Source organism: Mustela lutreola, chromosome 4 (assembly GCF_030435805.1).
Source record: "Mustela lutreola isolate mMusLut2 chromosome 4, mMusLut2.pri, whole genome shotgun sequence".
Classification (NCBI taxonomy): Eukaryota; Metazoa; Chordata; class Mammalia; order Carnivora; family Mustelidae; genus Mustela; species Mustela lutreola.
The window spans coordinates 160573511-160645599 of record NC_081293.1 but is presented as its reverse complement, the minus strand read 5'-3'; the positions used below and the strand labels follow the sequence as shown (position 1 = coordinate 160645599).

At 38.4% G+C, this 72089-nt stretch overlaps 1 protein-coding gene across 1 annotated transcript; it reads left to right on the top strand.

The window, feature by feature from the left end:
- Nucleotides 1-19980: 19980 nt before the first annotated feature.
- On the top strand, nucleotides 19981-51014 carry HERPUD2 (HERPUD family member 2). Its single transcript, XM_059171550.1, has 9 exons — nucleotides 19981-20246; nucleotides 20424-20821; nucleotides 31311-31388; nucleotides 34360-34473; nucleotides 36524-36678; nucleotides 45603-45725; nucleotides 48328-48651; nucleotides 49350-49467; nucleotides 50151-51014. Exons 2-9 carry the CDS (start codon nucleotides 20675-20677, stop codon nucleotides 50310-50312), a joined length of 1221 nt encoding a protein of 406 aa, XP_059027533.1. The 5' UTR covers nucleotides 19981-20246; nucleotides 20424-20674; the 3' UTR covers nucleotides 50313-51014.
- The last annotated feature ends 21075 nt before the right edge of the window (nucleotides 51015-72089 follow it).

Below are 72089 nucleotides of genomic sequence, written 5' to 3'. Positions count from 1 at the left end.
ACTTTAGTAGACCAATCCTCTTTAATCGATCAATGTCCTAGAAGATTTAGTGAGAATAAAATGAAGAAAGGAAGTTCCCTTATTCCTTAAATATAATTTGTGAATTCTCTGGGAGTAAGGCTGTTATGTAGAGCAGTAAAGGAAATCTGCAGCTTTAACATGGGTTTTTAAATGTAATTTTATCATACCCCAAGAGACAATATAATTGGTGTTTGAGTGCAAAAATCTTGGGGAAAAAATGGATTAAAACATTATGTGATGAGAATGGTTTCCCACAAAAGTAGATGGTTTCTTTCTGAAACAAGGCAAAATAGGGCAAGTCCCCATAGCAATAAGTGAGGGATGCTCCTACGCTAAAAAGGAGTGGGAAGGAAACCGGCTGTTGGAAGGCAAATCATCATTATAATTTGTTATTCCTGAAAATTGATACTTCTTAAATAGAGTATTGGTGGACAAGTTATTAGATGCTTAGGCAATCATCAAGATTTATTTTCATACTTTTAGTACCTATGTTGTTTCTATCCCTGATCACACTTTTTTTTTTTTTTGAAGAAAAAATATATGAAAAAATCTGAAAACAGACCGTTTTTCTTAATCTGTTTCTCCATGGTAAACAGATAAGATTAAAATCATGGCTGTTCAAAAACAGCAATTCCTCATTCTCTCCACTAAATGGTAAACTTCTGTAAGGCCGAACTGCCTAATGAATATGCAAAATCAGATAGAACTGAGCAGCAGGTCCAAATTAAAACAAATGAAGACTGATGGTAAATGTAGCAAAATGGATAAATCATTTCTCTATTTCTGTTTTTTTTTTATTTTTAAGATTTTTACAATTTATTTATTTGAGAGAGAGAGAGAGAAAATGGGAGAGAACATGAGTAGTGGGGGGAGAGAAGCAGGCTCCCCGCTAAGCTGGGATCCTGATGTGGGGCTTGATCCAGGACCCCAAGATCATAACCTGAGCCGAAGGCAGACTCTTACGCCAACTGAGCCCCCCGAGCACCCCATTTCTCTATTTTTAATTCCAGCATAACTAACAGTGTTATATTAGTCTTAGGTATACAATATAGTGACTTGACAATTCTCTACATTACTCAGCGCTCGTCACGATTAAGTATCCTCTTAATGCCTTTCACCTGTTTCACTCATCTTCCCACTTATCTCTCCTTTAGTAATAAGCAGTTTATTCTCTGTAGTGAAGAGTTTGTTTTTTGGTTTCTCTCTTTTTTTGGTTCTTTGTTTGCTTGTTTGGTTTTTAAATCCCACATGTGAATGAAATCATATGGCATCTGTCTTTCTCCAGCTGACTTATTTCACTTAGTATAATACCCTCTCAGTCTATCCATGTTGTTGCAAATGGCAAGGTTTCATTTTTTTTTTAATGGCTGAGTAATATTCTCAAAATGGGAAAATCTTAAAAATACAATGTTAAGTTAAAAAAGCAAATTGCAGAAGGCTATATAAAACATGGTGCTATTTTTAAGAAAAGGTTAAAATGTTCATTTATATATATTTTATTTATGAATACATACACCTATGTTGTCAAACTATAAAAACATGCATCGGATGATAAACACCAAATTCATGGCAGTGGTTACTTGAAGGGAAGGATGATAGGCAGTGGAGTTAGGAGAGATAGTACCAGGGATTTCTTCTGTTATCTAAAATATTTCAGTTGTATTAAAAAATTCTTAGGAAAATGCTCAGGCAAATAAGGAAAATGTAAAAAATTGTCTTGGCTGTATAATGGGCACCTGCAATGAATGTACCTGCATTCATTCTATGATTTTTTTTTTTAATTTTTTATTTTTTATAAACATATATTTTTATCCCCAGGGGTACAGGTCTGTGAATCACCAGGTTTACACACTTCACAGCACTCACCAAAGCACATACCCTCCCCAATGTCCATAATCCCTTCCCCCTCTCCCAAACCCCCTCCCCCCTCATTCTATGATTCTTTATAATTTTCTATATCCTGAAAATATTTCATTATTAAAAAGAAGTAACAATGGACTCAAGTTGCAGCAAGAGGGAACTGAATATTTGCACAAATGAGACATTTAGGAATATTAAATACATTTTTGATTTAAAACTTTATTTACACAAGTCTATTTATGGATGAAGAATGTTATAGATTTAGCCCCATTTAAGAGTTGTTATTCAAATGTAAGCTCGTATCCCATGAGATTCAGCCACTGTAGAGTTTCATTCAAAAAAATATAAATCTAATCCCAGAAGACTTGGGATGGGTATGGTTGCTCCCATTTGGCTCCCACACTATGCAAATATGCCTGTTTCTGACTGCATAGGGATTTGGCCCACCCTTGGGATGGATATATGGCATGACTGGGCTTCTAGGGTTTTGTGTGCATTAATCTTCTCAGGGCAGAATAATAGCTGTGATTTATTCTCTCCCTGATTATCAATCAGATTCCTTATTCTTCTCCCCTTCTGCAGAAAACTCTATGAGATTAAATTATTCCCAAACCTGGTATCCAAGATCCTACATTACTTCTTCCTTATCTATTTGAATATGTTTAAAATTATGTATTTTCTAAGTCATGACTGTATTTTTTTTCCTGATAAGGTGAACTTGCTTAATTTCTACTTTCTCCCCTGGAGTTCTGTAGTCTACACCAATTTCTGTTCTTAGTTACTCTATTTATAGTGTGTAGCATCAAAAATATGTTCTCTTTCTACTTTCACTGTTGTTTGAATTCAATTTTTTAAAAATCTGATCCCATCATTCATTAGTTTTCCCAAGCACATTAGTAAGTCAGTTATACAGCTAATTTATTAAATAGCAGTGATTACAACTCAAGTATTCATGTAACTGTGTTCACAGGGGCATCTGAAGCTCTGAACCATTTATGTTAGATTTCTAGAATTCCTTTCCTCTGAAGGAATGATTCAGGGCTAAAGTAGACTTTTTAAAACAATGACTCTCATTCATAAATTATATGTTCAACCTGGCAAATGAAAAGGGACATAAAAAAAGGAGAAAGATGGGGACAGATTTAGGGTTGAAAAGTTAGACTAAAAAACTAAAAAAGTTAGACTAAAAAGAAAGCAGGATGGAGAAAAAAATTTTATCATAAATGCATGAAATGCAAATGTAATGGCATCAAATAATAAAAACTGAGGGTAGGTTCCTAAATTATGATTAAACCCAAGGTGTAGATTTGGAATTCCAGAGAGATTGAGCCTTAAGGATCCCTTATTCAGAGGCTAATGATGCATTTCTGGGGTTTATTTCTGTCTTCTACTCATGAGTCCTCACCAGAACACAATGACATTTTTTTAAGAGGCAAAAGCTATCTCTACAAAAGAGGTACCTTTCTACCTTTCCAAAGGAAGATACTAAGTTTCCTGTCTAGTAACTTTTCTTGTTTCTACTGGAATTATTTTATTATAGGACTCTGAAAATGATAGCTATCAAAGTAGCTGAGATGACACAAATGAAGAATTTTTTGTTCTGATTAAAAAATTGGAATAGGAATTGATGAGATGTTAAGAAGAAAAAAAACCAGCTTTCCCCTTCCTTTCCTTGGCAAATCAAATGCTCAGTTATCAAAGAACACAAGAAAATAGTGCATACACGAGCAGAACTGTTTCTAAATAAAATGTTGGGAATGTAAATGCTGCATCAGTTCCTAATTAAGCACTCTGTAAATAAAGCCTGACTTTTCATCTTGGGTTTTATTGGAAACTTCCACCAGCAGAGAGAGCAAACAGAGTGAAACAGCAGAGCCACCCAGTGGCTGATGTGGTTAACCGCAGCAATGGTGCATTTCATTGTTCATTCTGTTTCCTGTTCTACAAATGAGTATATTTCCTCGTGAAAATACGACACTAAGTACCTCTAAGAAGAAATTTAATAATGTGATAGTAAATATGAAATCTGTAATGTGAATATCACTCTCAAATTAGGTTTTTATCTAAAAGACTGAAGAATTGGTAAGCAAGCAAATTTTTAAAATAAAAATATCATTCAATCCTGCCTACTTTCTTAAAAAAGTGTTATATATTTTTTAAGATTTTATTTACTTATTTGAGAGAGAGAGAATGAGAGAGAGTGGGGAGAGTCAGAGAGAGTGAAACGGGGGAGGGTCAGAGAGAGAAGCAGACTCCCTGCCTGGCAGGGAGCCCGATGTGGGACTGGATACTGGAACACCAAGATCATGACCTAAGCCGAAGGCAGTTGTTTAACCAACTAAGCCACCCAGGTGCCCCTAAAATTAAAAGGTGGGTTTTTGAAACCACCAAAGTAGGTTCCTTTTTTAGTAACAGTTTTGATTTTAGAAAGTATTTCTTACAGAGATTAAAACTTAAAAAATGAAATTAACTTAAAGCCTCACAATGTCTGACTCCATCCAGATCGTCAATAAACAAAATATTTTAATATTTTAAAATATAAGTTTAGTTTTTTTAAGATTTTACTTATTTATTTGACAGAGAGAGAGAGAGCGAGCATGCACAAGCAGAGGGAACCACAGGCAGAGGGAGAGCAAGAAGCAGACTCCCTGCTGAGCAGAGAGCCCAACATGGGGCTCAATCCCAGGACCCTGGATCAGGACCCCAGAAGGCAGACACTTAGCAAACTGGGCCATCCAGGTGCCCCAAATATAAGGATTTATGAGAAGAACTGGTTGTCCTCGTAAGATGTATATTTTATTTAAAAATCAGAAAGGCCAAAAATGAGAATGCCAATAAGGCTTGCTGCTGAATCAAAGGATAAGTGAGTTTTTAAAAGTTAAAAATTACATTTTTTTATCAAAATAGTAAAACAAATTTATTAAAAAAATTAAAAAACATGGATAGGAGGAAAGAGGTAAAATATTCACAATTCCACTATTGATATTGGTTAAGATATTTCCAGAAATTGTTCTTCATATATGGATTATATGATTTTTAAGTGAAAAGGGATTTTACCAAACCTAATTTCTACAGTTTGTTTCTCACCTTATGCCATGAACCCTTTCTATCTCAGTATATTTTTATCTGTATGTAATTTTTAAAAAGCTGTATAGTGGGGCACCTGGGTGGCTCAGTTGTTAAGTGTCTGCCTCCGGCTCAGGTCCTGATCCTGGCATCCTGGGATGGAGCCCTGCATCAGACTCCCTACTCAGCAGGAAGCCTGCTTCTCCCTCTCCCACTTCCCCTGCTTGTGACTCCTCTCTTGCTGTGTGTCTCTGTCACATAAAAAAATAAAAATCTTAAAAAAAAAAAAGCTGTATAGTATTCCAGTGTATTTTACACTATTCTTTATTGAACCAACCCCTTAGTATTGGATTTTTAGTTTTCATTTTTTGCTATTATAAATAATCATCTAGAATCATTCCTACATCCTTTTTAAACTATGGAAAAGTTATTTAAAGTGAATAGCCAACTAGGTATATTTTACAACAATATTTTAATTGTGAACTATAACATAGAGAAAAAGTATATCCGACTTACCTACTTTAACTAATGGTTATAAAGTAAACAAGTGTACCTACCACCCAAGTCAAGAAATAGAACATTGCTGGCCCTCAGAATACATCCCACCCCTTCCTGATTACACTCCTCTTTTAAAATTTTGATATGCATTATCAAATTGCATTCCCAGAAATGTGGAATTCATCTAGACTGCAAGCAGTACATTAGGTGACCTGCTGCAAGCAGTACATTAGGGGTCCACAGCAACTGCAATCTTTCTGTCTATGAACCCAACAGTAAAAACTCAGATGGAACTACATCACATGTCGTATTGGCAATGCTTACATTGTATGATTACTATACAGTAATTTTTTAAAAAGATTTTATTTATTTATTTGAGAGAGAGAGAAAAAGAGAGTGCAAGTTGGGAGCGGAGCAGAGAGAGAGGGACAAGCAGATTCTGAGCTGAGTGAGGAGCCTGACATGGGGCTCGATCTCAAGACCCTGAGATCATAACCTGAGTTGACATCAAGAGTCAGATGCTTAACCCACTGAGCCACTCAGGCACCCGGATTCCCATACAATATTTGGACATACAGCTCAGGTTTGAATTTCAGCTCACTTCTACTATCATATTTCATATGCGCATCTTGGGCCTTTACTGACCTCCCGCCCAAGCTGAGTCAGACACAAGTGCAACACAGCTTGGGTACAGGAATGGGCTGTAGCTCAAAACATTTTCTCAGTTTCGTGTCCTTTCCCTTGGGTTGATCACTTCTCAGTGTCAGACTGATGTAGCACTGGACTTTCAAGTGGCTTTAAGATGAAAAGGGCCCATGACAGGGAGACAGCCTACTTTTATTGGTATGAGGGTATGAGGCCTGGATCTCCAAACCATATGTGTGAATTATGTAGATGTGTGTGTGTGTTTGTGTGTGTGTGTGTGCACATACATACCTCATACACTTAGAATTCACTTTCCTGGGATGCCTTGGTGGCTCAGCTGGTTAAGTGGCTGCCTTCGGCTCAGGTCATGATCTCAAGATCCTGGGATCAAGCTCTGCATTGGGCTCCCTGCTCAGGAGAGAGCCTGCTTCTCCCTCTTCCTCTGCTTGCTGCTCTCCCCACTTATGCCCTCTCTCTGTAAAATAAATAAATAAAATCTTCAACAACAACAAAAAGAATTTACTTCCCTTTGTCAACCTGTATATATCCATTGAATAGGGAGCTAATCTTTTCCTAAAGAAAAAACAGTCTGATACCTGTTTAGGTCAGCTTTGGTAATTAAAGTATAATAACAAATAGAGTCATGAAATAAATGAGTGAAATCTGTAGCTCCAAGATTTTTATGAACATATACTTTAAGCATATGGTAATGACAAAAGTGTATTGAAATTAACTCATTTCCAATTTCCCTTTCTGAATCTGGTGGATTAACAAGTTGTTTCCAAGAGAAAGAAAAATGGGTATTAATTATTTGATGTCTTGGTATAGGCTTCTTTTGTGATTACCCTGTGGTAATGATAAGTGAAGGACTCTAACAACTGAGCAGCTAAAAATGATATAATAGTTTTATTTAAAAATAAAAATGCCAGGAATAATATCTCTTTATAACTATTTAAACTCATGTTGAAAAAGTTTAGATAGCAACTTAAAAACGCATTTGGGGTTTTACAGTTAAAAAAAATTATTTTGGAGCTGTAAGAACAAAAATTTTTGAAGATTACTATTTTAGGCCCTAAGACCCACCTGTAGCTAAAAGAAAAGGATTATGATTTGTCCCTTCAAGTCAGAAGATGATGCCCTCTTCCTTCTCCTTCTTTCTCTTTCCTTCCCTTTCCTTCCCCTCTTTCTTCTTCCTTTCTCCTCTTCCCCCCTTCTTCTTCCTCCTCCTCATTCTTCTTTATCATTATCATCAAGCAATTCTCATTTACTGAGGCCTTACTATGTGCCAGGCACTGAACTAAGCAGTCTGAATGCATTATCTCTTTTAGTCCTCACAGCATCATAAAGTAGAAATTACTATCCCTATTTTATATTCAAAGGTACTAACATTCCCAGAGGTTAACTCACTTGCCCAAAATCATATAGGTAATAAGTGATAGAGCCACATTTGCACACAGGCTGGTCTGACTCCAGAGGCTAAGCTCTTGACTACTACTTCGTTACGCAATAGTGTCATGGGAATAGAGAGCATGTATTGGCTCACCTTGCTTTCTACATGTGTATTTTCTCTGGGGACTAGCTGAATGGACAGTATTCACGGGTTCAAGATCCTAGGTCCCAGGCAGCTCTTACATCCTTTCACAGGTGCTATTTCACAGGGTAGCTCAGTTGGTTATGCATCTACCTTCAGTTCAGGTCATGATCCCTGAGATCAAGCCCTGAATTAGGCTCCCTGTTCAGTGGGGAGTTTTTTTCTCCCTCTACAAACCACCCTGCCAACTTGTGTTCTCTCTCTCTCTTTCAAATAAATAAGTATTTTTATAAATAAAGGGGGGAAATGAATTCTTAGTATAAGGGCAATATCTGAAGGTGCTCAGATGTCCCTACTCTCCTGAAAGTTCTTTCTTACTCCTTTCTGATTGTCCTCAATTAAAAACAAACCAACTTTAAAGAAGATAGGGATTTGAATCTTGGGTCTTAATTTGATTTTTCAGTTTGTTTTCAACTCTACTAACTGAGAGTAGGTTTTGATAGGAAACAGGTTAGAAAGATTATTAGGTCGCTGGACAGTGGAGGGTAGGTCTGAAAGAAAAGAGAAAGAAAGATGCAGTAAAGGGGAAATAAGAGAGAAAGTAAAACTTCCTTAATTCACAATCTTAAATAGGGTCAAGTTTACATTTACATTTATAAATGTAAAGAAGTTTAAAAACAACACAGGTCATGCATATAACAGATATGTTGTTTCTGGCTACCAATAGCCCCTCCAAGTAAATCACCTCTCCAAATTCATAGCTCCTTGGGAGGGCTGTCAGTCACAGTGCCTTGTGCCCCATCCCATCAACATGTGACCAAGATGGACCAATAAGAGTACTACATCATCATGGACATAAAGATTGGTCCAGGGTAGGCATTATAGCCAAGCAAGGATAATCAGAATCTTTCAATGAGATCTCATATATGGAAGTCATGAGTCTTAAAGATCTTTTCTACTGGGAGAATGCCCAATAATGAATGATAGCAATATATCATTGGGTAATCAAAGAATGGGAAAGAGAACTGAATCCAGCCATGCCGTTTTGATATTAAGCTAGTATCACTTGCAACAAAATAGACAAAATGGCATATTTTTGGAAAATTTCAAAATGTTGGGGTGTCTGGGTGGCTCAGTCATTAAGTGTCTGCCTTTGATTCAGATCATGATCCCAGGGTCCTGGCTCTGGGCCCTGCATCGGATTCCCTGCTCAGTGGGAAGCCTGCTCCTCCCTCTCCCACTTCCCTTGTTCCCTTTCTCGCGGTGTCTCTGTCAAATAAATAAAATCTTTAAAAAAAAAAAAAAAGAAAATTTCAAAATGTTGATGACTACACATTTTATATCTACAGCTGAACTAAAGCAAGTTAAAAATAAAATAATGCCAAATTCTTACTTTCATTTCAAACTTCACTTCAATTGATTTAAAAATATAATGGCCAATGAATATCAAGAGTGACAAAATGTTCAGTTCCTTTGATGTAGTAATCATTCTCCTAGCAATATGTTTCAAGATTAAGAGCTAAGCATACCAAGGTATTTACAGAAGTATTATTTTTATTTTATTTTATTTTTTTGGTTTTTTTTAGAAGTATTATTTTTAATAATAAAAAATTGTGAACTCACCTATAACTTGAGAAACAACTGAATAAAATTATGGCATGTTAATACAGCATTATATTTTGAAACTCGAGCACTGATAATATGATTTTGTAAAATAAAAAAGTAATCAAATAGAAATAAGAACTTACAAAAACACTTTTAAGTGAAAAAAGGTATTTCTAAAATGGTGTTACTGTTTTTTTACATATTATATATATTAGTATATAGTAGTTAATAGTATAGTAATAATAGTATAATAAATACATTATGTTATATTATATATAATAAATAGTATAATAATAGTATTATATAATACTATTACGTGTAATATCTTTATATAATACTATTACACATAATACTATTATTATAACCTTATACAACTATACATATGCATGAATTCATTATAAATATGCATACATACATAATGAAAACTGGAAGACATAAAAAATAAAGATAGTTGCTAATAGATAGGGAGATTATAAAAACCAAAAGTTTCTTATAAAGTTAAAAAATACGTTTTTAATAAAAAATCACAACTGATTTTTTTCTATGATATTTCTATAAAATATCAATCTAAAAATGATTTCTGTTAATAATAGGTCAAAATGAAACCATGTATCCAAACAGAGGCTTCTAAGGGAATTTTCTTGCAAAAACTGGAGAACCAATAAGTAATTGGTAGAAGCAAAGTTCATGTCTCACGTGAATCCAAGAAAAAAATACCGGATTATGCAGAACACTCTCTTCCTATTTTAAATTTGTTTATTTTTATTAATTCCTAGACATCTTCACAAATATGAGTAGTTCATTGGAAGTGCCTCACACTTTTCCCTTCCTGAAGCGTTACTCTATAAGCTGTACTTTCAGGTAAGAATGAATAGAAGAATGCCTTTCTCAGACTCAAAGTAAAAATGCTACAAGCATATAATAATTATAGGAGATTCCAGTTACATGTAAAAGAACAAATAACAGATTAAAATACAGAGTTTGGCAAGGGAGTTATCAGAAAAATGCCTGTGGTCTGGCCCATCATTAAATGACAGAAGGGTGTAAAAGATAAGGATTAGGTATAATGCTAAAATACCTCTGGGTAGATAACAAACAAGTTTATAGTTATGAGGGATGCTGCTTTTAGCCACCTCAAATTCTCAGCAAGTATATGAAGAATCACATCCCCCCATCACTTTTGAACTTTGTCTCGGTGACAATTCAGTAGTCTTTTTGCTAATCTCATGGTATATCTCCTTACTGACCCAGACACCTATCCTGTAGTTCTACCAGACACTCTACTGTCTATTATTACACACGTAAAAGAGCACATGGATAGTTACACAAAAATCCTACAGAATCAGAAGCCAGAAGTGGTATTAAATAGGAACAAATAGGAAATGCCATAAAATTAATGGACTTTTATATCAAATGGCTCTAACAATTATTAACTGAGTGACTTTGGGCAAGTTACTTAGCTTCTCCACAGCTCTTCTCCCTTCTCTGTAAAATGAGTTTTATCATTTTGTCGATAATATTTATTGTCATTATGCAATAGGAAAGGCGCTGGGTACTAGTGATAAAAAAGTGACAGCATTCTAGGTAGCTTCAGGGAGCTCACAGTTTGGGGAAAGAGACACACTTATCAAGAGATAACGGTCACATGGTAAATGCGATAGGAGATGTCACGTGCATGGAAGCACAAAGAAAGCATCTAAGAATGGGGAAGTTTGGAAATAGGGGCTCAGCATTTGTCTTGAGGGGATTCAAAAAGATCACTGTACAAAAACACCTAGCACACTCCACATGTGTAATGGGCATTCTGCTTGTGGCTAAGCTGCTTTAGTTTCCTTCTTGAGTGACTTTAGTTACAAACTCTTGCAACAGAACTGAGCAATGTACACTGGGCAACATCAAAGTTGTGAAACATAAATCCCTTTGGGGAGATAAAAATCCTACATTCTTTAAGAATGAGTGATGCATAGACTGTACTCAAGAAACTGTCCTAGTACTTTCTCAAGCCTGGAACTTAACAAATTTTCTGAACTAAAGCTAGCTTGCTGTTTCAAAGACTCCACCTAGTTGACAAACCATAGGGAGTTATGAAGAAAAATACACAAAGGAACTAAGAAGAGTAGAAAATATGGACTCAGCCAAGATTTTTCTCAAGAACTGTGGCCTTTCCCCTGACCATGCCCACACTTTTTTTTTTTTTTTTTTAAGATTTATTATTTTAGAGACAGAGAGAAAGAGAAAACACGTGCCCCTGTGCGTGAGCAGGGGAAGGGGCAGAAGAAGAGGGAGACAAGCAGACTCCCTGCTGAGCCACAGATCAGGACCGGAGCTGAGATCAAAAGTCAGATGCTTAACTGACTGAGCCACCCAAGCACCCCTCCCCTGACCACTTTTATAATTATTTAAAAACTGTTATACATGTTTTTGGAACTGCTCTTCAAGATAAGAAGTATAAAATCTTTGGAGTGTGAAAACACATAGAATGAATGAATGAATGAGTGAATGAAATGGGTTTCTACAGTGTTTGAAATACTTAGTTGCCATTCCCTCTTTCCCTTACTCTTGTCAGCCAAACCAATCAGTTATTCTGCTGATCCTAGATCTGGCCTCAGAATCTTAACACAATTAACCAGGAAGCCACTAGCAACAGAACGAAATTATTGTACCTACTGGAAGCGAAATGGGAGGGATCGCAGTGAGTATGAAAAGGGGTTGAGGTTGTCCTTAAGCATGGCACAGTGAAAAACAGGCATTAATAAAGGGGAGGTATGCATGCATGCCTGGTGGTGTGGAGGCCATCTTCTTACCTTCCTAGTGGTTGAACTGAAAGAGGCTCAGTTGGCCCTGGAGAAAGGCAGTGGATGGGTTTTTAATGAACATATAATCTGGGGGAAATGTTAGGAAAAGCTGGAAAAGGCCGAGGAAAGGAAAAGTCATGTCAAATTACTGTTTGCCTTTTGCAAATTGCTTCAGACCACTTTCATATAACAGATCACAAATGTAACTTCCCTTTCCTCTTCCACTTTTGGGTGAGGCATGAACTGGCTGGGGTGTAGAAGGGCCTGGGGCATCTCTTTACCTATTGTGTCATTTGTGTGCTTCTTATTTTTTCCTACTAAACAGCAAACTCCCTGAAGGTGAGTATGTCTTACTGCTCTTCACATCCTCTGTAACACTGACTAGCCCAATTATTATTATGTAAATGGTGGACATTAAGTATCTTTGCAATTGAGCTAAGAATTCACATGCCTCTCTGCATATAATGCCCGCTGATTCAAACATACCATGTCCTAGAAAACATCCCCATCATTTCAGGGTGCTGTCTCCTATCCGAAACTATACTAGGGAGTTCATCTCAGTGGCAGCATCCCTTTCAGCCATACTTCGTCAACAGATAAGAGCAACCACAGAGCTTTACAAGCATGTGAGTGCTCCCCTCGCTAATGGGTTTCTCAATATCTTGGTGAAGTGAGTGCTTTTGGGTGTTCTCATGGAACACTGCGGGGTGGGGGTGTGTGTGTAGGTAACACATGATAGAGTTTAACATCCTGTCTCCCTAGGCCCTTGGATTCCTTTAACTACATCATGCCAGGAAAGCTCTGGTAACTTTGCTGTATTAAATGTAGGTCATGATTGAGTCCAAGTTTCAGTAAATCAATCAAATTGTGAGAGCCACCATTAGTTTTATGAACTAGCACATAAACTCTAGTAAGTACACTCATATTGAAGAATTTGTCCCAATCTAGTGTTGTATTTCATCCTTCTCAGTCTAACACTCTTAGAATATATAGCTATTCATGTTCCCAGTTTCTGCTGACAGAGGTTAACCAAAGGCTTGCCAGTATTTTGGTGTGTAAGCTATTTCTTCCTGCTTCATGTACCTGTCATCATGAAACATGCTGAGATTTAACCCTAGTAGTAGGACTACGAGATATAATGTGCAATAGGAGATGGTTATGGTGGGTCTTGAGAAGAAACATCCTCCCTTAAGGACTCTGCCCCAGCTGAGATTATCACAGAATTTTTAAGCACTAAGGCTAGTCTCCTGAGGGCAGGCTACTTTAATTAACTGAAGAACCTTAGAGTGACTTGTAGTTTAAGACTGTCAGTTTCATCTGGGTCTAAGCGGATGTCCCCATTCCAACTTCAGGATCTCATTCTTTCCCGTGGAATACCCTAATTTTTAAGTTGAAAAATGTGATGGGACTGTGAATTCAATTCTTGCCATAATTTAGCAACTCTTCAAATTTTGTGCATGATTCTCATCAACATCATCCCTCAGTCTGCAAGAACTAAAAGATTCTTCTGTAGCTATCATGGAAGCATTCTGGCCTTATGGTGTGACTGGAACTGAGAGTTCAAAGATGAACTTGTCATTTTTTTTTTTCATCACTTTCTCTGGATAAGAAGTAAAGTGCATTCAGAAGAATCTGTCCCATGCCACTGTCTTGATGGGCATCTTAAGTGCCATAATGGTCAAGTACAACAACACTTAAACAATCCCTTGCTACAGTTGGTATGTCATCACAATCAACCACAAGTGGTAGTTTAATTATAATGCCCTTATCTCATTTCCCACTGACAGGAGTTCAGCCAAAAGGCATGACCAAAACAATTCCTAAATTCTTTATACGTTTATCTCCTGGGACCACTACTGATGCCAATTCTATATATCAGGGTCCAATCAAGAGAGAAATCAAATAATATTTTGAACATGAAAGGTTAAACATAAAGAATTATTCCTTCTAACAGGGAATTGGAATGATAAAAAGATGGTTAGTAGGAGCAAAGAGAATTCTAAAGAATATAGGAAAATCAGATATGGGGATCATCCAATTGCTCTTAGGCCTGAGATGGGCCCTTTTTAAAGAAGTCCAGTGATTATGGCTCATTTGAGTTCAGAGGGGTTTGCTCAAGGCTGCCTAAGGGGTGTGAGGGGCGGCTGCTTCTGGAGGGTATTGTATTGGTGGTCTCCACTGTGAAGCCACTTGTGAAGCTGTTCATGAGGGCTGCCTGCATAGTTGCCTGAGAGGGCTTGTGGAGAAGTTGCTCATGGGGGTTGTTACCCAGCATGGGCTGCAGAAGCCTTGTGTGTTGGAAGAGCCCACCTAAAGAATATGACACTACACAGGTGGAGAGATCTCTTCTTCCAGTGCCTCCAGTGCCCTCTACTGACAAAGCTTAGTTTCATGACAGCTAGAGAAGGAGAAATATTTACAGGGTTTATCTCTATTATCACAAACCAGTCAGTGAAGAGTATTTTTGGATTTTTGAGGCAACTTGATAAATGGCTCAATAACCCATTTCCTTTAACCGGATTTTACTAGGGTCTCTGGAAGGCATTAGAAATGGCCCTTTTGAGAAACCGATAAAAACCATGGCCTCTGTCTCTGGATAAATGCACAGATGAACTTAAGTGCACAGTTCTGTAGATGATTCAAGGTACATCTCTGAACTCCGATTAAGAGATAAGGCCATGGGTAAGGCCTAAGGACTATTCTCCAGGTTCAATTTCGTGATTATTCTTGACCTCTGTGGATTAGCAAATGTAATATTCCCAAATTCAACTATATTTGCTTTTAGTAACAAATGTAAACATTTATAAACATTTGAGAAATAGAGCCAATAGTGTTGAGGATGGTTCTAATTTGGGGGAAAGGAAATTGGTGAAAGATCTCTGGGGGGAGAGAGGAAAGGCAAGCAGTTGTGAAACAATCACAAGACTATGACTGGGATTTGGACTTGGATGGTTGTATATTGAGAGAACGGGGTGTCTATTATGACCTGCTATGCTTTGGTAAGGGTCATTATGGTGGTAGCTGGCTTCCACTCTGAGAATGATGGTACTTACCTCCTGGTATTCAAGCTTGTACGTACTCTCCTCCCACGTTGACTTGGCTGGTTTCTGTGACCAACAGAGCACTATGGAGGTGATAAGGTGTGACTTCTGAGATGAAAGGCATTCCTGCTTCTGCCTTTGTCTCTTGGACCTCTCATTCTGGGGGAATCCCGCTGTTGTGGGGACACTGGAGCAGTGCGGTGAAGAAACCTATATGGGGAGGAAGTGAGATTTCACACTAATAACCAGTCCAGCTTGTCAGCCTTACAAGTGAGCCACTTTGGAAGAAGTATCTCCAGTCATCCCAACAGGGCCTTCAGAAAATTGAATATGAATTCCTGCAGCTGAAATCCTGCTTACAATTTCATGAGAGACTCAAACCAATACCACTAGCTAACCAGTTCCCCAAATTCTGACCCGTGGTTTTGGGTGTATATTGTTTTGCAGCAAAAGACAATCCATAAACCTAAGTCAAAATTCTCTAAAGGGTGAAAAGTATAAGGGATTTGCCCTTCCCTGCTTCTCTCGTCACCTAAAGAAGTCAGTGAGGTATTATTTAGCTACGATTTCTTCCAAGGACTGTCATAAGTAAGTCACTAGATTGAATCATCAGGGAGAGACTTCAGTCTTAGCCAAATGGTCACTCTAAGTATCGACTAGAAACAGAGTTTCTGAAAAGCAGAAATCCAACGGTTAAACCAGCTTATGAAGATTTCTAATACACAAATTAATAGAAATACAGATGTGTCCTTATGAAGACTATTCTAAAAAAATTATGTGTCTAAATGCTTATTGCAGTCACCATAATTGATGAGGGATACACAAACTACTGTGTCCAAAGGTGAGTCAGTATTCTGGGTGATCTGGAAACCATTCTTTTTTTTTTTTTTTTTAAAGATTTTATTTATTTATTTGACAGACGGAGATCACAAGCAGGCAGAGAGGCAGGCAGAGAAAGAGAGGGAGGAAGCAGGCTCCTCGCTGAGCAGAGAGCCCAATGTGGGGCTTGATCCCAGGACTCTGGGATCATGACCTGAGCCGAAGGCAGAGGCCTTCCCCACTGAGCCATCCAGGTGCCCCTGGAAACTATTCTTAAGGATGACTGAAGGATCTGGGCCTTTTTAGTTTGGAGAAATCAGAGTATTTATTCATTTGAAGGGCTGGCATGTGGTATAAGAGTAAACATATTTTAGATTCGTCAAGAGGAGCAAAGTTGTCTAATGGCAAATAATAGGAAGGCAGGTATTAATTTGCTTATAATAACCATGGCTGTTGAACATCAGGTCATGCTGTAGTGAAAACAACAGTGTTCCTTCTACTTGGAAGAGTTCAAGCCAAAGTTGGCTGACTGCCCTTCAGAGATATGGTGATTCTGGCACTAGCTGGAATACTGATCTAGATAACTTCTAAGATGTTGTTCCTGAAAGCCTTCTCCTCCTGAATGTGTCTTGGTATGTATGAATATCTTTAAATAAGAAAGTTCAGTGTAGTGGGAAGAGTCTGTATTATACAGGAGTCAGAACTAGCTGTATGATTTTTGGCAAGACATTTCGCATTTCTGCGCTTCACTGTCCTCACTACCTCTCAGGGCTGTTCTGAGAACTCATTAGATGACACATCCCTCAAATCACCCATTTGGTGTTTAATGCATGTGTGGTTTTCTTCCTTCCATTTCCACAATATGGTTTATAATCAAACATCTGGGACCCATTAAGATTTTGAAAGTGTAGTGTTGAAATGAGCTAATTTGCCTAGGCTTTAAGTGTAGGATTTCATTGTTTTTAAACAATGAACTTGATTAACATTTGATTAGATACTTTGTGGCACAGCATCCTAAAAAAAAAAAAAAAAAAAAAGACAAGTTTGGTTGTAAGTAGAAATAGAAGGAATCAGAAACCAGATGGCCAACATCATCTTTGAAATTTGCAACTGCAAGATCATCACTTGACTTAAGTCTTTCCTCTCAAGATTATTTAAAAAAAAAATAAAAATCAAAACACCACAAACTATATTATTCAACATCAAAAAGTATTTTACCTTCCTGGAAGATAGTCCAAATTTCAGTTAAGAAAAGTTCAGTAACAAGCACTTTATTTTCTTAAATTTTTAGGAGAAACTGGAATCTCACAGTATGAGTCAATATATGCTTATTTAGCTATCTTCTTTCCCACCCCAAAGATGAAAAGAATTGGAAAATGTCCCACAAATACTGTAAATCAACTCATGATTTACAAATAATTTTCTTTTAGACGAGTTTTACTTTCTTAACCCCATGGGCAGAAGTCACCTTGAACTACTGAATTATCTAATAGGATTATGTGTGCTGAATAGTTAATATTGTTCAAGTAGATTTAGTCTTTTTTTTTTTAAGATTTTATTTATTTGACAGAGAGAGAGAGAGAGACTTCACAAGTATACAAGAGAGGCAGGCAGAGGGAGAGGCGGAAGCAGGCTCCTTGCTGAGCAGAGAGCCTGATATGGGGCTCCATCCCAGGACCCTGAGACCATGACCTGAGCCGAAGGCAGAGGCTTAACCCCCAGAGCCACCCAGGTGCCCCTTAAGTATATTAAGTCTTAACCACCATAAATCCTTTACTATCTATTAGCATCACACCCTTAAGTATTTTCATTGGAGGCTCTTTTTTAGCAATAAATGGTAACTGAGATGTACAATTGTTCTTTCCCATTTCCATGTATCTGTAACTCATACAGTGATCTAAATAGGCAGTTCAATGCTCATAGCAGTCTTTAAGTAACTGCAATCTTGCATCTCCTCAATGCTAACAATTTTTTCTACCCCAAATTCCAAGGTAAATACTATTCACATTTTGGGGACCATCCTTTCATACACTGTTCTATACACATGTATACTTAACAAAAATGGGATCACATTCCAGGATCATGTGTTATGACCAAATTCAACAGTATCAAAAGCATTTCTAAAGCACTTAGGTGACTGTGAAATTAAAAAAAAATCATTTGTCTATATCATTTTTATACCCATATATTTCAATCTCTTGAATGTTCCTTACATTTTTAAATGTTTTTTGTCCATACTAGTGAACCACTGCTTTAAATAGTGAAGAGCACAGTGAAATGCACATTCTGCCTTAATATTAATAATTACTAACATATATATCATCAAAAATGTACATTTCACAGTGCCAACTGAGATGACCATATTACTCAGTCTAAGTCACAAGCATAAGTGACAAGAGTTGCAGAGTTAGGTGGTGGTGGTTGCGGAAACTTTCTGGCTCAAACAGGAAATGGACACAAAAGTCGTCTTAGGGCAGACAGCTTAGGACTTACATGGTCGCACAATGATGCCATAAAGGATCTAGTCTCTGAATTGTTCTGCTCTGTCATCCTTGGAATGCAGGCCTCTGTTCCATTTGTTGCTTCATGACCGAACTATGGATGCTGCACCTCTGGCATCATATTCCTCAAGCAAAAAAAAAACAAAACAAAACAAAAAAAACAACAACAAAAAAAACAGGTTTAGGGCATGTTCTGGCCCACAGAACATGTCCATCTAAAAGCTTTCTTGAAAGGGCCAGCGGCAACTTTAACTTTTGTCTAATTGGCTGGAGCTGCATCAAATGGACTACTCCTAGATGTACAGGAGTCTAGAAAAGGTATTTTTAGCTAGAATTAAGTTAAAGTTCCATTAGGTAGAAAGAGACCAGGGTCTGCTACAGAAAACCTGAGTCATAGTAAGCTCTCCTCAGTACATGATAAAAAAATAAAGGGGGCCTCACTCTTATTTCTGAAGAGCATTTAGAGGGTATGGCTCAAATATGGTAGATGTCCTACCACCAGGAAGGTAGTGAAGGAAGTGAGGGTGTAAGGGATCCTGCTGCATTAGCTACAGAGAGGAAGAGTTTCCTCCGTGGTCACTAAATGGTAGCTAGCCTTCATTAACCCTTCTGAAGGCGAGAGGGAAAAAGACTAGCTCTCTTTATTATCTGCTTGCCTTGTCCTGTACGTGGAAGTGGAAAATGCACGTCCAACTTTAACTTGCTGTACTGATCTCCAAACCCGTGCAGAAAATGGAGAATAAGTCAGTTCTGGGCAGTGGACAAAACCTTTGCGTTCTATGTCCAAGCTGTGAAAACAGCAAAATAACACTGCCATCTTTCTTCATCTCCCACTGAACGAAACACTCAGTAGGGGCTCAGTAAACACTTAACCAACTTCTGTGAAGACTAAGAAGAAAGAGATGGAAATTAACATCTGAGATACTGTCATATGCCTGAACTGTACCAGATGGCTTACATACGTGGCTCATGTGCTCATCAACACGCAGTTAGATAGCTACTACCTTTTGGAGAACTAAACCAAGGCTCAGAGAGGATAGCCAGGGTCACACGGAAAGTAAAGGCAGGCTTCAGGCTTCACTGAAAGCCTTTGCTCCCTACGCAGTGTACCCCAGGGTCTCTCCTCCACCAAAGGTCCTGGTACCGTGCTTTGCAGACAGTCGACACAAGACATTTGGAGCGAAAGTTTGATTCGGCATCTTGAAGGACACTAACTTCTGCAGAGAAACTCCTAGGGTGGAGAACATTTCTCCAGGCTCCAGGGTGTGGTCAAAACAGGACGTGCTAGCGCCAGCTCAGCTCGTGGTGAGGCCTGAGCACGGCTGGGGGACGGGACCCAGCGAGCGGTCAGGCCAGGTGGGCTCCAACACAGCCCAGCGGCTTCGGGGCGACCCGGAGCTCAGCCCGCTGTCCCCGGGGCAGTCCGGGGGCGGCGGGGGGCTGCGACTACAGAGGCAAAGCCGGGCGCCGGGGCGGGCCACGCGTGACGCACTTCCGTCCTGCGCCTTCCGGCTTAAAGGGGCCCCGGGACCGTCCTCGTAACAACAAAACCAGCGCGCTCGCGCCGGGCCCCTGGGCTTCTCGTCCCCGCCCTCCTGCCACCTGCCGCCGCCTCGGCCGCGCCCGGCCCTGCGCCGCGCTGCAGCGTCCTGCCCGAGGGGTCAGGCGGAGAGCGGACCGCGCCCTTTGGCCAACTTCTCCCGCGGCCACCGCGCCGCCTCGCGAGACCCGGGGCCGGGCTGTGGCCGCCGCGGAGCAGCAGGAAGGGAGCGGCCCCGCGGAGGACGCCCGGTGGGACTGTGCGGACGGCGGCCCTGTCCGGGCGCGGAGGGCGGCGGTGGCGGGCCCCGCGGCCTTCTTTCAGGTACCCCCTGCCCCGGCGGGTCTCCCTGAGCGGCTCGGCCCCTTCTCTGGTCCGCTTGGCAGGGCCGTCGCGTAGGGGCCTTATTGCGTTTCAGCTTGGGGGTCGCGGCGGGGGCGGGGCAGTGACTCCCTCCCTTATCATTGCTTTCTCTCTCTTCCTCCCGGCCTCTCTCCGCAGTCCGGAGCCCGGCGGAGCCCGGACCTGGCGGGGAAAGCTGCACCCACGGCCGGGTCCCCGGACCCCGCCGCCGCCACTGTCCATCATCCTTGGTACCGGCAATGGCCTTTGTATCGCCCGATGCACTTGTGACTGACTTGGACACGGAATATTAAGAACCTACTTGCTGCCGTCCCTGTGCTGGTCGCGCCGGCAGTTACCACCTGGGCTCATCTGGGCTGCTCCTCTTGACTGTTCAACTCGGGGGCACCATGGACCAAAATGGGATGGAGATTCCTGTGACCCTCATCATTAAAGCACCAAATCAGAAATACAGTGACCAGACTATTAGCTGCTTCTTGAACTGGACCGTGGGGAAACTAAAAACGCATCTATCTAACGTGTACCCTAGCAAACCAGTAAGTGTCTTAAAAGCTGGGCACAGCTGCTCTGGCCAGCAACTTTTCGTGCCATGCACTCCCGTCTCTCTGTTCATCCCCTCCCTTCTTGAATCAAATAGGTCTCTTGCTAGACTGCGAAGTATTTTGAGTTCCGAGATGTGTGTGTGTGTGTCTCTCGAGTGCCTCAACCATCATTAGTATCTTCCTCATGAGGTTCAGTTAATTAGTAAGAGTACTGTGTACAAAAATATCAAGGGACATAATAACTGACAGGCATAAAAAAGGACCATTTTCATTGGACTTAAGTCATTGGCCTAGTATGGGAGAGACAGATGGATCCTTAAAAAAGGTAAACACTGCAACCTATATTAAAGCTTTTATTGCTTTAGTTAGGCGTTGAGACTTTTAGAAGAACTACAGAAATAAGGCAGTTACTGCAAAAGCAGGAGGTTTAGAAAATCAACTCTTAGTTGGTCTTGTCTGTCAGTATTTTTGATACAAATATTTTTAATAGAGGAAATAAAAACCCCCGAGTTATTTAAGTGCTTGAGACAAACTAGCTGGAACTGCCATTTTTTTCAGATCCTTTGTTTTAAAGTTAAGATTTTCACAGGGGGTAACAGACTTGTTTTAAAATTTTCTGGTTTACAGAAGATTTCCTGTTGCATATGATTCATTCTACACATTTTCAAAGTAGAAAAATAGTTTTTCAGAATAGTCAGAATTGAAAGTCATACTTCCATAGTGCTGTTTATAACATAGCTGGAATACCATTCCTAAATATATAAGTATATACTTGAGCACATATCTATGTGTGTGTTTGTGTGTCTCTGTCTCTATATATGTATCTATATATAAAAGTGTGTATATACATATACATTTAGATATATGCTCAAGTATGTGCTTATATGAGATCTTTATATTGTATGATTGAACCAAAAGGGACTTAGTTTGCACTATGGTAGACCAAGAGTTACCACTTTTCTAAAACTTTTTCTTTTTCAAAAAGTATCTAAGAGAAGAGTGGTGTGAAACCCAATTACTTTACCTGCACCCACTAGAAGTCAGTTTTTGGCAGGAGTTCTGCCCTTCTAGTGCTAATCTCTAGTACCCATATGGATCATTTGGCTGCTGGGAGGACACATCAGTTGCAAACTTTTCTACACCGTCTCCTTAACCCACTTACAACTCGTACACACACTTCCAGGTTTAACTGTGGCAAACCTGACTTTTCTCTTCTCTTCCAGCAAGTCATCTCCAAGTGAATTGTATTTTTTAAAAAAGATTTTATTTATTTATTTGACAGAGTGCGTGCATGCACAAATAGGGGGTGCTGCAGAGGGAGAGGGAGAAGCAGACTCCCTGCTGAGCAGGGAGGCCAATGAAGGGCTCAATTCCAGGACCGTGGGATCATGACCTGAGCTGAAGGCAGATGCTCAACCCACTGAGCTACCCAGGCACCCCTCCAGGTGAACTGTAATACTAAAATTTATTTCTAGTTAATGAGAGTGGGTGGAACTGGGGGTGAGGACCATGTGTTTGTTGTCTTAGAACTTCACTGAAAACTTCCCGTGGTTTTTAGATTTGACAGGCTTACATTCTAATTTACCACATGGAAACTGATTTGAAGTTTTTAAATTGTTGAACACACCAACTATTTCATAATACCCCACAGGTAGTCTTCAGTATAGGAACTGGAGTATTAGAAGTTAACTTCATAAGATGGTTATTTAGAACAGAACATTTTGTAATATAAGCAATATTAATATATTATGAGAGAAGTTTGGGTTCTTATGAGCACCCGCAAAGACTGCTTGACACTAATTCTGTGTTTAGGCATCTTAAGTGCTATTTGGTGTTTAACAGAGATTATTTCTTAGGCCTGATTCTTCGCACATCTGCCTGGTGGAGGTGGATGATTTAGAAGCAGAGTACGGTTCCAGTGCCTTGTAGAAGTAAGTGTTCTCCAGTAAGGAGTAGAAAAGTTGATGGCTCTGGTCAGTAGCGCTCTAATTGGGTCTGATGGGCCAAGGGTGGGTGGAGGGCCTTCGTCTCTGTGGGCAGTGGTTTCTAGGAAAGTAAATAGGAGCTGCTAGAGGGAAAAGAATGGAGATTTGAAGTTGTCCTTTTAGGATCTCTAAAATAGGTCACATGTCTACTGCTGTTAGCAGAACTCTGGCTAAACTCTGAGCTAACAGAGTTATCTCTTAGCTAACTAGCTAAACAGTTAACAGAACTGGCTAAATATTTAGTCTTAAGGTTTTAGCCTTATCTTCAGGTACTGATTTGACTTAATCACAATCTCCACACGAATATTTGAAATTCAATTTTCCATCTGTCAGTAAACTCGCAGCAAATAAACCCTTTCCCATCAGAGCATATTTTCTTGGGCTTCATTTATTTAATTAGGATTTTATTGACCTGGCATTTGGGTGTCTATATGTTAAGCATGAAGGTGATGATGATCCCTTTGCTGTTATAAAGCTCAGATCCAGTGGGGATACAGATATGTAGTAAAAAGCTCTAGTATTATGTGACTTGTGTTACACGAGAGGGATGCTATAGGAGCATAGGGAGGGAATGGTCAACTCTGAAGGGGAGGTAAGGGAATGTGTAGCTGATTTAAGAAAAGGTTCACAGTGACATTTTTCTTTCTTTCCTTTTCTTTTTCTTTTCTCTTTTCTTTTTTAAGATTTTGTATTTTGAAAGAGAGAGAATGAGAAAGAGAGCATGAGAAGGGGGAGGATCAGAGGGAGAAGTAGACTCCCTCCTGAGTAAGGAGCATGATCCTTTGGGGTCAGAGATCATGACCTGAGCTGAAGGCATTCACTTAACCAACTGAGCCACCCAGGTGCTCTTGGGGACATTTTTCTTAAAGAGTTGATAACAGTTTTAAGTAGACAAGTAGCTGCTTTTTTTTCTTTTTTAAACCTTTTATTTCAAAGGTAATGTTGCTCTGATGATTCTCACTGTAATTATGTATTATGTAAAAAGATTACATATCCATGATGGGCTCCAGAGGGGAAGGTGTTTTCTAGTTAGGAAATAGGGCAGTTGCCATATTTACATAAAACTTTATAGTGCCATCACTAAAAACCTGGAATTGAACTCTTTGGGAGTTTTGTTTAACTTTGAATGTTATTGATAATTGGTTTAGGATTTGGTGTAGGAATTGAAAAGTGTATCAGTTCATGTCAATAGTGTACATAGATAATTGTGAATTATGTTGTGATATGACATTTGTCATCACTTCATGACTTTAGATTTTCCGATCCTGAAATTGGCCAGTAATGTGAAATAATTATTCTGTAAATTTGGGTACTTGCTCCTGGGGCATGAAAATATGTCAGGAAGGCGACTTTTACTTGAGTAGTTTGCGACTTTAATCTAGTTTAAGTTTATTTGCTAAAGATGTAAATATGAACGTAGCTGAACTTAATGTTATTCAGTAGAACGGACTGTCTTAGAGAAAACTTTAAAAAGTAGGGATTTCTAAGTCTTATTAGGGCTCTTTCTCATTATTGCTTCTTTCTCTCATACACAAACAATAACTAAGATGGACCTGACTCACCCTGAATTCAGTTTTGAGGATAAACGGGCTTTCCTTAGCTTCTCACTTTTCAGTCTTGAGGTCAAAATGCCTGTTAAACGTGTCCCTCGGTTCTGGGTAGATTTCCTTTGTCTTGGTGCTTTATACTCTCAAACTAAAGCAGTCATATCATTTTCTCTTCTAGCTCTCCTGCTCAGCTAGGGAGGTTTGTTCTGGTTTTTCAAATTGCTCCACTGCTCTGAGATTATGTTAGAATTAAAGACATAGGAATAGAACCAGTTGTATGGGTTCTGTTCTTGAGAATATAACATTCCATAACCAAATTGCCTACAGTTGAGGTGGAAGTCTTAATTTCATTAGCAGTGGAAATAGCTTGAATAATATAATTTGAGGTTTATATCTGTCTCATTTTTGTAATTCCCTATTACCTTACTCAGGTATATCATTTAAAAAACTTACTTAACTGTCTCAGAACTATTGACTTAAAGGAGCTTATAATCCATACTTTTAAATAATTTTTGTTTTATAAGACTTGTCTTTACAATTTTAGTGCATATGTTTAAGAGGGTTTCATGTCACGTAGCAATATAGTTCATATTTTTAAAACTCTGAACAAAGGACATTATTACATTGTGAAGATTGATGAAAAGTTAAAAGTTTTGAATGAGTGCGGACTAAATCTATTTTTTTTTTTATTTTTAAAAAGATTTTATTTATTTATTTGACAGAGAGAGATAGAGCAAGAGAGGGAACACAAGCAGGGGGAGTGGGAGAGGGAGAGGCAGGCTTCGGCTGAGCAAGGAACTTGATTAGGTGCTTGATCCCAGGACCCTGGGATCATGACCTGAGCCGAAGGCAGATATTTAATGATTGAGCCACCCAGGTGCCCCTTATTTTTTATTTTTTAATTTTTTTGAGATTTTACTTATTTTCCAGAAAAAGAGAGGGAGGAAGGGTAGGAGGGAGAGAAGGAGCGCACAAGCAGGGGGGGCTAGAGGCAGAGGGGGCTAGAGGCAGAGGGAGAAGCAGCAGGATCCCTGCTGAGTGAGGAGCCCTATGTTTGACTCATCCCAGGACCCTGGGTCATGACCTGAGCTGAAGGCAGGCACTTAACCAACTGAGCCACCGGACATCCCTAAATTTGTTTTATTTAACTCCTTTGTAGTCTTTTCCTAATGTATTTTTTCAGGAAATAACAGTACTATGTTTTGTTTAATCATGCATTTTTTAAGATACGGATTTCTCTAGAACTTTTAGTTAAGTTTCTCACCTCTACATAATAGATAGTGATTTCATGGTCTCAAATGCTTTTGTTTAGCTGTCACAGTTGGTGCTCAGATTTTAAACTTCCATTTACTAAGTGGTTGCCATGTATCTTAAGCATTCTACTAAGTATTTTATATGTTTTATCACATTTATTCCTCATAGACATCTTATGATGTAAGTTTTATTTATTAGCTCTATTGTATAAATAATAGAACTCCTTATGTAGTAGAATTAGAATTTGAACCCAGGTTGGTCTGACTTTCAAGTCTCAGTGCTTAAACCATTAATTCACATTGTATATGATGGTTATATGTAATAAGATGAAGAAAGGCATTTAGGGGCCTGGCCATCTTATATATATACACTTACAAACTGCAGAGAAGTGAAGTATAAAAAGGGGTGTGTGGTTAGATGGTTTGTCATTTAAAGGCTGTAGATGAATGGATAACATAGCCTTAATAGGTCATGTTAGTGTGTGCTATTTCTGTTTATTTTGATGAATTTTAGGGAAGTTATGGGAATCTAGTATGTTAAGACCTCAAAAGCACATTGCTTTTCTTTATCTTTTCACATTCTTGCTTGCTTGTATAAACCATAGCAGACATGTATTTTGGCATTCTCTGTTGTATGTATACCTGATTTGCAAATGGCCTGTGAGTGGAAACAGCTAAGCAGGGATGTCCCTTTGGGATTCTAGAGAAAATTATTTTTTAAGCTCCTGTATGCTGGTTTTGTTTATTGCTGTTCCAAGAAGATTAGGGGTAGAGGCAGTTTGGGTAAACCATACTTCCTTTTACAGTGCTTCTGAATTCTCTGGGGTCTTTAATTTGGGTGAATTTAGTGGGAATGAGAGGAAGCTTTGTTACAATCCAAATTCATAGAATTCATTTCCCACAGAATCAATATGTTGTGTACCTTCTGGGAACCACCTCTTTACAGCTATTTGACGCTTGTGACTGAGCTATCTGTAAGTACTGAAATAATAATAATTACCAGTTTAAATGGGTAAGGACTTGGGTTCTAGTTCTTTGAACTAACATGTAAGTTGAAGATTTTTTACTACGGTATTTGACTATGGTGATTCAAATATACTAATAAGAACATGATTTTTTAAAGCCATCCAAAATGAGAGACTGTATTTAGTTCCTCATATACAAAATTTAATCTTTTGATACCAACGAGGTGACTTTCTAGAAATACGAAACTGTTGTTGGTTTTGTAAACTCATCTATCAAATTCTTCTATTTTAAATGCATTAGGGATGCACAGTGTTTTGTCTGTTTTGATATCTGATTAAATGTTAAAAAGTCAGATACTTTAGATAGTATATGTAAACATTTTAGGAAGAAAAACATCTTCCTAGTTTATGACTTATTTTTGCATATTATATTAAGCTGATGAGCTTTCCTCACCTTGGTTTTTAGCAGTGTCTGTTAAGTGGGTGGTAGAATTTTTTGGGCCAGTTAGTTAAGCAGGTATTTATTTGGAGTGGCCTTGGTTCTATCTCGCTCCTCAGAGTACCATTAGGATGTTCCTAACTTGGTAATTTAGCTGCCTTGGCTCTACCATGTAATACCAGGTACCATGTATCTCTAGGCTTTATCTAGTGGTTGAGTAGTGGAAGTAGTGAGAGTAGCATTATCTGATAGGACTTGCTGACTATTGGATATAGTGTGTGAGCAACAGGAAGAATGGGGGTGGTGTTAACATAGATGGTCAAGTGTTATGTATCTCTGTAACCAGTATCTTAACAGTAGACTTTTAATGGACAATTTAATTAGGACTTAGTTTTAGATTTACCAATCCTGAGTCTTCTGGATTTTTATATAGAAAGGGTATCATGTGATTTTTTTTTTTTTAAAAAGCTACTGAGATTATGAAGTTTGTTATAGCATATATATAGTAACATTACTTAACCTAACTAATACAGAAATGGATTTCCAATCACGATAAACGATGCTGTTATTAGCTGGTCTGGATAAATAAAATTGTGTCACTTTTATAAGTGAAACTGAATCGAATTGAGATCTCAGAAATCTGTATTTTTCCCAGTACTCTAGTTTATGATCCAAAATGGCTAGTTGAAAGTTCAGGCTAGTTGAAAGTTACTGCCTGAATCAGTTGATTACTGATTGTATTGTTTGTTATCATGTCTAACTACTGGTTTTCCAGATATTTAAATTAATTAATGTATTGATATTTAAAGTGAAGAGGGAATTCTTTTAGTGACATAGAAAAATTTTCAGATCTTCTCACCTAAGTTAGGCACATGAAAATTCCTTTTTCTGTTTTTCAGTCATAGTAAAATTAAAGAATTCCTTTCTTTTAAAATTTCTGATTATTTGAAGACATTTGAATATTTAATTTCATGAAACAATTTTATTGAGATATAATTCACATACTGTAAAACTTGCTCTTTAAAGTCTAGAAGTCCATCAACAGAAGAATAAAGAAGATGTGGTATGCATATATATATCAATCACATGTAGCAAATATATATGCATATATACCTATACATACACAGTGGAATATTATGCAGCCATCAAGAAATGAAATCTTGCCTTTTGCAATGACGTGGATGGAGCTAGAGGGTATTATGCTAAGAAGTAAATCAATCAGAGAAGGGCAATTATATGATCTCACTAATATGTGGAATTTGAGAAACAAGGCAGAGGATCATGGAAGGGAGGGAAAAATGAAACAAGATGAAACCAGAGTGGGAAACAAACCATAAGAGACTCTTAATCTCAGGAAACAAACTGAAGGTTGCTGGAGTGGAGGGCTGTGGTGGGGAGGGGGTGGCTGGGTGATGGATACTGGGGAGGGTATGTGCTATGGTGAATGCTGTGAATTGTGCATGATGAATCACAGACCTGTACCCCTGAAACAAATAATAAATTAGTTAATTAAAAAAAGCAAAAACCAAAACAAAAAAATAAAATTAAAAAATCCTTGCTCTTTAACATGTGCAACCCAGTGGTTCTTAGATAATTCACAAAGTTGTGCAGTTATTATGACTGTCTAATTTCAGAAAATTTTGATACCTCAAAAAAGAAAACTTATGCTCACTGATAGTCACTCTCCATTTTTAGTAACTACTGATCTACTTTCTGTCTATAGATTTGCCTATTCTGGAAATTACGTATCAATGGAATCATAGTATATATGGTCTTTTTTGTCTGGCTCCTTTCACTTAGCATAATGTTTACAAGGTTCATCCACATTATAGCATGTATCATTTCTTCATTACTTTTTATGGCCAACTAGTATTTATTTTATGTATTTATCATACTTTGTTTATTCATTCATCAGTTGATGGACATTGAGATTGTTTCTACTTTTTGGCTATTATGGTTAAAGTTGTTCTGGACATTCTTATGCAAGTTATCGTGTGGACATAAGTTTTCAGTTTTCTTTGGTATATACCTAGGAGTGGAATTGGGTATATGTTGAGACATCGAGTAACTCTTTTTTGGGGGGGGTAGATTTACTTATTTTAGAGAGACAGAGAGTGAACAGGGAAAAGGACAGAGGGAGAGGGAGAGAGACTCTCAAGCAGACTCTGTGCTAAGCATGGAATCCTTCTTCAGGCTTGATCTCAAAAGACCATGAGATCCTGAGCTGAGCCGGAAATCGAGAATCTGCCGCTTAACTGACTGAGCCACGTAGGTGCCCCCCATTGGGTAACTCTTTGTTTAACTCTCTGAGGAACTGCCAAACTTTCATAGAGGCTGTTCCATTTCATATTCCTACCAGTGGTGTGTGAGGGTTCCAATTTCTCCACATCCTCATCCATACTCGTTTTTGCTTCGTGTACTTGGTGGGGGGTGCGTGCCATGTAATTTTGCTATATTATTGTATGCCTTTTTGAAAATTGATGTTCCTTTGTTATGGAAAGATAAAGGTTTATTCAAAGTTGACCTAATTGATACTTCTTTTGTTGACTGTGGTAATGTTGCAGTTATTTGGGGGTAAAAGAACAAAAACAAAAACCCAAAACCTGTTCCAGATACATACTGCTTTTACAGGTGAAAAGAAATGATGTGTGATATTTGTTTCAAAACTCTCTTTTCCCTCAAAAAGGCAATGGGGGATAGATGAAAGAAGAATAGCAAAATATTGATAATTGTTTGAGTTGAATATTTGGGAGTTCTTGAAGATGGTATCTTGGGGTTTGTTTTGTTCTTTCCACCTTGTGTATGTTTGAAAATTTTCGTAGTAAAGAAAAAAAATTCGTAAGACTGTCCTTTATGCAGAATGGTATGACATAGAAGTATCAAATGTTTGGACTGATGGAAAAATGATACCTTATAATGACTTACGTAGTATTTATCAAAGAAACTTTTTTAGATTCCAGCTGAATTAATAATTATATTATGGAAACTTATAAAGCATTATAGAATTCATTTTGTCCATGGGTTAAATCAATTATTATCTACTTAGCTTTTAAGTTATGTTATATAATTTACTATTCATTCCCCACTCAGTATTTATATGTATTAATTGAAATTTCAAGATTTGTGACAGTGTATTTTAAAAAAAAACCTCTTGTGTTAATTTGGTTGTTTATATATTGGAATTTGAACTTGTGCATTTTGGGAATGGCAAACTCAAAATACTCTCAGGAGAAGCTAGATTATGCCTAACAGCTAAGTATCTTGGAAACAGAGCTATACCTTTCCCTTCATCGTGGGTGCTCAAGCAACCCTGAACCACAGATCTTATTCAGTATGACAGTTTCTATTATGATTATTTTTGCTATAAGACCCTTGTTAGTAGCCATGCTGAATACATATATTCTGTTTGAAAATTGTCACAGTTGTTGCTTGGATTTGGCATATTTAACAATTGTTGATATAACTAATATTTAATTGTTTTAATAGAATTTGTGGAACATCTGCCTATTTAGGTACTATGGGGACCATACACAATTTGATTTTAAATACTTTAATAGTAGTAGTGTGAGCACTTAGCAGATTTATCATACATACAAAATGGGACAGAAGTAACCAGAATGTATTTCCTATTCTCGGTTTCATATAGAGATGACAGCTGAATCTCTATGCACTTGAGTTGATTTTTCTTTAGTCCTGTGTTTTTGAAAAATGTACAGAGGTATTTGTGAGAATGGCAGGAATAATAAAAACTGGAATTGTTACATAAAACTGTAACTGAATCCAAATGACTCTTGAATTAAAACCAATAAATTGTGCTGTATGTTAGTAAAGAAGAAAATAAATTTTGTGTATTCTTTTAAATTATAAATACTGATAAAGCAATTCAAAGTAACTGTGGTGACCTTGAAGTTTTATCCCATTGTTGACTTATTATTACTAGAAGGCTAGCCATCTTCTCATATTGTTAAAGGTTTTTGATGATAGTCACACATGCATTGTATGATGGCTGAAAAGGCAAACTTCTAGTTTACCTTTTTCTCCTTTTTAAAAAAAAATGGTAATTACCTGTATTTAGTTTTATCTACCTATTTATATTTTATTATAAACTATCATTTGCTGAACTCTTAATGTCTTAAGTAGAATTTGGGGAAAAAAAATCCTTAAATTATGTCAGTTTTCTGCTAAACTGTGCCTAAAGGGAGTTTTACTTTACTCATATTTAGGCATGTTATTCCCAACTTCCAATTTGTATAATTAGAAAAAGTTGAATTATTTTCTTTGTCCCATTTCTTAGTTGACGAAGGATCAGAGATTGGTGTATTCGGGCAGACTGCTTCCCGATCATCTGCAGCTGAAAGACATTCTCAGAAAAGTAAGCTTTTCTAACCACTATTTGATACCAGATACATTCAGAGTATGAAAAGAGATATGTTCTGAACTTTTATCTATATCCAACTAGTTCAGTTTTAGATAACTAAAACTGGGTAGCAAAACAGATGAACATGAATTAGAAAGTAAGAAACATAATGATGGAGTCTAGTTAGTTTAGGTAGTAGTTTTGTATATCCATCTGATAGCTAAATATGAAATATGATTTTATGTTTCTGTGCAGGTATTTGTTATATAAGAAAGCAGTATTGACTTATCAGTAGAGTATTCAAGTAGTAGTGAAGGATTTTCACTGATAATCTCTTCTCTCTTAAATCCCTTAAATCTTAAATCTTAAATTTTAGCTTTGCTGTTGTGACTTCTTGCTGTCATTTTCATTTTAATCAGGTAGTTTTAGTTTGCCAAAGTGGTTTAACAGCTTCTCTTCCTTGACCCCCCTCAAAAATAGTGGATTGTGGGGGTGCCTTGGTGGTTCAGTGGGTTAAGCCCCTCTGCCTTTGGCTCAGGTCATGATCTCAGGGTCCTGGGATCGAGTCCTGCATTAGGCTCTCTGCTCAGCAGTTAGCCTGCTTCCTTCTCTCTCTCTCTGCCTACTTGTGATCTCTCTGTCAAATAAATAAATAAATAACTTAAAAAATAGTGGATTGCAGGAGATTTTTCCTCTTTCTCTCTCTTTGATAGACTTTTTTTTTTTTTTTAAAGTAAGCCCTATGCTCAATGTGGGGCTTGAATTCATGACCCTGAGATCAAGAGCCACATCCTTACTAATGACCCAGCCAGGTGCCCTGATAGACGTGAATTTTTGGAGTAGTTTTAGGTTCACAGCACAGTTGAGCAGAAGGTATAGAGATTCTCCATATACCCCATGTTTTTACATATGCCTAGGCTACTTCACTAACAAAATTCCACATCAGAGTGGTATATTTGTTATAACTGACATTGTACACAGTGATGTACAGCGATGCAGCATTATCATCAAAAGTCCGTAGTTTACATTAGAATTCACTCTTGGTGTGGTACAATTTATGGGTTTCCCAAGTAAATAATGACGTGTATCCACCATTATAATATCCTGAAGAATAGTTTCACTACCCTAGAAATCCTGTGTGCTCCACCTGTTCATCTTCCCCCTGTGTTTATGCTTAAAAATGTTTCTGCTATATGCTCTTTGAAATACACACTTATTTATAATTTTAATCCAAGATGGCTAGACTATGCATATGAATACTTTAAAAAAATTATTCATTTGACAGAGAGAGAGAGACAGCAAGAGAGGGAACCACAGGTAGGGCGAGTGGGAGAGGGAGAAGCAGGCTTCCTGCTGAGCAGGGAGTCCAGCACGTGCGATCACAGGACCTGGGATCATGATCTGAGTCAAAGGCAGACACTTAATGACTGAGCCACCAGGGGGCCTCTTAATACTTTTAAAAAGGTTTTTGCTTCCATAAATGATTTCTGTCCAGAAGAGTTAAAATAAAAATGCTCAAAGGATGTTGTGCCCCTTATATGAAACATTTTGAACAATCTGTTTATTATTCTGAATAGATCTTAAAAGCGTTTTTGTTAAAGTCAGGGTACCCCTTTACTTTTTTTCAGGTAGATGCTGACATTAGCTTTACCAGTTTAGTTATTTAATATTCAGCAGAAACGTTCTCCAAAGGTGAATGAAAACTATTAATTGATTGTGATTAATAATGACCTTTGAAACTAGATTTCTAAGGGTAAACATCTTATACTTGGATGCTTTTTAGTATTTTGTATTCTGAAGCTAAGAGGACCTTAAGTCAGGTGTGCTTTCTACCTACCTTCGTAGGCATAGTTCATGTCATGCTTTCTCTGGGAATGTCTTCTCCCTAGCTTTCTAACCTTGTTAACTTGTTAAACAATTGTAATTTATGCCTCTCAGTTTTGTGCAAAAGAGTGTTTTATATATTCCCTAACTGTGCTCTAATGTGTTGTTCTGATATTTTAACAATGTCGTGAGCCTCTTTAGGTGAAGGGTTGACTCTTACCCTTTTTTGGATTCACCTCAGAATTACGCACAATTCTAGGATGATGGAAGGCATTGATACATTCTTAGTTTCTGGTAGCTTCGTTTCTCTTTCTCACAAATGGGAATCTTTCTTTTCTTTCTGTCCCGTTTTCTTTACAATTTTCTTCTTTTCTTTTCTTTTTTCCTTTTTTTAAGTTGCTGAGTCATCCTTTGTTCTTCTCTGCTCTCCTTCATTTTCTCTCCTTTCTCCATCTTACATATACTAGCTTTATACCTGACTATAAATAGACTCATGAAATTACTAAGCTTAAATGCCATTCCTAATCCTTATTAGAATATGTTCCTTCAGCCATAGTCACAAGGCAACACATGGAATACGTACAGAATGTAGTTCAAATATATACTTTAAATCTGTGTATAATTGTTAGGGGTAGAACTAATTTTTGAATTAAAATAAAAGAAACTATATCACCTGGCTAAAATTAAGTAGTACAGTTGAGTTTCTTTATTAGGGCTGCAAAGTCTCAAGTAATGGAAATATTTTCACTACTCAAAATTTGTAGGCCCAAGTTCCAATGTGACTGTTACATAGTTTTGATATTATAATGCTAGATATCTTTATGTTGAAGAAGTAGATTGCATTGCTACAACTTCACAGCACTGCTTGCTTTGAGACTCCTTGATATACAAAGTAATTTTTTCGTATAATAGGTATTGCATAGTCTATAGTTAGACTAGATGGTTTTCTATAGAGCATGGAGAATATATTGAATTCAGAAGGGCCCCAGATAGTAAAAGAGTAAATCACCATACCTTCAAATGGCAATGATTTATTACTAATAAATACGCTACGCTAGAAAGGAATTTAAAATTGGAGTTAAATATTTCAGCTTAGTTACTGACTTTTTGAATTATACACTTTCCAGTACTACTCTTTCAATGTAATTTTCTTTAATTTTAGCAAGATGAGTATCATATGGTTCATCTAGTATGTACTTCTCGGACTCCTCCCAGTTCTCCAAAATCCAGCACCACTAGAGAAAATCATGAAGCATTGGCATCCAGCAGCAGTTCTGTGAGTTTTCTGGGGAGGAGTAAATGTTGAAGTTTTCTGATTATCCTTGGAAGTGAAAAAACAGAACAATTGGAGCTTGTGGGTTGTGAGATTGTGTTTTGAACAGCTTGAGTTAGGCGTTTAAACTTTGTTTTTAGAGATCCAGTGCATAGTGTTATCCCTGGAAGCTTGAGTTATTTGCTATAGGGATTGAAGATCCAAACTTCAGGGGTTAAATCCTAAAATACCCAGAAAACAGAGTGATGATATGAATACATAGTTTAAAATCTAGGACTAGTAAAGTTTCACAAATATTAAAGGTATTTGTATTCAAGGTGGATTAAATTATTTAAGTTTTGAGTACGCTAAATCTTCTTGAAGTAGATTGCTTCGTCAAGAATTTTGTTTTTTTAAAATGACTGGATTTGGACATACATTCCAATTTCAGGAGGAAAAATTATTTCATCTGCTCAGTTCTTTCAGACTTGGGTATTCATTTTTCCCTTCTTATTTCCATCTGCCAGAATTGTTCTGGAAATTTTTAAAACGTTGAACTTTTCAACTTAGATATACTCATACAACTTTTAAAGACAAATTCTTTATGTTTAATTATTTTTGGTTTCCCATTAAAGTTTTATATGACACCTTTGGAGGTGAGAGAAAAGGATTGGATGAATGGAAGGTTGCTTTAAATCTCTTGGGCAAGGAACTTACATACTGCTAAGTATACTTACCTTCTTGACAAGAATGTAACCAAAACTTGAAGGAGGGGATGGATGGCCTGAGGTTATAACTAGTTGAAGGATCTTCCAGTAATTACTAGTTAACTGTTTCTTTAAGAAACTAGATCCTTTAGTTGCTTTATTTAATTAGTATGGGCTCAGTGGTAAGTATTTTCCAGCATGAACTATGAGAATTTAGCTTTCATTAAACTGAAGTTTGGTTTATCAGTAAAACCAAGGGTCTTTCTATGTTTCCTACCTTTCAATATGAAGAGACAAAACACTGGCCTAGGCACAGAGTTCAGGATATAGTCTTTGGACACATATATGTTGCTTCAGTTTTTGTTAAGAAGGATCCTTCCTGACTTGTCTCGTGATTCCTCAGCCATGATTTCATGTTGTTAGTATATATATATTCATTTTTTTTTCAAGCTGTGTTATGAAAATCTGAGAAGTATTAAGGGAAGATTAAGTTGAATTATCCTTTTTTTATGGCTGAGAAATTTCAGTGGGATTTGAGAATGTCTTAAAAGTCTAGTCACTGAAAGTGTTATCTAATAAGGTCCCAAAAAAATTAGTTCTAGCAAAATTAGGCTGTGATGCCAAATGGCTATGCCTTTCTTCTGTTAATTTTTTAAAAAAATGACTAACATATTATGCTGTTCCATTTAATGAGAAATTTTGACTGGAAAGGAAGCCTTTACCAGTTTAGGTCCCTAAGAATCAGACTCCCTGGACTGATTAGGTAGACACCTACTTGGTGTCTACTTTATGTGGAATAACCTCTTAAAGAAAGCTTTGTTAGTTTTGCCAAAGACTGCTCTTCCTGGCAGGCACTTTTTGCATAGCAGGAGTTAGGAAGATAGACATACCAAAAGACATCCAGTTAATAGGAAGGCAGTATAAGTAAAATATAATTTTAATGAAGTTGGAAAGATGTTAAAATGATATTCTGTCCAGCTATTTTATATTTCAAATGTAATTATGTTTTAAATTTATATAAAACACGTGACAAACTGTTTTCAAACAGCAACAAATTGGGGTGGTCTTTAAGTCATTACATTTTTAAGGTTATTGAATCTGTGAGTTAATATCATCAGAACATGAAAATTTAAAAATCTTTATTGGTATCTTGTTCATTTTTAAAAAAACGTATTTTTTATTTTCTGAGCTCTTAATCTCATCAGAATGAAAGTATCAGCCTGTTATGTTGAGCCCAAGATTCAAATCTGTATATTTCTAAAATTCATTTTTTGCAGTTCATAAATACGTTTTTACCACTGTGTCTCTAATCTCATATTGCAATGAATTAAATCTCCTTGAAGAAATAATTACATTTTTGTTTGTAGAGTTCAGATCAGTCAGGATCAACAACTCCATCATCCAGTCAAGAAACCTTGTCTTTAGCTGCCAGTTCTTCCTCAGAAGGATTGAGGCAACGTACCCTTCCACAAGCACAAACCGACCCAGCACAGAGTCATCAGTTCCCCTATGTAATGCAAGGGTGAGTGAAATCGTAGTTGGGCCTCTTAAAAATCTGTTACTCCTGATTTCAGGATAGTTCCTCTGCAATAATCAATGGAAATTTATTCAGATTATTCCTTATACATTTTGAGAAGTAGGGGGTTAAGTAGAGCAGTGCTTTTGAAAGCTGGCCATACCTCAGAATCATCTAGGGCAGTGCTTCTCAGCCTTTACTCTTTGTGCTAATCACCTGGGGATCTTGTTAAGCTGCAAGTCTGATGCAGTAAATCTGATGAGCCTGAGATTCTGCATTTCCAGCAAGCTCCCAGGTGCTGCTGATGCTTCTGATGCTTTGAGCACACTTCACATAGCAGGATTTAGGTAACTAAACAAATTCTTTTTTAGTCAGTTTCACAATGGATCTACTCAAATTTTCTGGGAAGCTCATGGGTGAGTGAGGATGTTCATGGAAGAGTATAAGGCTCAATAATCTGGTTTTAGAAAGTTCCACAGGTGTTTCTGATCAGCCAGACTTGGTAACAACTGTGATGTATTAAAAAGGATATGTTAACCATTGCATGTTATGTTAACCATCTGTGTTAGAGGAGTTTACCCAAGAGGCTTGATATGGCTATGTTATATTTAGCAATTAGGCAGTTCTAAGGGGAAGTGCAGCCAACAGCCATAGCACATCCTTCAGACAGCTCAAATAAGATCCTGGAGAATACGGTTTGGACCTGGGTTATGTTTGAAACCAAGGTATTTAACTGGGGTACTGTTGTTACTTTTGAAGTAAAGGAAACATGAGTAATATATTGGTAGTGAGATAGTTTTGTATTGCATAGCATGCTATGGTCCTGCAGTGTGTGGCAGTACTCCAGACCTATGATTGTGAGGCTGGAAATAAGGAAGTAGCTAGAACCGTAGAGTGGTAGAAGAGACATAACCTAGGAGTAGCCATTGATGGCTATGTTAAAAGGGATAGAATAAACATTAAGATACTTTTTACTTAGAGCTTTAGACAGTCCTTTTGTTTTTATATTGAATTATATTTGACATAAAACATTAGGTAATTAAGGTGTACAGAAAAACTCTATTCTTAATGTTGAAAAACAAAGGTGAGTACATAGCAAAATATAGGAAAACTCATTGTCTCCTATTTTTTGAATGTGAAGTTTTTTCTGTAAAAGTAAGTATTTAGGTAAGGCTGATGGTTGGCTTTTATGAGGCACCTATGAAACAGTTTTTGTTTTTACAAAATGATTACTGCATACCAAAACATAGTTATTTGTAAAAAGTAATGTTCACAGGGTTTACATTATGGAATAGTAGCTTAAAATATTTTCTGTCCTATGACAGTAATTCATTTCCTCTCTTTTTTTTTTTTTTTCAGAGTAAGACAGTTTCAGTTCCTTTCAATTTGTACAGTGATTTTATTTATTTTATTTGATGGTAGTGCTGGAAAGTGAGAGTATAATGTATATGATAAACCTAAAAGAATATGATTTTTAACTCTTTCAGTGTATTTACTTACACTGAATATATTTTGTAATACAACAAAGCTTATAAGTTGCAGGTCTTCATAATAATACCATAGATATCTTGGAAAAAGATGAATAATTTCTCTAAGATTAATAACTTCTCTAAAAGTTTCTCTTCTCTAATAATTTCATTTCATGAGATGAAAGCGTTCGGCTCTTAGCAATGTATTAAACAGATCAGAAAATTCAGAAATAGTGTTTATTTTGCCAAATGTGAGTATTAAGATGATGAACAGTAAAATCTTTAAAGATATTACAGCTTTACTTAGGGAATCTCTTACCAGATGAATAATGTTTGGTTTCAAATCAGGAAGGTGGTACAGCTTAGTGACAACAGATTCTTGAGTCAGCCTGCCTTGGTTTGAATCTATCTGCTGACGAGCTTGGGCAAGTCTTTTCCCTGCTTTGCTTCAGTTTGCTCATTATCTGGAGATTATAGTAGTTATCCTACAGGATTCCAATGTGGATTAAAAGAGTTCATGTATGTAAAGTGTTTAGTTTTGTGTTAGCAATTACTTACAAATTCATTCATATTTAGAAGAGAATGTTGTACATTGATTCAGCAAACAGACTTGAATGAATGAATGCCAGTACTAGGTGCTAGAAAATATTATTTGGGAAGAGTACTTTGTGATATACAAAGCAATTTACTGAAAGTTTAATAGATTATTCAGTTTAATAATGAATATAATTTAACTTAATCTCACAGGTATAATTTTTTACTAATGAAGACTTTAAATCTGTCTTTAAGTGATTTTAACATGGGCCTCAGCCTTAAATGTGCAAGAGCAATAATTTAGTGACCCTGATGAACTCACCAACAAAATAGAAGCTCTGCATTCCTTTTTCAAAATTCAGTACAACTTACATTTAACTAATCACCTGTTTTTCACCATGTAGGTTAGTGTTCTCAGTCTTTAGTGAGCTTGTTAAAACTGCTAAATCCTGTTCCCTTCTCCCCTGAGATTTTGAATGACTAGGTTTGGGGTGGTGCTCAGGAATTTGCCAACTTAATACTCTGGGAAATTCACTTTGAAAAATCCTGATACAGTGATTATTTGCTCATAGCTAGGTGTTGAGGAAATGTAAGAAGACCAAAGCAGTACATGTACATTACCACAGTGGCTGCCCATCATTTATAAATCTTGACTGACTCTTTTGGACTCAGTCTTTTGTCACATTTATTTACTTTAACTCCAAAAATTACTGTTTGGGTTATAGAATCCCCACTGTTTTGTATCTCGGATTTCCCCCCGTAATACTAACAAAACCTACTCATTGTACCCTTGCATATTGACTTTTTTTTTTTTTTTTAAAGATTTTATTTATTTATTTGAGAGACAGAGAGAGCACAAGTAGGCAGAGCAGCAGGGAGAGGGAGAAGCGGGGTCTCCGCTGAACAGGGAGCCTGAAGCAGGGCTCCCAGGACCCTAGGATCATGACCCCAGCCAAAGGCAGCCGCTCAATTGACCAAGCCACCCAGGTGCCCTGATTTTTTTTTTTTAAAGTAAAAATTGTAAAAATTGTTGGGGTGCCTGACTGGGTTAGTCATTTAAGTGTCTGACTCTTGATGTCAGCTCAGGTCCTGATCTTAGGGTTGTGAGATGGAGCCCACAGTTGGGCTCTGTGCTGGGTATGGACACTGCTTAAGATTCTCTCTCCTTCCGCACCCCCCTCCAAAAGTAAAGATTGCTTATAGCTCATCACATAGAAGTAACTAATTATTTTTGTAATATCCTTTTACTCTTCTAAGTAAACTTTTTAAATAAAAATAATACTATTATATTTGGTAAACCTTTTTTAAAAATATAATTTAGTCAGGACATATTTCCAGTTCAAATATAAATTTACCACATTTAACGTCTTGAGACACGTGGTACTCTGGATGAGTTCTTATATTTACACCAGTGTTTTTTAGACTTTTGTTCAATATTCATTTAGGGTGATTTAACTCTGGACTAGAATTGGAAGTGGGGATAAAGAACAGGGACAAAGACCATTAGAGGCAGTGCCCAAACAGCAAAATAAAAGCCCTGCTGCTAACCAGGAAGTTCAAAGACCAAGTATTATTATTATTTGAACATGAACATTCCCTTCCCACCACCCCAAGCATCTTATTGAAATACTCCCTCCACGTTTGTGTAGTTCTCGTTAGAGAAGATCTAAAAAGTACAAGTTTCTCAGTTGTTGAAGTTTCGGTAGTGCCTTAGTTTAACATCCTGGTTGGCTTCCCCTTGGTCGGCTTCTGTACTGACTTCTTGTTTGAAACAGCCTTTGGTTAGCACTTGCTAATCATACTCTTACCATTCACCACCCAATTCAAAGCCCATTCTTTCCAGGGAGACTACTTTGATGAACACAGGACATTTTCTGTTCCTAGCATTATCTCTGTATGTCTCAACATCTGGTGTCCATTTATTTAAGAAAGTTTAAGGTTTTTCATTCTGTGGATATGCCACTTTGCTCTCTCTTCTATCGATGAAGAATGTCTTTAGTTAGTTGTACTACCTAATGACCTCAAAATCTCAGTGGTTTACAACAAAACACTTCATTTTCTTTGTTCATGAGTCTTGTTAGGCACTTGGGACAGCTCTGCTTCAGGCTATATTTAGGTTGAGTTCTGATCTGTTTCATGTTTCTCATTCTTTGGACCAGAAACTCCCTGGACAGGTTCTTTTTATGACAAATGACAGGATCATAAGAAGGGAAGCTAACCCCTGACCGCATTTACAGCCTCTGCATGTAAACATCATTCACTGATGTTCCCTTGGACAAAACAGGTCACATGGCCGTGCTCAATAGCATTGAGGTATTGCCAAGTTACCAGAGATGTGCCAGTAAATGCTTACGAACTGGCTTTTCCTGTGGGGAGGGCGAATAAACTGATTTGTGGCATTTGCTGATTTCTGTGGTATTTATACTTTCACCATGACTGATTTCAAGATACCAAGGGTTGGCTCACAAAATTCCTGAACTTGAGCAATTAGCTTTGTGAGTCAATATTAGCTGGCATAAGCCCACTTTGCCCTCTATATGCCAGACAGTATGCGTGTATAATCCTGTTATAGAAGAGTGAAGAATTGGGGCAATATTCTATCATAAATATTTGGGTTGTTTAATTTCTTCCCACTAAACCTCACGACAATTAATACTTTTTTTTTTTTGAGATTTTTTATTTATTTGACACAGAGAGAGAGAGAGAGAGCGCGAGTGAGTGCACAAGCAGGCAGAGAGGCAGGCATCGAGAGAGGGGGAAGCAGGCTCCCTGCTGAGCAGAGAGCCCAGTGCGGGGCTCGATACCTGGACCCTGGGATCATGACCTGAGCTTAAGGCAGAGGCTTTAACCCACTGAGCCACTGAGGTGCCCCTCAATATTCTTAAATACTCACATATTAGCAGCTATTCTTTTAGGATAATTTGTAAGAAGGGAAATTCTTGGGTCAAAGTGTTTCTTAAGACTTTTTGAGACTCTTAAAGACTATTACAAAATTGCAGTAAAGAAAAGTTGTACCAGTTTATTCTCCCAATAACAGTTGTTAAGGTGTCTGATACCCTATACAAATGAGTACTTGCCAGTGTGATGAATTGTAATGTTCTTGTTTTAATTTGAGTCATGATAAAGAGACATTCTTTTTGCTTTGTTTTGTGAAATACTTATTTGTGGTGTGTTGCTGATTTTCATTTCTGACAGTTCTTCATCTAAAAGAATATTAGTAATACTTATAGAGCAGTAGCACAAGCTAGGCATTGTATTAAACATTTTTTTTTTTAAAGATTTTATTTATTTATTTGACAGACAGAGATCACAAGTAAGCAGAGAGGCAGGCAGAGAGAGAGAGAGAGGAGGAAGCAGGCTTCCTGCTGAGCAGAGAGCCCAACGTGGGGCTCGATCCCAGGACCCTGGGATCATGGCCCGAGCTGAAGGCAGAGGCTTTAACCCACTGAGCCTCCCAGGCGCCCCATGTATTAAACATTTATACATGCTGTAATTCAGTGCTATACATTGACTTTAACATAAACTTTGTGGTCTAGGTACTATTTTCTCCCATTTTATAGACAAGAAGGGGGCTTAAAGGGTCTGAGCTTGCCTAAGTTCACAGACGTGGTCAGCAGCAGAACTAGAATTCAAATCCATATCTCACTTGAAAGTCTATGTTCTTAACAGTCTTGTTGAAGTGACTCTATTTTGTCATTTGTTTTAGTAGGTTGCCATTTGTTTTGACTTCATTTATAATGGTGTTTCTCTCCTCTCTGCCCTCCCATTTAAAACTTTATTCTAGTCAGATCTACTGATCAGATTTTAATTATTGGTGACTGAGTAAGCAAATCTGTTTCTTTGAGAACCTTGTGACTTTCTTCAATAAAAGTTTACCTTGTAATGTGTTAAGTGCTGGACACTGAAGACAGGAAGATGAATTACGTATTTGCCCTCAATGGAAATAGGTCAGAGAGACAAATTAACCACCTGCTGATGTGCTATCATGGTCTTGAAAAAAATTTTGTAGGAGCCTGGACAAGGAAGTGACTGTCTCTGCTTGGAGGAGCGGGAAGGGCTTCATAGGTGCTAATGTTTGAGCTGATTGTAAGGGGCGTTCAGCAGGTAGAACAAAGCAAGTGTGGAAAGTCTTGAGAAGGCATATTCTGGGAGCAAGGTGGGGATTTCCTGCAGTTGCTGCATCTTCCTATGGAGTAGTAAGGGAGATGGGACTGACTTCACAGGTTATTTGGGAAAGAATTTGTTCTTGAATTTTGAAGTTTCTGGTTCCTTTTATCTTCTCTTGTTTATAATTCTTAACTTTATTATTATTTTTTAATTTAATTTTTTTTTTTCAGTGTTCCAAGATTCATTGTTTATGCACCACACCCAGTGCTCCATGCAATACGTGCCCTCCTTAACACGCACCACCGGTGTCACCCATCCCTCCACCCCCCTCCCTTCCCAAACCCTCAGTTTGTTTCTCAAGACCTCAGTGTCTCATGGTTCATCTCCCTCTCTGATTTACCCCACTTCACTTTTCCTTTCCTTCTCCTAATGTCCTCCATATTATTCCTTAACTTTAAAAAACGTAGTAATGGGTGTCTTTTGGTATAGCTCTCAAGTACTGGTTTGTGAATGACAGTCTTTCAAGTTCTTGGTTTTTGTCATGATCTCTGTTGTACTCAACCATTCCATGTGTTTCTGTGAATTTCCCTCACCCCTTTTTTTCTGTTGTTTAGTTTTATCAAATAGTACTATCTGGTGTAGTCTGTCTGAAAAGGAAAAAAAAAAAGCTGTTAGCCCTTGTGCCATGAAACGATTTCCTCCCACAGGTATATCACAGCAGTTTCCTCACCAAGTTTGCTTATACTTTTTAAACATTCACAAGTACAGAAAATATTACAACGAACCCCCATTTACCTGACAGTTTTAACAACTGTTAACCATTCTTTATTCCCTCTTATTCCTCTTTTTTTTCTTGGGCTGAAGTATTTTCAAGGCAAAACCCAGCTACCCTCTCATTTCATCTGTGAATACTGGGTGTCTGTGACAGATATGGACTATAAGAAAATCTTAATCAAAATACCAGTAGAATACTCAGAAGTTCTTTAATATCATCAAATACCCTATTTGTATTCAGTTTTTCCTGATTATCTCAAATGTCTTTTTATAGTTGTCTTGATTGAATCAGTATTCAGAGAGGTTGATATTACATTTGGTTGATGTTTCTTTTCGTTGTGTTTTAAAGATTTTATTTATTTATTTGACAGACAGAGATCACAAGTAGGCAGAGAGGCAGGCAGAGAGAGAGAGGAGAAAGCAGGCTCCCCACTGGGTGGGGAGCCTGATGCGGGGCTCGATCCCAGGACCCTGGGATCATGATCTGAGCTGAAGGCAGAGGCTTTAACCCACTGAGCCACCCAGGTGCCCCTTGGTTGATGTTTCTTTTTTTTTTTTTTTTAAAGATTTTTTATTTATTCATGTAACAGAGAAAGAGATCACAAGTAGGCAGAGAGGCAGGCAGAGGAAGAGGGGGGAGCAGACTCCCTACTGTGCAGAGAGCCCGATGTGGGGCTCGATCCCAGGACCCTGAGATCATGACCCGAGCCGAAGGCAGAGGCTTAACCCACTGAGCCACCCAGGCGCCCCTTGGTTGATGTTTCTTAAAGCTCTTCTAATCCTTTACTCCTTTCTCCCCCTCGTTTTTTTTTTTTTTAGATGGATTTTCATAGTATTTATTTTTTATTTTATAGCTAATAGCTGCTATGTTTTAACAATATTGCTAAAACAAAATACCATTTGAGTAGGGCAGAGATGTGAAATTTTCTCCCATATTTTGTATTTCTTTAAGTTAATTCTCAGACGCAGAATTACTTGGGAAGTTGGGTAAAAGTCAACATTTTTAAAGGTATTTAATTTTGTAAAATCATTTTTTAAAGCCTTATTCCAGTTCATTCTGTTAGCAGTGAAGTCAATTATTGACAATTGTATGTACATTAATAGTCTTTTGAATATCATGTTAAAAATTCATGAATTTAGTAATGATTCTTGTCTCATTCTGGTTAGACCTAGGTTCTATCAGCTAAAGATAAAATTCAACTAATATGAAGAAAAGGAAAGTTAGCAAATAATGCAAATTCTGCGTTTACTCACATGTTTATCCCTGTAGTTGTCTTGATATATGTGAATTTCTACAAATCTCACATTACACACTCTGGAATTTATTCTGATTTAGGCATAGGGGACAATAAAAATAAAAATAGCTACATTTATTGAGTACAGACTAACAATCTTATGAGGGAGAGTCTGTTATTAGCCCCATTTTTGAGGTGAGGAAACTGAGTCATAGAGATCTTAAATATGCCTTCCACAACTTTTATTGAGTTAATAGACATTTAACTTACTTTAAGGATACATGAATACATATGTTCTGCCAATCTTGTTTTTTTAACTAAAAAAATATAGATTTTTATAATGCTTTTTATTTTATAGCTAATAGATGCTATGTTTTTAATAATATTACTAACATACAATATCATTTTGGTAGGTTCCCCATTCCTCAAAATATTTTGTTGTGAAGTTTATTTTAGGGCTTTTGGTTCTTAAGGAGAGTGTACTTAAAATGTAATTAAAAGCATTTTGGCCTTTTCTGCTGAAATGAAAAGATAGCAAAATGATCAGGCTTGCCACACATTTTGTGGGTGATTTGCTTTATTTTCTTATTAAGATTAGGCTGTAATGTTAGTTATTCTATATATTTGGGAGCCTGGGTCATCTTCTGTGAGCCATAATCTTATTTGAAGAATGTTGAAAATAAGTATTTCTCTTTTCACTATGACTTAGTGTATTTTGTCACAGGTGGCTTATACTTAAGAAATGAAAATTCCGAGAAATGCTTTCAACTTCTAGAACATGGAAAGACATTTCTTTATCTTTGTATTGCAGAAATGTGGACAACCAACTTCCTGGGCAAGCCATTCCAGCTGGGTTCCCAGTGTATCCTGCTTTCAGCCCCTTACAGATGCTGTGGTGGCAACAGCTGTATGCTCATCAGTATTACATGCAGTAGTAAGTTAGTTTGAGTTCGGGTTTTTTGCTTAGTGTGCTATTTGCTTTATTTTCTTTCTCAGCCTAGGTAAGTTGATTTGGGCTTTCATTTACTGATGTATTTTATTGGTTCTTAAAAATTACTGTGAATGAATTTGCCAACATTTCAAAAGATACTTCCTTTTAAATTATTTGGCTTAAGAGAGAAGGGTTCACATCCAGTTCACATCAGCTAAACCTGTTCTTTGTTTCTACCTCTTTCCCCTAATTACATTTAGCAGCCTTGAGATGCTTTCTTTAATATAACATTTTATCTACTTAAGAGGAGAAAACTGAGGGAAGTTTCACTGGAAGGCAGCAAATCTCCATGAAGAGATAGGACGCTCAATGAAAAGGAATCCTGTGTCAGGGAGATTCGTGTTGACATAAGGCTAATAATATGCTTTCTGGACTATCAGCATTTTCACAAGTTTTGCTTCTGGTCAGCATGTGTCTTAGCACTGAGCACAGCTTCTCAGCCTTCACTCTTCTGGACTCCATGCGTTCATTTAACATTTCTAGCTTCTCTTTACTGTTCTCTTGTTTCTATGATTTTGCTATCCTCTTGATTGTTTCTGTTTTTCTGATCACTCCTCTTGTGTCCTTGATGGCCTATTTTTTTCCTTCTTCTAAATGGTAACATTGCTTGTTTAGTTAGAAAAATATCAGTGTACTTGCCATGTACCTCAGGACAGTCTGGTAAGGAAGACAGGAAGGTAAGGAAGTCAGTCCTGTGCCAGTCCTCTTGGACTACTTACTTCTGTGGCTTCGTCACTAGCTTTCTGTGGATGACCCCTATTCTTTATCTCCTGTGCTTCATCCCAGTTGCTGGGAGATTTCTGTAGGGAAATTTGCTTTTCCTCTAAATTCAGGCTGTCTCAAATTTGACACCACCATCCTCTTAAATGTGTTCTCCTTCCTGACTTCTTCAGTGACACAGTCTCTTCTTACTCATTCTCCAGGCTTTTAACTTTAATCAGCTTTGACTCTGCCTTCAGTGATCCCTAAACCCAACAGTTTACCAAGATGAGTTAATATGTTGTTTCTAACTTTTGTTCTTCCCCTAGACCTTACTTTCAATATTTTGCCCAAATCTTTTCTCAGTTTGGATTTACTTTACTGCAACTGTTCTTTCTCCTTTCAGACTCTTCATTATATTTCATCCTGCTGCTGCCCGGTTAATGTGCTTAATACAACATTGAGCCAGTCATTCTCCATCCTCCCAAATACGGTTCCCTTGCCCACAGTGTGAAGTCTGCATCCTTAACCTTACTGCAGACCTTACCCCATAAAGCTGATGTGCTCCAGGAACCTTGTATCCTCATGTTCTCTTGCATGATCCCTTGGCTGCAGACTGGCTATTTGTACCTTACCTATTGCTGTGGTAAAAGCTACCATTGGACTGACTGCTTTGTGCTTATATTCTGCCAGATGCTGGATGCTTTACACCCCTTGTCTTATTTATAACCTCTTGAGAACTGAGTAAGATAAGGTAGGGCTTATTGTAGCTTGCTACTGAATCATACAATATTTGTACATTATTTTTATTATTTATTATTATTATTTTTCTGAGCCTCAAGTTCTCTTCTTTAGTGAAATAAGTCACCTATGAATCAGAATATCTGTGAGGTAGAAAGTGTTTTGGAAACTAAAAAGCTCTCCCTACAGATATAAGGTATTAGCTTACTGAATTAAATAGGCCAGGAAACTACTGTTTTATTTTGCTATCTTGATTTTTTAACATTTAATTGTAGAAAAATTTCAGCATGTGAAAAGATAGAATAGTGAAATGAATCCCTGTATACTTATCACCCAGCCTCAACATTTATCAAATCATGGCATTCTTGTTCTAGAACTTGTCCCTCCTGTGCTGGATAATTTAAAGGAAATCCCAGATATATTACCATTTTACTGAGAGCCTCGTATGGGAAAATTTATTCTTTCAAGCAGTCAAATTATAAGCAAACTTCAGGGTCACAAGTATTCATTGGTGTACGAATACCTATTCCAGGGTTCCCAGGTGAAGTTCCCAAAAGTCAGGATTTGGGTTGAGGGGTTGTTATCTGAGATCTGGTTAATATCTTAAAACATAAATACAAATCATTTATCACTAACAATGGCCACACAGGGTAATGATCACTGTACATATTTAGACATATTTTTCAAAACATGGCTCTAAAGGAGAAGGTGCCGTGATAGTCATCCGATGTAGAAAAACAAAAGGGGCCATTAGTGAAAAGATTTGGAAAAAGATTCGGTCATTACCATATAAAGTAATTTAATGAAAAACAGGAAAGATAATGATTACCATGGCCTTCTTTCTCTTCCACCTCTCCCCTGCCATCTTAGACTGTAAGGCTAAGAGAGCATCCTTTCCTGAGCTACTCACTCCTACCATCAGTCTTGGCTCCACTTTTCCACTGGGATTCATGCTTACCTAAGAAATGTGGTACTGGAGTTGTGGTATTCCATATTAGGTTTATGAAAAAATACACATGATTCCCCAAGAACATTTTGCAAAATAAAAGAGAGTATGATATAGTTTTTTTTTTCTTTTTAATATTTATTTTGGTGAATATTTCAGCCAAGCTGCAGTTTCAGCTCAGGCCACATCAAATGCCAACCCAACCCAGCCTGCTGCTTCACAGCCTCTAAATCTGGCACATGTTCCTGGCGAAGAACCCCCACCAGCTCCAAACCTAGTGGCCCAAGAAAATCGACCCATGAATGAGAATGTTCAAATGAATGCACAGGGAGGTCCAGTGCTAAATGAAGAAGACTTCAACCGAGACTGGCTAGACTGGATGTACACGTTCTCACGAGCCGCAATTCTCCTTAGCATTGTATACTTCTATTCTTCTTTTAGTCGGTTTATCATGGTAATGGGAGCCATGCTACTGGTTTACTTGTGAGTGATGCTTGTTAACTTCTTGTGCTTTCTTTTAATTACTTTCTAAAACTGTTGACAGAATTTGGCATGCAGTATTCTGTCATGACTCTTAAGTGAAGGAATAGGAGTTTTGGACTCCAGAGTAAGAGTAAGAATAAGAACGTTTATCAGAACTGTCTCCAAACAGATTTTTCTTTTACGGTCTTTCATAAAAGTTAATTCATTTAGACATGCTTTATAAATTATTTAGAACTTGAAGTGTCTGGTGCACTATTGCATAAGGATAGTCTTTTTTAGTTAAAGCTATCAGTAAGAAGACCTATAGGAATAGGTCAGACTTTTTTTCCTAAGTAGACCTTTTCTTGCCCCCCTTTATTCCAAGAGGCAAAGAAATAATGTAGTTGAATTTCATTTTGAAAAATATTGGGAAAGATGTTACGACTCTCAGTATATTAGGACATTAAGACAGCTAAGTTCATTGTTAAGATATCTGACATAGAACCAGCAAAGTCCATGATAGATTTTTAGACTTAAGTTGATTCCTGTTTTGCTCTCATTGCTTTGAGAGGGGCAGTTCTTGGTCCAAAGTAGGAAATTTGGTCTTTTTATCTATTATAGTGGAAATAATTTTTCTTTTGTAGGACACTAATGTTTTACAGCATTACAAATAAAAACAGTTGCAACTTCTTTCCTTTTCTCTTTATTTTACTGAACAGACACCAAGCTGGATGGTTTCCTTTTAGGCAAGAAGGAGGTCAGCAACAGGCTCCCAACAATAATGCCGAAGTTAACAATGATGGGCAAAACGCAAACAACCTAGAACTTGAAGAAATGGTATGCTAATGAGGCTTTCGTATACTTCAAATATAGATGTTCCTCAGCAGTGTAAGAAACCAACATGATAAAAAAATCTTGGGGCATTCCATAAGTTTTTGTGGAATAGCATGGGAAGAAACATAAAATTGTATGATTTTTTTTCTGGGAGAACTTAGAATATAATACTGAATCAGTCATATATTCAAATTAAGTAGGGGGTGCCTGGGTGGCTCAGGTGGTTAAGCATCCAACTCTTGATTTTGGCCCACATCCTGATCCACGGGTTGTGAGATAGATCCCTGTTTTGGGCTGTGCATTCAGCAGGGAGGCTGCTTAAGATTCTCTCCCTCTCCCTCTGCTCCTCACCCATGCTTGCTTGCTCTCTCACTCAAACAAACAAAACCCAAAAAAGAGTTAAGCAGGAAGAATTAGCATTATTCTTACTGAAAATAGCCTAGAAAGAAAATTATGCACACCATGAGAATTTGATTAAATTGGCAGTTATCCCTTTGAACTTGAACACTGAGGAATTTATCAATTTTGGATTTAACAAAGATTTCTAATAACCAGATATGTCCCACTTCCTTATTACATGCTCATATTCCTTTACTGTAGGGAAGGATTTAATTCTTTCTTTTTCTGTCATGAGTTAATACTAACTTCAAATCCCTTAGGAGAATGTTTCTTGTTTTGTTTGAAAGGAGCGTCTTATGGATGATGGGCTTGAAGATGAGAGTGGAGAAGATGCAGGTGAAGACGCCAGTGCAGTTCAAAGGCCTGGATTAATGGCATCAGCTTGGTCTTTTATCACCACCTTCTTTACTTCACTGATACCAGAGGGGCCTCCCCAGGTTGCCAATTAGACCTGAAAAACTGTGCCAGCTACAAAGGAGGGTCTGACTTTAGGGAAGGGTTTTAAATAACAGTGCAATTTCAAAAAAATTTATTACTTTCTTTTCATCATCATGTACAGAGGTGTTTTTTTTCTTTAAGCTTCTCATGCATATGAATATTTTAAGCACAAATGGACTACTAAATGTGTGATTTCTTTTTTAAGATCCTAACAAAACATAGTATAACAATGTTGGTCTTCCAGGTTTTGTTAATTTCAATTATGTATATTATATCAAGGCAGATCTATTTGTGTGTCTTATTTCTTTAAAGAGCTGCTTCACATGTAAATGTCTAGCCAATAGCCCAGCCCTTCAGTGTATAATTTGAATAAATATATCTATTTTCTGTGAATTATCCTGAAAGTTTTAAACAGAATGACCTCATAGTTTTTAATAAAGAATATTATTTACCTAAAATGTGCTAGCAGCATCTTGCCCAGCCATAAAGCAATAAACTTCTCAATAATCTGAATTTTGACATTTGGATAAATAATGGAAACTTTCTATTTTAAGGGCATGTATCCCATCAATTGGAATTAGTACCTTAAAAAAAAGGCAGCTCTTCAATGGAATTAATAGTGATATAAATGTTTGATACAGGCAGTACTTTTATAAAATATGCTGGAAATTGCTCCCTGTAATTTTTTAAAATAAAAGGTCAATTATGGTAAACTGTCTTATGGGATATTTGTTTGGACCCTTCACTAATATACCCATTACATGTAAAAATCTATGTAAATTTCAGTAGTTGTTGGGAAAAGTTGCTGAAGTCTTCCAGGTCATTTTCACCTCTTTGTGTTCCAGATGGATATCTCTTAGTTCTTAATCGGAAACCCTGATAGTCTATTTAAAAAGCCCTGTGAAAGCCAATTCACTATTTCATACAAAAGGAATACGTTTCTCATAGGGTAGCTAAAAATTAAAATTGGACATGAGAGACTATGGACTCTGAAAAACAACCTGAGGGTTTTGAAGGGGCGGGGGGTGGGAGGTTGGGGGAGCCAGGTGGTGGGTATTACGGAGGGCACAGGTTGCATGGAGCACTGGGTGTGGTGCAAAAACAATGAAATCTGTTACGCTGAAAAGAAAAATATTAAAATTGGACAAATGAGGGTGGGAGAACTTAGTGTGCAAGAACTTCACTCACATGAAATGTATTATAAAGTTATATGTGGTACTGGTCTGGTAATATATGATTAGATAAGAGAACAAAATAGAAAATTAAGAAAACAAATTATTTTCTAAGTTGTTTACTTATAATGATGAAAGTGACATTTCAAGGGATAACTGGTTAACCCTTTGAAAAGTGAAATTAGATTTCTGTTTATAGATATCAGTCAAAATATCATGATTCAGTATGAGCAATTGAACATACAAATACTAACAAAAAACATAGGTGAATACTTCCGTAATATTGGGGTGACAAAATGCCTTTATGGCAGAATTCCTGAAAGAAAAGGTTGCTATGTATATAATATTTTGACATACATAATTAAAAGGCAAACAATTAGAGGAAAAAAAGATTAAAAAGATAGTAATAAGTAAGTCTTAAATTTTGTTAAAAGAAGACAGTGTTCCAGTAAGGAAATGGGCAAGGACACTCTCTAGTCTTTTTGGACTGAGTGGCTTACACAACAAACATTTGTTTCTCACAGTTCTTGAGGCTAAGAAGTCCAAGATCAAGGTGCTGGCAGATTCTGTGTCTGGTGAAGGCCCTCTTCTTGGCTTGTAGATGACCATCTTGCTGTATTCTCATATGGCAGAGAACAGAGCAGAAGCGCGCGCTCTCCCATCTCTCCTTACAGGGCACTGACCCTATTCCTGAGAGCTCTGCTCTCATGCCCTAATTACCTCCCAAAGACCCTACCTCCTAATACTATCACATTGGGGGTTGGGATTTCAACACGAATATGAGGGGGAGAAGACACACAAACATTATGTCTGTAACAGATACAAATATGGGCAATAAATATGAAAACAGATGTAATGAGTCTCAAGGTTAAAGCTATCAAATTAAGATAATAATACTCAGTGTAAGTGAAGCTATAGGGGAATATAAAATAGTATATATAGCCTTTCCAGCAAGTACCAAATTTTCAATGTGTACACAGAATCATTCAGTGTCATCCTATCGTTACTGGAATAAAGATCAGATTCCTGAACATGTTTACAAAGTTCTGAAAGGTTGGATCCTTGGACCCTCTCAGTCTCTGCTCATCATTAATGCCTTTGTTTGAGCTAGGCTGGTCTTCCAATCCCAGTACTCTCTCCTTCCATCCTTCCAGCCCCAAGACTTTTGAATTGTTCTTTTTGCTTGAAACACAGTCTCTTCCTTTTTTTTTTTTTCCTTGTTAACATTTACTAATCATTCATGAAATCTGAGCTAATGGCCAGTTCTGTAAAGAAGCTTTTCCCTGGCAGCACTGTTCTTCACATATTACACCACTGCATTTTACATTTATTTCCTTTTGTCTCTCTCACAAGATATGAGGACTATGAGGTAGGGCACATATGCTCATTATTACATCCCCAGTCCTTGAAGAGTGCCCAGTAATTAGTTTGATCCTGAATGAGTGAGTGAAAATGTACATACCCTTTGTTTTTTTTGTTTTTGGTTTGTTTATTTTTTGTGCATACCCTCTGAATCAGCAAAAGTTTGAAAGGGTATGGTGTATGTGTGAGATTTAGCTTTAAGATATTCATTCCATTGTTTAACAGGAAAGAACTAGAACTGATAGATGTTCAACTGGGTGAGCTATGGTACATTAGTATACTCTTTGGATCAGGATTAGGAATGGCTTGTTTCAGGGCTGATGGGAGCTAGTGCATCCAGAGGGAGGGTCTGGATTTTAACCTGGAAGCTAAATAAATAAACTGTTAAAGCTGTAAGAAATGCTTCATGGGTCATATCCTAAACCAGAATGGGTGGGTAGGGTAAGAATGCAGAGATAATGAGACAGATTAGTTTTTCTTCCCTTGGGAGCTAGAGATGGGAGAATTGGAGCCATAGAATTCATAGAGGGGAACAGCATTGTAGGGGACACCCATGTGGAGGAAATGAACAGGTCACTGTATTCTAGTCGTAGATTGGGGCTAAGGAGAAAAATGTTAGTCATAGATGCCCCCTTTAAAGGGGGGTGGCTAAGGATTTTAAGAACAATGGAATGTGTTGCTGGATTTTAATGATTTTCTCCACATTATTAATTCCCTTTTGTTAGGTTCACTTTTGGTGAGTCTTTGTCAAAACGTGCAGCCCAGTGTGGGCTGTGTTTTAGAGGATTAAGGGAGGAGCTGTGTCCCTACTGGGGCCAGACGGTGCCTAGGGGGCTGTGGTAGCTTGGAGATGGTTTCCAGATGGCAAAAGAGCAGCACAGCAGCTTTGACACCGGTCTCTAGGCCAAGTGCTGACTAGCAACAGCCAGAATGGATTTGTGGATAAACACTTCTTAGGACTTCTGTTCCTTATACATCACAATAAAGACTAGACTTTGTATAGCCAAGCAATATGGGTGAGAGGGTAAAAGAAAAGGGTGATCCTCAGGGCTGGAGAGTTGGAGACAATTCTTGCCATAGTTTGGTGGCATTGTTTAATGCCACCATCCATCGTTTCTCTAACTGGTTTTCTGGCTCCATCATCACTATTGAAATCTGGCTTTTCAAATGAGGAGAGAAAAGACCATGTTTGGATCCTCATTTGTACAGTCCCAGGAGCTGTTTTTGCTTCACTGTGGAGAGACCAATGTGTGCTGATTTATAGATCAGTTTTCTGTAAGTCTGGTATAAATCAGACCATCAGGCCTGTCATATCTGAAATTTCGTTGCTGGGTCTGCAAAACTGCAGGCTCTGGAATGTAGTGTTCTTAATGACAGTTTTTTCTGGGAGTCCCAGTGAACTGAACTTACCTCTCCATGTGGCATCATATGCTGTAACTGTAACCTGGGAAAGTGAAATAAATTGGCCGCATGGTGAGTACAAAACATTTTTCTGGTATTTTCTATCTTACATAAATATAGTTTGGATGTTTCAATACTTCAAGAATTAAAAGTACTTTAAACTTTTTTGAAATTTTTTACACAGTAGGAACATTGGACACGAGATCTAAACTATTAGATTTTTAAGTGTACAATACAGTAGCATTTAAAAACATTTAAGACACTTAAATGATGCTTCTTGAATGTTGTGAAGCAGTGTAAGCCTCTTATTAAAATACTATGGAAGCTTTGAAATAAAGGCTTTTCTTACAAAGAGAACCCAGAATAATTAGTTAAGGTTCTTGTTCCTTAGCACCTGGAGCTTCTCTGTGTCCAGGAGTCATAGTAAGCAGAAAGCTTTTCCCAGCACAATGAGGGCTCAGCCCTAATATGGGGAGGACAGCAAAAGATCTGTCTCCCTTTTTCAGAGCAAACCTTGATGGTTATTTTCTCTCATTACACTTGGATACACCCTCGAGGCTATAGTCTAGGAGGACTAATTTCATGCATCCTACTTCCTTGATCCCGCTACTAAATTTTCTCTTACTCCGATTGTTTTATTTTCCAATATGAATGCCTGCGTAAACTATTTCATGCAGCGCAGTAAGCCACTCTATCCAAGGGTTCGAAAGCCATAGGAAAGTTGGAAAAATTAAGATCTATGTTGGGTCTTTACCAGTTACCACCCCTCACAGAGGGTGCATAGGAGAGAGGCTGGTGTTTTGTGGTAATTTATGTAAATTATTATAGTACTTTCAAAACAGTTATCACTGATATTTGAATAACATTTGAATATTTGCTACATACCTGGCTCTGTGCTCTACCTGCATCTTAAAAAAAAAAAATCCCTTAAATCAACTCAAGGTAGGGGCACCTGGGTGGGTCAGTGGGTTAAAGCCTCTGCCTTTGGCTCAGGTCATGGTCTCAGGGTCCTGGGATTGAGCCCAGCATCGGGCTCTCTCCTCAGCAGGGAGTGCTTCCCCCTCTCTCTGCCTGCCTCTCAGCCTGCTTGTGATCTCTGTCAAATAAATAAGAAAAAAATAAAATCTTAAAGACAAAAAACAAAAAAACTCAAGGTAGGGCTAATGTTACTTCTGTTTTTCCAGATGAGGACACTAAGACACAACGAAGTTAAATAGCTCACCTAAGGTCCCATAGCTAGTAAGTGACACAGTCAAGATTTGAACTTGTTTTTTTACTTCAGAACTTGAACTCTTTAAAATTATTCATGTAAGGCATGTGAAAAGTTCAGCTTCCAGCAATCGGTGATTAGCTTGTTTTGTTTTGCACTAGAAAACTAGAAAAGTCAGAACATGTGTGTCCAATAAGACACCAGAGAGCTACCAAGAAAGCAAAGGCCAGTATTCCAGACAGGTGTGACCTACATTTGGTGCCACTTTTTCCAACCTGAAAGCCTTGTTCAGTCAAGCGTGGTGGCTGGGAAGCAGCACAAACATTTTTGGGAGACTCATCGGTAACAAAAACTAGAGTCCAGGATGCACTAAGTGGAAGTGATTTTGAGCACCCCAGGCTTTCTATTGGCTCCCCAAAAGGGCTACCTACCCCTCCAGTACACAAACTGGAAATGGGCCTGTTCTCACAAGAACCAAAGCCCAGTCTCAAACCACCTCCACCCCTCACAGAATGAGGCAACTTGCACCAAACCTAGTAACAGCCAGAAGCAAAAATAAATCCCAACGGAAGAGAACATGTAGTTTCTCAGTTTTCTCTACAGGCTTTTTGAACTCTGTTCATTAATAAAAGGTAACTAAGAACACAGAAACATAGGATTTGACTAAATGAGAAACTGAATAGAAACAGAGCCTCAGAAAATTCAGGCATCTAGCATTATCTGACAAACCTTAACGAGAGCTGGGATTAGAAGCTTCAAGAACGAAACGTTCCGGCCCAAGATGGCGGCGTCGGAAGAGCCCGAACTCGCCGAGCGCGCCACCCGAGGCGCCAGATTGCCCGGATTTACCGAGCATTTCCTCCTGAGGAAGAACTGAGGGCCCGCTGAACACTCTGGCACAACAAAAGACAGAAGGCAAGAGAGAGCAGCAAGAGAGATGGAGACAAGGTAAGGCGAGAGCCCCAAGCCGCCAGCGCCGCGAACGGCCACCGGGAGGGCGTGTGTGGACGGGCCGGGAGCAGACCCCTCTGTCCTCGGACACGGGGGGAAAAGCCGGAGTTTAAGAGAGTGACTGGCATCGAAAAGTCAGTTCTAGGACTCGGCCATTAGGCCCGGAGCTGCTGGACGGCTCTGGGGTGGGAGCGGCCGTCCGCGGGTCCTTGTTCCCCCTCCACCCTGAGGGCACAGGCTGAGCCCTAAGCTGCCTGCCGCCTCGCGAGCCCCAGCCGTCCTCTAGGGTGGCCTCGGGGCGCTGCACCTGGGGATACCCCTCATTAGTGCTCACTACAGCTGCGGCCCCACACCACCTCGGCTTCAGACGGCTTCCTAGAGCAACCCCTGCCCAGAGCTCTCAAGAACATTCCGGCTGACCTCTCCTTCAGATCCAGCTGACCTGCCCGGAAGCCCCCAGCACCCTTGCCAGGACCCCCGCTGTGGAGGCATTCCCCTCTCACCTGCACTGGCCTTGGCTCCAGTCGTCAGGCCCTGAGCTGAGCACCCTGGGACACCGTGGCTTGCATCCAGTTCAGCCTCAGCTGTCCCACCAGGCCGCCCTCAATGTGGAGAGCCCCAGAACAACCCCCTTGCAACCATTTCAGTTTCACCTGTCTTGCTAGGGTGCATTTTGCAGAGCCCAGGGACCGCTGCCCACCCTAGCTTTAGCTTTCCCACCAGGGCTTCCCCTGAGCGGAGCACCCAGGACCCTCTGGCCTGGATCCTGCCTTGGCTCCAATCATCCCTCCAGTGCACCCTTTGTGTGACGAGTCCTAGAATACCCCAATTTACACTCATTTCAGCTAGAGCTATCTTGCCAAAGTGCCCTCTGTGCAGAGAGCTCTGGATTCCACTGGCTGGTATCCACTTTAGATTCAGCTGTCCTGCCAGGACACCCTCTGTGCAGAAGTCCAGGGACCTCCCAGACTACACACTGCTTCAGCTCTAGCTGCCCCACAGGGTACCCTGCAGAGAGTGCCCCATAGCCCCTGGCTTGCAACCACTTCAGCTTTAGCTGTTTTCCCTGTACCCTCTGTGTACAAAGGCCCAGGACTTCTTGACCTATACCTTGGCTCAGCCAGCCTGCCAGGGCATCCTCTACATGGAAAACCCCAGGACACCCCAGATGACACCCACTTGAGCTTCAGCTTATTGTGCTAAGGTGCTTTCTGTGTGTAGAGCCTCAGAATACCCTGGCTTGTACTCCCTTTAGCCTTAGCTGCCCTATCAGGGCACCTGCTGCATGGAGAGCCATGGGACCCCAGCCCATGTCACCCATAGCTCCAGCCAGTCAGCACATTTACCCAGCACACACAGTCTACTTAGGAGGTGACCACACACAAGACCATTCCTTCAGGCTTAGGAGGAGTAGCTCTTCTGTGTAATCCAGAGAAATAAGCACAGAAAGCCAACCAAAATGGGGAGACATAAGAATATGCTGCAAAAGAACGAATAAGACACAACCTCAGAAAAAGAACTAAATGAAAAAGATATAAACAATATGCCTGCTAAAGAATTTAAAGTAATGATTATAAAGATACTCACTGGGCTGCAGAGAGGAGTGGAAGGACTCAGTGAGACTTTCAGTAAAGAGAAAGAAAATATAAAAAGGAATCAGAATTGAAGACTACAAAATACGCCAGAAATAAAAAATATGCCAGAGGGAATCAACGGTAGATTAGCAGGTGTAGAAGAATGGATTAGCAATTTGGAAGACAGGTTAATGAAAAGCACCCAAGTTAAATAACAAACAAAGAATAAAAAACATGAGGATGGGTTAAGGGATCTCTTAGACAATATCAAGTGAACAAACATTCACATTATAGCGGTCCCAGAAAGATAAGAAAGAAAAGGGCAGAAAACTTATTTGAAGGAATAATAGCTGAAAATTTCCCTAACTTATGTAAGGAAACCATCCGTAAAACAGAAGACAATCCACTGAATGGGAGAAAATATTTGCAAATGATATATCTGATAAGGTATTAATATCCTAAATATATAAAGAACTCATACAATGCAACACTAAAAAAAACCACAACAACAATCCAATTAAAAAATGGGCGGGGGGCTTGAATGGACGTATTTTCAAAGAAGACATCCAGATGGCCAACAGACACATGAAAAAATGTTCAACATCAGTCTTCACGGAAATGCAAATCAAAATCCCATGGAGCTATCACCTTATACCTGCCAGAGTGGCTAAAATAAAAAACAGAAGACAGTGTTGGTGAGGATGTGGGGAGAAAGGAACCCTGGTACACTGCTGATGAGAATGAACACTGGTGCAGCCAGTGGGAGACTGCATGGAGCCTCCTCAAAAAGTTAAAAACAAAAATTATGCAAATACTATTGAGTATTTATCCAAAGAGAATAGAAACACTAATTTGAAAAGATGTGTTTATCTTTTTACCCCTATGTTTATTGCAACATTATTTATAATAGCGAAGATACAGAAGCAACCTGAGTGTCAATTGATAGATAAAAGGATGAAGACACACACATGACTATTACGCAGCCATAAAAAGGATGAGATCTTGCCATTTGTGACAACATGGATGCTCGTAGAGGCTATTATGCTAAGTGAAATAAGTCAGATTGAGAAAGATATATGATTTCATTTTTACATGGAATATAAAAAAACATGAATAAGCAATCAAAAAGCAGAATTGGAACTTTTAATACAGAGAATAGACTGATGGCTACCAAAGTGGAGGTGGGTAAAGGCATGGGCAAAATGAGTGAAGGGGAGTGGGAGATACAGTTTTCCAGCTACAGAATGAATAAATCACAAGGATAAAAGGTACAGCATAGAGAATATAGTCAATGGTATTGTAATAATGTCATATGGGGACAGATGGTAGCTACACTGTGGTAAGCAGAGCATACAAAGGAAATCACGCCAGTTACTTCCTAGTAAAAGTGTTGAAAAAAGGACAAATTTTAAAAGTAGCCGGAGAAAAACTTTCAAAGAAGCAACAATAAGTAAGCCTAATAGGTGGTATTTTTGAAGAGCTGGAAGAAAACAACAGCCACCGTGGGAGACTATTTGCAACAAAAGTATTCTTTAAAAGACATTTTCAGGCAAAGGAAGGTAGACTTTGTCACCATCTGGAAGTACCAAAAGTACAAAAGAAAACACTAGTGGGTGTTTCAGCATAAGGAGAATGGCCACAGATCACTCGGAGGAGCAGAAAGGAATCAAAAAGCAGTGGAAAGGTAAATGTGTGTATAAATCTAAAAAGATAATGCCATAAAATGGGAATTTCATGCTCTATGGGGTCTTACATATATAATGAACTACAAAAGTAGCCCATACGTCTGATGGGAGGTAAATGGAATTGAATATCCTGAGGTCCTTAAATTGTCTTGGAAATGGAAATGTTGAAGACACTAATTTATATTAGGAAATAATAAAGCAAGGTACGTATTTTGATTTCTATGGTATTTACTAAAAGAATAACTAAAATGTAAACCAAACAGATAATGGAAAGAGAAAATGACATTTTAAAAATTGGAAAAAAAGGCAAGAAAAGAGAAAAGAGGCACATAGCACGGATGGGGACAAGTGGAGCAAACAGTAAAGTAGGTTTAAATGTGAATGCATCAATATTTACATCATGCATAAATGGACTAAACGTTAAAATTTAAAGTCAATATTGCCAACCTGGATGAAGAACAAAACCTAATTCTACGAGACTTAAAAACAACAAGTGTGAAGTATAAGGATATGGGAAGGTTGAAAGTAGAAGAGTGTTTGAAAATGCCTTCCCAATGCAATTATGAATCAACAGGAAGCTGATGTATTTAGTATCCAAAGCAGACTTTAAGGTAAGAAGCATTACTGGAGTAAGAGGGGTATTTCACTTTACGGGGAAGGTGCAAGTCTCTGGGGGTTTGAGCTGTTTATGAAGCGCAGATAGGCTGCCCAGGCCCCGCTGCATCTTCTTCTGCCTCAGGAAGCTAACAGTCAAGAAGCACCAGACTCAAAGTAACTATCTGAAGATAGAGTCCGGGGGGTGGTGGGGAGGGTGGGGTGTGTGTGTGTGTGTGTGTGTTTTAGGGGAAAACAAGGGGTAGAGTAGCAGCATTCAAAAGGACAAGGTGTAACATTTTCTTTTTATAAATCAAATAAATGCTAGCACTCCCAGCCCTGCATTTTTGGGTCAGCAACATTAAAAAATATTAATGAGATCACACTCATCAAATGTTGACTCTTCTAAGTGCCTTGCAGGTATTCCTTTATTTAAATTTCACAACAACCCTAGGAGGTAGGTATATTTATTACTGTTTCTGTTTTACAGATGGAAAAGCCAGCAACTGGCAGGGCTGGTATTCAAAACAAGGCAGTCCCCTGTCACAGTCTCTGCTCTAAGCACTATGTGGTCTGGCTTTTTGGATAAATGTTATCATACCTCTCATGAACGGTCTCTTTTCAATGTTTTCAATCTCAATGAAATTACACAAAAGGGCATAGAGAGGAGCATGAGAGGGAAATGCATATTTATTGGGGGCCTACTATGAACCCAGGACTCACCAAGGTATGTTACAACAACCTTAAATGTAATTATATTACCCTCATTTTAAATGTGAGGAAAATAAGGGTCAGTGACATTCAGAGGCTGAACAAGCCACATTGAATATGAACAGAGAAGGGATTCTCTCCTGGTCCATCTGACTCCAAAGTCTCTGCCCAATAAGCCACACCGACTTGTCATACTATGAAATTAGTCAACTGATTAAATCTTGGCATGTTGCTTCTTCAAGATTGTCAATCTCTGCGGAAAAACTAGTCTTCTTCCGAGACCAGCAACTGGAGAGGCAGGGAAGAGCATTGTTGCACTTCCTTATTTCAGCACTAGATGGTGATGTGCCACTGCGTATCTCCATTGCTGGGAGTCCTAGAAGAAGGTTACTTAGCGCTCAGGGGCACTGTAGGGCAGGATGCTATGTCACAGTGGCATGAGAAAGCATGCGAGACCCTCTCTTGGGCCTGATAGTCTGGTCTTTTCTGCTAAACGTGGGGAAAGCCGGAGATCATGGCCCCCAGTCAGCTCCAGGACGTGCGGTACTGACAGCCTGGTCCTCTCTCAGTTTTGGGTTGAACTCCTCCACAAGCCCTGCTGAGGGGACTTGGGCACACACTTACCCACGGTGCCCCCCCCCCCCCGCCCCACCTCTGAAGTTCCTGCACATGAGGGCTTCTAGGAGCTTGGCACTGTGGTAGAGGCTCAGGAGACCTTAGCGTTAAAACTGGGTGCAGGTCAGTCCTGCCCCTGCTCAGCCACTTCCTTATTCTCCTCTTCTCCTGGGGATTCGCCTGAGGTGACTGCGTCCTCTCAGGTAAGAACCCATATCACAGCTCCTCCCTGATGTGCTGGCAACGATTTGAAGAACTGCCTTCAATGAAACTGTTTTGGGGAGATTGCCATAAACTCTATGGCTTTAACTATTTTACTCTGTTCAAAAGGGCTAAGGATATGAAAGACAAAGACAGAGGAACAACCCCAGACTGGAGATGTGGCAGCTAAATGCAGTGTGTGATCCTGGACAAGAAAAGGGGCATTAGTGGGGCAGTTGGTGACATCTGAAGATAGTTTGTAAATTAATTAACAGTATTCCTTCCAAGTTAGCATCTTGGTTTTGGTCAGTGTACTATGGCTATGTAAAATGTTAACATTTAGGAACACTGGGAGAAGGGTGTACTATTTTTGCAAATTGTTGCCTGGAATTATTTCAAAATTGAAGTTTCAGTAGGAAAAAATTCTAGAAAAACATGACCTTAATATTATTATGGAATGTTTCAAGCATACAGAAAAATGCAGAGAATAACAACGGTTTGTGCAGGTGCCTCAGGGGTGCTGGAGGGGGGCGCCAGAGAGGCAAGTGGTTCCGGAAGGAGTTAAGCATTGCTGTCGCTATCTTCCTATGTGCAGAGCTGACTGCTGGTGGTTGAATCAGACCGTTATTTTTCAGATGAGGGTCATTTAAATTTTTGACAAACTCTATTTTGGACAAATTCACAGAAAACTCACCAATAAGACTACAGTTTTTGGTAGTGATATAACACCCTCTGCCTCATGCCATATACCCACAGTTCCCTTGGGAGACATTTCTCTTCAGCCTTCAGCTCTTATTACAGGGATTTAATTATTACTAACTAAAACTCAAGCATATAGATAAAAGTGGCTGAAATTGCTTGATACTTCTTTTGATCTTTTTCTTTAGCTTCTTTAACTTGAAAAAATGAATGTTTAATTTTGGAACAGTTTTAGATTTACAGAAAAAATTGCAAAGATAGTGCAGAGAGTTCCCGTGTCCCCTTTACCCAGTTCCCCCATTATTAACAGCTGACACTAGTAGGGTACATTTATTGCATTAACAAACCAATACTGATATGTATTTATTCACTAAAATCCATACTTTATTCAGATTTCCTTAATATTTACCTAATGTCCCTTTTCTCTTCCAGAATCCTCTCTAGGATATCACATTACATTTAGTTATCTTGTCTACTTAAACTAGGCTCTGACAGTTTCTCAGACTTCACTTGTTTTTGATGACCTTAACAGTTGAAGAGGTACCGGTCAGGTATTTTATAGGATAGCCCTCCTTTGGGATTTGTCTGTTTTTCTCACTAGTCTAGGGTCATATGTGTTTTGGGGATGGTCATAGAGATAAATTGCCCTTTTCTTCACGTCGTATCAGGAGTACATTCCATCAACATGACTTATCACTCTTGACGTTGACTGCGATCACCTGGTTGAGGTAGTGTTTGTCAGATTTCTTCACTGTAAAATTATTCCCTTTCCATACTCTGTAAGGAAGTCACCATGTATTGCCTATACTTAAGTTATAGGGAGCTCTGTTCTACCACTTTGCAGATGGAGTATACTACATAAATTAGAATTCTTCTACATGCAAGATTTGTCTCTTCTCTCCCATTTATTTTCCAGTCATTTATTTATGTCCTTTGGGTTCATGAATCTTAACATATTTTATACTTTGAGTTTTAATCCAATGCTACTTTATTTTGCTGCTCACATTGTTCCAGCTTTGGCCATCATGAGTGCTTTTAGTTGGCTCCTATGTCCCTTTGACATATTCCCATCACTGGGATTTTTCTTTTGAACTGGGATTTTTCATTTTTCTCTTTCTTCCCTTACTTCCTGGTGTAACAAGGTGCTCCAGGCCCATCTTGTAAATGTCCTGCCCCAGCCCTCGAATTAGCCATTTCTCCCAGGAGCTCTTACTTCCTTGATTACAGTTAGAATTTTCTCATGAGGGAAGTTTGCTGATGGACTGATGGAGTCAAGTACTATGTGATTTCATGAATATTAATTGCATCTTTCCTTCTAGATTTTGCATGTAGAAGGCAGTCATTAAAAAAAAAAACGATGACAGAAGGAATGCATCCGAGAAGTCAGTCAACAATAGATTGTCTAGAATGAATATGATTTTGGATGCTTCTCTCACACAATTAGGTGTGCTTCCTAGGCAATTTGTTTTTAAGTATAAAGAAAAGCAAGGGGGTGATTAACAGGAAAGTCAAGAATGGGTTATCACTTGGGGAGGGGGGCTATTGTGGAGATTGTATGTGATGGGCAGCATCGTTTCGTTATAAAGAGAGGCTGCATCTGCCAACCTTCTTTACCGTAAAGTTGAAGCCATGAGGCAGTTCTCACAAGGAAAGCAGAGATGTGTCACTTCTTGAGAAAGGCAGTTAAAAGTGGCTCCCCGCTGAGCAAGAGCCTGACGTGGGGCTCTCTCTCAGAACCCTGAGATCATGACCTCAGCCGAAGGCAGAGGCTTAGCCTACTGAGCCACCCGGATACCCCCATGCCATCTGTTCTTTGTCATACTTGACTAGAGGCAGAAAAAAGGTTCAAGATGGCAAAATTATAAGATGGAAACACCCCAAAATTATGTCAAGGAGAGTTCCTTAGGATATGAATGGAATATAAATGTATGTGTCTGTATATGAATTTTAATCTATTGAGATTATGACATCTGTCTGTAGGTGCAACAATATATGAAGGGGGCTTCTAAGGTATTCATAATACTGTCTTAAACTGGGTGATGGATACATGAGTGTTAATTTTGTTATTATTCTTTAAACTCCATGTATGTTACATATTTTTCTGCATGTAAAATACCTTTCACAATAAACATTTAAAGTCACCCTCTTCTGTACTTTGTTGACCACCTTGAATTGCACATTAATTGATCCTGTTAATTTGAATAGAATATGTAAGAGTATAAATTGGAGGAGTGTTTTGGGAAAGTTTTTCACATATCTTAACAAGCTAAATATTATCCTTTAATTCAGTAGTTACACTTCTAAGAGTTGAAGCTATAGAAATAATACTACATATTGGAAAAGTTTTATGCAGAAAGATGTCGCTCATTGCAGTGTTATTAATAATCATGTAAAATGGAAAGAAAAGAGCATGGTTTGTTAAAGTAGAGTGTGTCCACCCGAAGGAATGTCACTCAGCTTTTCCAAATGGTGGTTGTAAAGCCCATGTGTAAACTCAAAAATGCATATGATATGCTAGATGAAAAAGGACAGAATACAAAATCTTGTCTATTGGGTGAATATAGTTATATTAAAAAACTGTGAAACAAAAAGCTCTGTGCCTAGTATCTGCCAAGTCCGCTTTATGCCTAAGTGTTCTTTAGACCATTACTTTGAACAACAATTATTTAGGCATCATCCAGTGTGTATATCTTATATTTAGGAGGAAAATAGAAATAGTATGTGTTTGAAGTTGGAAATGGGATCCTTTTCTTCTAGAATAGTTAGAAAAATTCAAACAGATTTAATAAATCTGATTCAGTTCAGCAGTACAGCTGGAAGAATTGAACCCATTTGTGTGTAAGCCTGGAAGAGGGAAGTATGGAAGGGAAGGGTTGTAAGGGGATAGGAACTTTCATTATGGTCCAGTGGCTAGAACTGTTAACAGATGGCTACATTCAGCTCTTTGTCAAGTAAGCGGAAGATGACCACCAAAGTTTCTCCCCTTGTGTCTATGACCTTGCATTCTGTCATCTGAAAAGAAATTATAACACTTTATTACCTTTCTTTTTTCCCAAGGCTTTTCGACCATCAAGATTTTCTCATGAAGACAGAAGACTCATGGATGAAAAAGTGAGTTTCTAAGAAGATGGCTAAGCATACCTATCCTACTCCCCTTGTTTCCCACTGAAAGAGCAAACTACCCTTCCTTACCATGGTGAGTTTAGTTCTTCACTATCTGTTGTTTACTGTCTCAGTTAAGCCACTATGTTCTAAAACATTAGACATTTGACCACTTCTCAAAGTTCTTTAAATGCTTTCCAACTCCTCTTCTTTGGAAGGCTGCCAGGGTGATGGAATCTCAGATCACAGACACAGATAAGATGGACAAAGAAAGAAAGATACAAGAAGGAGGTAAAAATGTCCATAATGAACTCACGCATCTTGAGGAAACCTCTAATCTAATGAGAATGGATTTTGTTGAGAAGATTGTACATGAACAATTAATTATTCATGGCAGAGACATCATTAGGATTTCATTTTGTTTAAAGGCCTCTAAGTGACTCATGCAATTGGGTTAAGCTGGAGAAGAATTTCAAGAATGAGACAAGGGAAAGCTTTTCATTATATTGACTTTTCATAATATTTTTGAGATAGTTATTACGACATGGCACATAAATTACACTCCAACTAAAAATGTCCATTGGTTTGCCTGGGCAAGAGTTTCTTCTTGGGTGGATTGTGGACCAGTATGCTGAGATGGAAACAGACTGACAGAGATTTCTGAGAGGATTAGGAGATTTATTCCAGAATTCCATAATAATTCAATTTGGCTTTTTGGTTACTTGGGGAGTGTGAGGAATCTCCTTGAAGTGACTACGAGATTTGTACAGCCTGTGATATTTACACTCAATGATTCTTTCCCCAAGGCCATATGGGAGGTGAGCGCCTGTTCATTTACAGTAAGTGTGAAGTAAGGTATTTTCACAAAAACCCTAGAGATCTGGACCATTATAAGCCCTATTATCTGCTCATCTTAAAGGCAAGCATCAGAAATTAGTGTCAGGTTGATATTTTAATGTGAAATTGATTGTAAACATAGAGTTAGACATACAAGGTAAATTTATAGAGAGGCATTGCATACAGGATCAACTTCAGTGGGTACTTAAGAAATATTAGGTGAATTAATTCAAGAGTTTTTGTCTGCTTTGTCTGTTTATATCCTAAGGACCCAGGATAGTATCTTGCACATAGTAGGTGCTCAGTAAGTATTAGTTGTTGAAAAATGTTGAGGTTGAAATAGTAAATCAGGGCATGTTTTTGTGGGAACATCATGCTAACCTGGGATGGTGATTGCAGGGAAGGGTTGGTAAAAGGGATGCCTTCTGCCTGTTTGGGGACTAAATCACTCTATAATTCCTTTTGGATAATGAAGTGTTAGTGTTAGCACCCTAGGCTTACAAAGTGGAGTGGTAGGAGGGAGAGAATCAATAAACAAAAAATGCAACAAGTAAGTGAATTATATACTAGAAGGTAGTAAGTGCTGTAGAAAAAAGTTTTTAAATAGTGGTATGCCCAGTATGACATCACTTACAAAATACATTCCATATTTTCAGAAACCTGTCAAGTGAAAAACAAGGTATTCCCTTATCTTTATACATTTCCAGTGACAAATTATCATAACTGCAGCTTAACTGATGATGATATCAAGCCAAAATGTCTATGGCTTTTATACAATGGTAACTTTAATTTTTCAGCAGCAGAGAAGTTCTCCGAGTGGCTTTCTTACTTGAATATCACAATGAACTATGTTCTGTATGTGTTTATCTATCTCAGCCTCTCTGTACCTCTGTGTAACACAGAGTGGCAAGATGGCATGTTGCCTTCTTAGTTTGACACATACCACAGCCAGAATTCCATGGCACTGTTTACACATTTTACAGTTAAATGTTTAGGCCTTGAGAACAGGCCTTCCTCTCTTGAAATCAAATACTTTGCTTTCAACACTGCTTCCTTCATGCAGGGTGAAGAGAAGTCTCACCCCTGAGGTGGGCCCCAGGGCCTGGCCCTGAGTGAATCATAAGCACTAGATGAAGCAGAGGCTGGGGTCAAAAGAAATGTTTCTTCTGTGGGCTTCGTTTGCAGTCAAATGGAGACAATGTGTTTTCCTACCACCCAGTCACATCAGAGGGTATGGGAAGGGAGTCCAGAATTTGTGATGGAGTCTCAAGACTGTTCTACACTGACCTGGTTTCTTTTAGCTTATTAGTAATGCTTCAAGAGTCCAAAGAATTTTAGGAGTCTGGCACCCAGTAGTTTTTGGTAAAGATTTGGGCTTTTGTTTTCTTGATCCTTTGTTGGGAAAAATAGAATTAGTTGATCTGCCTTTCTTCCTTTATCTCTATCCTGTACAATCCTCCCCACCTTCCATGTTTCAGAATGAAGTTAGCTATAGTTTTTTTTTCTCCTTTACTTATTCAAATCAAGGAAGCATATTAGTCAGAGGTGTGAACATTAAATCTCCTTTCTCTGAACCACAGAGGAATAAGTTAGAGGTTTCATGCATTGTTTCCTTCACCAATGGCATTCCGTTATTGCTGGAAAGAAAATATATAAGATAAATCTGGATGGAAGGGGAGAATCAGGGCAATATGGGTTCTTTGGAAATGTGTGAGTAGTGTGCATTAGATGCTGGTTTCCATCTCGTGTCCCTTCTGCTAGTATGCACTATAAGTGAGTCACCTGCAGAGGTGCTGGGAAAGGAGACCCCAGCCAGTCGCTCCAAATGCCACTTCCACATTCAAATTACTATTAGGCATGGGGCCAAAGGTTCATCTTCTAACTACTGAGCTTTTTCAGTCTGTAAGAGAAAAGGGAAAATTTTAATTTCTCTTCTGAGAAAAATGATGTCAAAGTTATACCTTTAAGCCAGGCTGACTTGTCTGAACACAATGAGAGCAGTTGGCAAATAGGCACACAGTAGGTGTGTTAGCTGAATGGGCTCAATTTTTGGATGCTTAATTCCAGTTTTATCCCACTTATACTTGGTTTCTGCTACTGGCTTGGTCTCACAGTGTCAGTCCTACTTTTGCTGCATGGGTTTTGTGTTTGAACTTTGTTTTCTCAATTTTGACTCTCAGATGGCCTAAGAACTCAATTTATGGCCTTCCTCCCCTCCAGATAGCTTCAAGTAGACTGAACCTAGTGTCTGAGGATCAAATACCCACCAGGGCTCTAGTTAGGCCACCTTATTTGCCTGAATATTTGGATTTCAAACAATAAGAACAATGCTGATTCCCAACCACCAAGACTACAATCCTCATCAAAGGTATATGGAGTGTGCTGAGAAGTCTTTCTCATTTTCTGCTGCTGAGGTTGCAAACTCCAGCCTACTTTCAAAGTTTGAAAACCAGCTTTCTAAGTTGGGAGGGTCATCATTTTCTTAGAATTGAGATAAAAATTTTCTTACCCCCCCCATGGTAGACAGAATAGTGGCTCTCCAAAAATGTCCATAGCTGAATTCCCAGAATGTCTGACTATGTTATATTACATAGCAAGGGAGAATTAAGGTTAGAGAAAGAACTAAGTTGCCAATCATCTGACCTTAAAATTGGGATATTATTCTGGGTTATGGAAGTGAGCTTGTTGCAGTTATAAGGGGCCTTCAAAGTGGAAGAGAGAGGCAGAAGAGGGGGTCAGAATCGCAGAGAGATTCGAAATTAATGAGCCACTGGCTTTGAAGTTGGAGAAGAGGCTGTGAGTCAAGAACTGTAGAAATGTAGGCATCTTACATGTAGGAGGCTTGTAGAAGACAGAAAAGACAAGGAAATGTATTTCCTTCTAGAGTGTCCAGACAGAGCACAGCCCTGCTGATATCTTGATTTTAGCCCAGTGAGATCCATTTCTGATTTCCTTCCCCTATTTATTTAGAATAATAAATTTATGTTGTTTTAAGCCACAAGTTAGGGGTAAACAGTTATGGTAGCAGTAGCAGTAGGGGATGAAGACACTGTTCAACAGCAGAAGAGTATCTTTTTATTTCATGATGAATTTTTATAACCTAGAAAAAAATCCATTTTTGAGCATGTAAGGTTAAACAGCTAGTTAAAATGTCAGGACTACTACTGGGGTACCTCCGTGGCTCAGCTGATTATGGGACTGACTCTTGATTTCAGCTCAGGTCATGAACTAATGGGTTATGAGATTGACTCCTGCATTGGGCTCCACGCTCAGTATGGAGCCTGCTTGAGATTCTCTCCCTCTGTTCCTCCCCCAATTTGTACTTTCTCTCTCTTCCTCTCTCTCTAAAATAAACAAATACATCTTAAAAAAAAAAGAAAAAAGAAAATTCCTGGAATATTGAATGTACATAGAGCTTTGTGACATCCTCAATTAAATCCTTAAATCACAAGTTTAAATATGAAAATGCTTTCTCAAACTGTATGAACATTTCAGGCTTTTGAGACAAATGTTCTGATAAAATGCACAATCTCTCCAGAAGTGCATGGAATAAGGTGAGCCCTTGCCAATACTGTGAATTTCTATTTTTAAATCTTTGCTAGTTGTTGGATGAAAAATTGTTCTTCATGCATACAATAAATATTCACAGAGTAGTCTTTTGTAGTGCTTTTGTGCCAAGTACTACATTGAGCATCATGTTACTTTAATTTGAAAATGTTGAAGTGCTTGTTGACATCGAGCACTTTTTTGTAAACTCAATATGACATATACATATATATTTCCTATTTGTAAAGTGCCTTCTGGCTATGATGAGACAGATGGGCCATGGAAGGGGCCTGGAGGCCACAGCTGAGGTGCAGAGGGCAACAGGGCAGGTGGTGGCTGAGGGAGGCTGGGCTTGGTGTGTGCAGTGGAGGTGATGAGGTGTGGTCAGGTTGGGGATGTGCTCTGAGGGGGGTTAAGGAAGCCTCTTTGTGGATTGCTCAGAGGCTGTGGGGGAAGGAAAAAAATCATGGAGTTGGTGTGTGAAACAAAGGCAAACGTGAAAATTCCTCCTGACACACATCTCGTGAGTGCTCATTGCAATTTCTGTTTCTGATTTCTTCTGCTTCCCCTGTCATTGGATCATTTTTGGGTCAAATGACTCAGTGTAGCTCTTGGTGTTAACACTGTTTGGAGCCAGAGTTCCCTGAGACCATATCTGTGGGGGAACAGATTTGCTTGTGTGACTTGGTACGGAGAACACCAGAAAACAACTTGGGATCAGAGCCTATGTTAGGTGATTTCGTGGAGTGTTCAAAGAAGCAGAGCACTCTTCCAAATTGGATACTGTAAGGAAGTCAAATTAAATCTATGCTTGGATAACTTAATCCTTTTTATCTAGGAGGTGGGAGAAGTGGAGTGGAGCTAAAGATGAAATTGGCAAAAGGGCCGTGGTCACTCATATTAGCTGAGAGAAGGAGACATTTGATTATTTTCATGGTTTTCCCAATATCCTTGTTCTTGTCTGCGCTCAGAAATAATTTCAAATGAGTCTCACTTTTATCTCACTGACATGATCCCAGAGTGAACTCATCTGATGTTGGTGTTCTGTGAAATTGTTTATCTTTGATAGGACCTCATGGTCTTGCTGTTAGTGCGCCTGTTGGCTTTCAGAGATTTATTTGTCTCTCACTCTAGTCAAGGTTCGGATAAAACGAGGCCACAGGACATTAATTCACAATACTGAGATTTTTACCATTACGGAGATTCTGTTTATCAGGAGGTTGTCCAGAAAGCATTGTTTGTACTTGGACAAATTAGTACTCCTTGCTCCTTTTATTGAAGGATGCATTGTTGAATAATCTGATCTGACAGTGTTTGTGCATTTTTGACAGTTGAAGGATGCATTGTTGAATAATCTGATCTGACAGTGTTTGTGCATTTTTGACAGTACAGAATGTGCCAATCAAGTGGGATATAGGCAATTATGAAAGAACAACATTAGTTTTTGAAATAAGTTGTAAAGTCAGGGCCAGATGACTAATCCTAGGCCAAGAAAACATGCCCCCGAGCCCAGGTGGGTCTTCTCCAGAGATCCAGGTCATCTTTCTTCTTTTTTATAGTCTAATCATAGACTGTTCCATTTCTCCAATCATATTCATGCTGGCAAAGTAAGAGGCATTTAACTTAGCATAAATTCCCCCTTAGCTAGTAAACTTAACTAGTTTTCTTGAGTTTGCAGAGTAGGGATAATGTGTACATAAAAGTAATATTGTAAAGGGCACAGATTTTATTGAATAATAAAATCCTACTTCTAGTTTTACTCATTTTATAAATTGTTCATGTGATAATTTACAGTGAAGGATTATTAATAATCTTTCATAACTATTTAGATATATGCAGATATATAAATATAAAAATAAATGATAAATATAAATATTTTAACTATAGCTTTAAAATATAATTAACCTATTGGTATATTTTAGAACAATATATATTATATTGGGTTTATCTTGAACATTTTTTCTATCAGTCATATATATTTAAATGATTATTTCATCATTGAGTGAAATAGCACAGAACTTGGTCCTTAAATGATAATATATCTGCTTCTGACACTTAATCAAATTAGAAAACTTATTTATTGCATGCTTGTTAGTAAGCCAGAAGTCATTATAATTTTGGATTTATC

Excerpts from the sequence above, each read along its gene's own strand:
- HERPUD2 (XM_059171550.1), top strand. The coding sequence starts at position 20,675 with ATGGACCAAAATGGGATGGAGATTCCTGTGACCCTCATCATTAAAGCA. Across the intron at positions 20,822-31,310 it reads ACGTGTACCCTAGCAAACCA|TTGACGAAGGATCAGAGATT; the intron begins GTAAGTGTCTTA and ends CCCATTTCTTAG. Across the intron at positions 45,726-48,327 it reads CATCAGTATTACATGCAGTA|CCAAGCTGCAGTTTCAGCTC; the intron begins GTAAGTTAGTTT and ends TGAATATTTCAG.